Source organism: Pan paniscus, chromosome 6 (assembly GCF_029289425.2).
Source record: "Pan paniscus chromosome 6, NHGRI_mPanPan1-v2.0_pri, whole genome shotgun sequence".
Taxonomy (NCBI): Eukaryota; Metazoa; Chordata; class Mammalia; order Primates; family Hominidae; genus Pan; species Pan paniscus.
The window spans coordinates 57,861,424-57,933,512 of NC_073255.2; the positions used below are offsets into that span (position 1 = coordinate 57,861,424).

Sequence of the window (72,089 nt, forward strand, 5' to 3'; positions counted from 1 at the left end):
AATTATTATTTAATAAAAAGCAATGTTCCTATTATAGAGTTACAGTGATGCAAATAATCCTTGAAACTTTTTGCACAAAAATTGTAGTCTCCTGGTTTCAGCTTTGACATTTAAAGAGACTGAAAGGTGACACCACATCCTCACAACATCAATCAATAAGTAAACAAACAAACAAATGTGAATAAGAAGATAATCAACAACGCTTCTTGGGCCCGTTGGGGAAATGATGTTGTAGAGCAAATCATCCTTCCACAATCTGGGGAGAGGGATGAATCAAGAGAGTCATAGCTGAGATTGCTGACCTGGAGCTGCTAGAGTTGAATGATAATGAAGGATTACTGGAGCCGAACATGGAATAGTGTGGTGGAGAACAAAACTGGAGTCCAAAGTCTGAGGGAGGTCCTCACACTGTGGGTTCAACCACCAGGCATTCCATCAGATTTTCACAGTAAAGCTCTAAGAAAGACATCTACTGGCTCTTGCCAGGGGAATAGTAATCACTGTGAAATGTGCCCAGAGTTTTTTCTATAACAAAGGACTACTCTTCAGGGGAAAGGACTTTACAAGAAGTCCTTTATCTCATCTGCAGGAACTCCAGCCCTACTCCTTCCCAATTAGCCTTAAGGTCTGGCCTAGAGGTAAATGGAATATACCACTGCAGGACCTTTTATGAAGGTTCGATCACTCAAAGGCTTGGATGGCATTGTAAGATTACAGAGTGATAACTCTTTCCACGCCTTACTGCCACACCAATAGGGCTCAGAATAGCAATGGATTGCAGTGGAAAGAGCTGTCATTCTCAGATGCTTTATGAGGAGGAGGAGTTGGGAAAGCCCAACGTCAAAAGAGGAAACAAAAACAAAAACATGGCCAGGAGCACTGGCTCACACCTATAATCCCAGCATTTTGGGAGGCTGAGGCAGGTGGATCACAAGGTCAGGAGATTGAGACCACCCTGGCTAACATGATGAAACCCCATCTCTACTAAAAATACAAAAAATTAGCCAGGCATGTTGGCGGGCACCTGTAGTCCCAGCTACTCGGGAGGCTGAGGCAGAAGAATGACATGAACCCGGGAGGCAGAGCTTGCAGTGAGCTGAGATTGCGCCACTGCACTCCAGCCTGGGTGACTGAGTGAGACTCTCTCTCAAAAAAAAAAAAAAAACTAGAAGAATCTGAGTCCTCTGGCACATACTGTTACAGAACGTATTGTACTCAGCAAATTGACAGGAAAGATTAATATAAAAACTTGCATTAAGTGCTATAGTCCATTCAACATCATAAGGCATGCAATAAAGGCAGAAGAAACTATTTGTCAAGAGGAAAAAAATTCACTAGAACCAGGCTCAGATGTAACATGTCAGAATTATCAGACAGAGAAATTAACGTTGGTATGATTAATATATTAAGGGATCTAATGGAAAAAGAACCAATGGGTTATAAAAAAGGGAAATCAAAAAATGAAACAAAAGACAATACTAGAAATCAAACTCATTGTAACAGAGTTGGAGAATGCCTTTGATGGGTTCCTGTGAAGACTGGGCATGGGCAAGGGAAAAATCACTAAGCTTAAAATTTCTCAATGGAAACTTTTCAAACCAAAATGAAAAGAGTAAAAAAAAATTAAAAGAAAAAACAACACAACATCCAAGAAAAGCAGAGCAACTTTAAAAGGTTTAATATACACATAATATGAATATTAGGAGAAGAAACAAGACAGAGCAGAAAAAAATATTTGAATCAATAGTGTTCAAAAATTTTTCAAAATTAATAACTCACACTGTCTTAGTCTGTTTTCACACTGCCATAAAGAACTGCCAGAGACTGGGTAATATATGAGGAAAATAGGTTTAATTGGTTCACAGTTCCACCTGGATGGGAAGGCCTCAGGAAACTTACAATCACGGCATAAGGGGAAGCAGGCATGTCTTACATTGTGTCAGGCAGGAGAGAGTGAGTGTGAAGGATGAACTGTCAAATACTTATAAAACCATCAGATCTCATGATAACTCACTCACTATCATGAGAACAGTATGTAAGAAACCATCCCCATGATCCAATCACCTGCTTCCCTTAAAACTTGAGGATTATAGGTCCCTCCCTGGACATGTGGGGATTACAACTGAGATAAAATTTGGGTGGGGACCAAGGGGCAAACCATATGAAACACTAATATGGTTTGACCGTGTATCCCCACCCAAATCTCATCTTGAATTCCCACATGTTGTGGGGCAGAGCCAGCAGGAAGTAACTGAATCATGAGGGCAGGTCTTTTTCATGCTGTTCTCATGATAGTGAATAAGTGTCATGAGATTTAATGGTTTTATAAGGGGGAGTTTCCCTGCACAAGCTCTCTCTTTGCCTGCTCCCAACCATGTAAGACATGACTTGCTTCTCTTTGCCTCCCGCCATGATTGTGAGGCTTCCCCACACAATTCCCAGCCACATGGAACTGTAAGTCCATTAAAACTTTTTTCTATGTAAATTACTGAGTCTCACGTATGTATTTATTAGTAGCATGAAAGATAACTAATATAGTAAATTGGCACCAGTACAGTGGGGCTCTGTGAAAAGATACCCAAAAATGTGGAAGCAACTTTGGAACTGGGTAATAGGCAGAGGTTAGGACAGTTTGGAGGGCTCAGAAGACAGAAAAATGTCAAAAAGTTTGGAACTTCCTAGAGACTTGTTGAATGCCTTTGCCCAAAATGCTGATAATGATATGGACAATGAAATCCAGGCTGAGGTGTTCTCAGATGGACATAAGGAAGTTGTTGGGAACTAGAGCAAAGGTAACTCTTGTTATGTTTTAGCAAAGAAACCGGCAGCATTTAGCCCCTTCCCTGGAGATGTGTGGAACTATGAACTTGAAAGAGATGATTTAGGATATCTGGCAGAAGAAATTTCTAAGCAGCAAAGCATTAAAGAGCTGACTCAGGTGCTGTTAAAGGCATTCAGTTTTAAAATGGAAACAGAGCATAAAAGTTCAGAAAAGTTGCAGCCTGACAATGCAATAGAAAAGAAAATCCCATTTCCTAAGGAGAAATTCAAGCCAGCTGCAGACATTTGCATAAGTAATGAAGAAGCAAATGTTAATTGCCCAGATGATGCAGAAAATGTCTCCAGGGCATGTCAGAGACCTTTGTGGCAGCCCCTCCCCTCACAGAACTGGAGGCCTAGGAGGAAAAAATGGTTTTGTAGACCAGGCCGAGGCCCCTGCCTGCTTTGTGCAGCCTAGGTACTTGGTGTACCATGTCCCAGCCACTCCAGCCATGGCTAAAAGGAACCAATGTATAGCTTGGGCCATAGCTTCAGAGAGTGCAAGCCCCAAGCCTTGGCAGCTTCCATGTGGTGTTGAGCATGTAGGTGCAGAGTCAAGAATTGAGGTGTGGGAACCTCTGTCTAGATTTCAGAGGATTAATGGCAATTCCTGGATGTCCAGGCAGAAGTTTGCTTCAGGGATGGAGCCCTCAAGGAGAACCTCTGCTAAGGCAGTGTGGAAGAGAAAAGTGGTGTGTGAGCCCCCACACAGAATCCCCACTTGGATACTGCCTAGCAGAGCTGTAAGAAGAGGGTCACCATCCTCCAGACCCCAGAATAGTAGATCCACCAACAGCTTGAACTGTGTACCTGAAAAAGCCATAGACTCTGAATGCCATCCCATGAAAGCAGCCAGGAGGGAGACTGTACCCTGCATAGCCACAGGGGTGGAGATGCCCAAGACCATGGGAACCCACCTCTTGCATCAGCATGACCCAGATGTGAGACGTGGAGTCAAAGGAGATCGTTTTGGAGCTTTATGATTTGACTGCCCTGCTGGATTTCAGACTTGCATGGGTCCTGTCATCCCTTTCTTTTGGGCAAATTCTTCCATTTGGAATTGCTATATCTATCCAATGCCTGTACCCCCCATTGTATCTAGGAAGTAACTAACCTGCTTTTGATTTTACTGGCTCATAGATGAAAGGGACCTGCCTTTCCTTGGATGAAACTTTTGACTGTGGACTTTTGAGTTAATGCTGAAATGAGTGAAGACTTTGGGGGACTGTTGGGAAGTCATGGTTGGTTTTGAGATGTGAAGACATGAGATTTGGGAGCAGCCAGGGGTGGAATGTTATGGTTTGGCTGTGTCCCCACTCAAATCTCATCTTGAATTCCCATGTGTTGTGGAAGGGACGCTGTGGGAGGTAATTGATTAATGGGGGCAGGTCTTTCCCATGTTGCTCTCATGATATTGAATAAGTCTCACAAGATCTGATGGTTTTATAAGGGGAGTTTCCCTGCACAAGCTCTCTTTTTACCTGCTTGCATCCATGTAAGATGTGACTTCCTCTTCCTTGGCTTCTGCCATGATTGTGAGGTTTTCCCAGCCACATGGAACAGTAAGTCCATTAAACCTTTTTCCTGTATGAATTACCTCGTCTTGGGTATGTCTTTATTACCAGTATGAAAATGGACTAATACAGACACCAAACCAGAGTTTAAAAGAAAAAAAACTCAGAATAGACCAAGCTTGCTAAGAAGAACAGCAAAAATCTCTACACCTAGACATATTATTTTCAAACTGCAGAAAACAAAATACAGAAAAAGAGAAAATCTTGAAAGAAACCAGAAAGTTAGAGAAGCAAACACCTTAGCTATAGGAGAAAAAAGATAAGAACTAGAATAAAATTATCCTCTGAAACCATTCAACCAGGAGGTGAATGAAATGAAATATTTGAAGCATTGAAAGAAAATAAAGCCACCAACATAAAAATTATATATCCACTGAAATAATCCTTCAAATGTGAAGAAGAAACATCCTATTAGCTTCAAGATATAAAGAGATTAAAAGGCATCACTCCTGCCCTCAAATAAGGAAAGAGCTGAGTGAACTGAAAATCAATGACTTCTCAGATCCATCAGAAATCGAGGTCATAAGACAAACTGCCACTCCAAAGTCTGGAGAGACAGATGAACACAGAGAAGTATAGTGAAGATCTGCTTCCAGCAGTGAAGAAAAATATGCTAAAACCAATAAGTGATAGGAAAAAAGAATGATAATTGTGATGAATTGTTGACAACTGAATGTGTATTAGCTTGAGGTAAAAACTCTCTGAGGGCCTAGACTGAGGCCCCACATTTTCATGAGTTTTACCAAACGTAGTTCTCACAGCCTTACTCAATGAAGAATAGACAAAAATCCACTTGTGTTTTGGGCAGGAAGGGGAGAAAAAACATTCTGAAATACACTCAGAGCATTCTCAATAACAGAAACCTCTGTAGAGAAACTATTTTACCAGAACCTTATCTGAGCTGGAAGAACATCAATTAGGCAATTCCAATATCTTCTAGTATTGTATCTCACAGAAGTGGAGAAAAATTAAAAAAAAAAAACTATAGTAATATAAAACCTCTGTCACTTGCAGTTAGAGCAGACATTCAACTCAGAGCAACTCCTAGTCCGATGTACAGAAAATATCACATTCAAAACCTGATGACCTGACACATTGTGTCAGGCTTTCAACACACACTGAAAGCTGAAAGGCAAGAAAACACAGGCTGGAAAGACAAGCAAGCATCAGAACCAGTATCAGGTATGGAAGAGACTTTGGAAATATTAGACCAGGAATTTAAAATAACTTAGAATAATATATTAAGGAGTCTAATAGAAAAAGTCATCAATACACAAGAACATATGGGTAACACGTGCATACAGATGGAAAATTTAAGAAACAAACAAAAGAAAATGCCAGATAACAAAAACACTGTGGCACAGAAAAAGACTTTCTATAATGGACTCGTTCTTAGACTGGACACAGCTGAGGAAAAATCACTGAGTCTGAACATATGTAATAGAAACTTCCCAAATTGAAATACAGAAACCAAAAAAATTAAAAATATACCACAATACCCCAAACTGAGGGATCATTACAAAAGCTATAAATGCATATAATAGGAATAGTAGAAAAAGAATAAAGAAACAAAAGGAATATTTGAATTAATAATGACTGAGAATTTTTAAAAATAAATGACATACAATAAACCACAGATCCAGGAGGCACAGAGAAAACCATGCAGGGTGAAAAACCAGAAAGTCTTCATCTAGGCATATCATAGTCAAACTGCATGAAACAAAGGACAAAGAGAAAGTCTTGAAGGAAGTCACATGGGGAGAATGGGGCAGTTCCTCCATAGAAGAACAGGAATAAGAGTTATATATGACTTCCCATCTGAAACCACACAAGTCAGAAGAAAGTGAAGTGAAATACTAAAAATTGTTGAATGAGAAAAGAAAAAAACACAAAAAACCCAAGACGCCAATTTAGAACTCTGTACTCTGTTATTATCCTTCAAAAGTGAAGAAGAAATAAAAACTTTCTCAGAAAAGTAAAAATTCAGGGAAAGTGTTGTCAGTAGACATGCCTATCTCTCACCGCATCTCTCCAACATTGTACTCGAAGTCTCAGTGCATGCAATAAGACAAACAGAGGGCATGAAAGTTATGCTAATTAGAAAGAAAAAAACTTGTCTTTGTTCTCAGATGATCTAATTATGGTTATAATTATAATCATCTATCCAGAAAATCCCAAAGAATTCACAAAAAAATTGCTAGAACTTATAAGTGATTATAGCAAGGTCATAAGATGCAAGGTTAATATGCAAAAGTTAATTGCTTTCAAATATAATAACAATGAATAATTGACATTTGAAATTAAAAGTACCATTTAATATAGCTCCAAAAATTAAATACCTAGAATTAAATTAATAAAAATTTGTGTAGAATCCATATGTATAAAACTACAATACTCTGATGAAAGAAAACAAAGAAATTCAGTTATGTGAGGGATACTGTTTGCTCATTGACAAGAACACTAAATATTATTAAGATGTCAACTCTTCTCAAGTTGATATATAGATTCTACGACTTCCCACTCAGTATCTCAGCCAGTTGTTTTGTGGATATTGACACACTAATTGTTAAATTTATATGGGAAGTCACAAGACTCAGATTTGCCAATACAATACTGAAGAAGAACAAAGTTGAAAGACTGTCACCACCCTAATTCAAGATAAATTATAAAGCTACTGTAATTGAGTCATGTGGTATTGGTGAAAAATAGATACATAAATAAATATAACAGAATACATAATACAAAAATGAAACCACACAAACCCAGTGAAGCAATCTTTGAAAAGGGAGGGAAGGTAATTTAATAGAAAAAATAATAGTCTTTTCAAAAAACAGTGTCAAAACAGCTGGATCTGTATATCCAAAATAATATAATCAGACACAAACCTTACACAACCTTACATCAAAATTAACTCAAAAAAGACCATAGACCTAAATATATAATGCAAAACTGTAAATCTTATAGGAGAAAAAGTAAGGAGAAATATTCTATGTGACTTTGAACTGGGTGGGAGTTCTTAATAGCATAATCCAAAAAGAAAAATGTAATAATAATAATATAGACTACATTAAAATTAAAAACTTCCGCTCTGGGAAAATATTTAACTGTATGCATTAACATACACATTTTGTGCTATGGGCACTTAGGAAATACTTGGTGTCATGAGCCCACCATTACTGGGCTCATCAAAAACTGAAAATAATTTCATCACCCTAAAACTACCATCATTCACTCATTCAATACTTCTCTGCCTTAGTCTCTGGAAACCACTGATCTTATTGTCTCTATAATTTTTATTTTTTCAGAATACCATATAATTGGTGTATGGTACATAGCCTTTTCAGATTTTTTTTCACTTAATAATGTGCATTTACCATTCATCTACTAATTTTCATGACTTGATAGCTCATTACTTTTTATTGATGAATAATATTCCACCATATATTTGTAAGAAAATTGTTTATCCATTTCTCTCTCTCTCTCTCTCTTTTTTTTTTTTTTAAGACAGTGTCTTGTTCTGTCACCCAGGCTGGAGTGCAGTGCTGCAATCTTGGCTCACTGCAACCTCCACCTCTAGGGTTCAAACAATTCTCATGCCTCAACTTCCTGAGTAGCTGGGCTTACAGACACGTGCCAGCATGCCTGGCTAATTTTTGTATTTTTTGTAGAGAGGGAGTTTTGCCATGTTGGCCAGGCTGGTCTTGTACTCTTAGCCTCAAGTGATCTGCCCATCTCGGCCTCCCAAAGTGCTGGGATTACAGGCGTGAGCCACCGCACCAGGCCCATTCATCTCTTGAAGACTATCTTGATTGCTTCGAGGTTTTGGCAATTATAAATAAAGCTACTGTAAAAATTCATATACAGGCTTGGGTGTGGAAATAGGTTTTGAAATCAACTGGGTAAATATATAGGAGTTCAACTGCTGGATACCGTGGTAAGACTGTGTTTAATGTTTTTAGAAACTCTCTGCCTTCCAAAGTGACTGTCCCATTCTGCATTTCCACCAGAAAAGAATTAGAGTTCCTATTGCCCTGAATTCTCCACAGCAGTTGGTAGTGTCAGTTGTTTTTTTTTAGATTGTAGGCATTATAATAGATTGTAGGGGTTTCTCATTATGGTTTTATTTTGCCATTCCCTAATGACAAGTCACTTTAAGTTTCATCTTTATATTCATTCAGTCTATTTATAATTTTTCTTCATTATGTAATTGGGCTGTTTGATTTGAATTGTTAATATTTAAGACTTCTTGCATATTTTGATACAAACCCTTTCTCAAATGTGTGATTTGAAAATATTTTCTCCTTGTTTTTGCTTGCTTTTTGATTCTCTTAATATTTTCTGGAAAAACATCTCATACGAGCACAGAAAGAAAAAAAAACAAATAAAATCACCCTTTCTTCATTCGTAAGCTTAAATATAACTGCATTGAAAAATTTCCTCTTTCTATAAAACAAAAATAATCTGATAAACTCATTCAAAATAAGAAATAAAAAAATGAATTTCAACTTGTTACTCTGCAAAGGTAAATTTGCATTTCAGCAGTGTCTAAAGCATATTACAAATATTATTATTTAGAAAAAAAATCCAATACAGAGTTGTTCCACTGAAAGAGAGCCTTCTTAGAAGCGGATCATGGGGTCAGGAGATTGAGACCATCCTGGCTAACATGGTGAAACCCCATCTCTACCAAAAAATACAAACAATTAGCCGGGCGTGGTGGCAGGCATCTGTAGTCCCAGCTACTTGGGAGGCTGAGGCAGGAGAATGGGGTGAACCCAGGTGGTGGAGCTTGCAGTGAGCCAAGATCACGCCACTGCACTCCAGTGTGGGTGACACAGTGAGACTCCGTCTCAAAAAAAAAAAAAAAGACCTCATCATACTTAACTTATGCATTGAATTAATTTATATCAAACAAATGCATATTTTACTTTCATTCTACCTACAGGTGTCCACACATCATCATGTAAGATAAAGGCATGGAAAATGAATAATAAAGAGGTCTTATTCACAGTGAAAAAGATATAGCTAGGTAACATTAAAAGGATGTAGAAACTGATGGCTCTCATGACACCTGAATAGTAGTACTCCTGATAAATTATGCAGGTCAAGATATCGCAGAGAAGACAAAAGCACCAAAGAAAGAAAAATCACTTTTCAGTATGGAAATTCATGAAGGTTCACATTGCCCTATTATTAAAATCTAATAGTCAACCAGCAGAAAAATGGAGATGGCCAACTACGAATAGACAAGCAGTAGGAAGAAGACACAGAGTTCTTAGGGAAAATTCATTGAGAGGTCTACCTGTGGCTGTTATGGATTAATTAGTTGTGGGAAAATATTTCTGCTAAGACATAAACATAATGTTGTTATATATATATATATATATACACACACAAACACACACACACACACTAGAAGGCAGTGGGGACCAGCTTGCTTTTGGAGCCTTGAGGGACCAAGATCTTTGAGACCTGGGGAGAGATGAGGCTGTATTTTGTAGCCATTTTCCCTGAGTATATTTTCTAATTCTAAGCACATAAATCCAGGCAAAACGTATAGTTAGAGGATCATCTTTCTGAAACAAAGAAACCAACTAAAATTTTGGCAGTCTAGGAGGCTTCACAGACAAATTTAGTGATTTTGGAAGAGAAAGACAGAGAAATCAGTCCAATCCTCAGTTGCTACTTGCCAAACTTTAAAACTGGATGGCATAGGATGATAAAAAGCAAAGCAGAAAAATCTAAAGAACACTGGAATTTATAGCAGTCTCGTGGTACTGGGGAAACAAATATCAGAGTTTGGGATGTACAGCAGTGGGGATAAGGACTGGAAGCACCCCATGATCTCAGTTGGAAAATTGAGGAAGCCGCACAATAGCAGGAGAGGAGGCACAGGTGAAAAAAAAAAAAGACAAAAAACAAACAAAAAAAACCTTTTACCAGAATTGCAACACAACCTTAAATTAGTTCTATCTAGCCTAATCTTTCTACCAGGCAGAGGACAAGTAAAGCATCTTTGGGGAAAGATGAGAGCTTTTTCAATTTGTAAACAATGTCTATCACTGTACAAATTGTACACAAGGGACATGACATTGTGAAAATTGTGGTTTAGCATGAGCAAAAGTCAGGATCTGGCTTGAGATACTGTAGCTATGTGGAGAATTAGCCAAGCAAAGGAAGAGAGTGTCCTGAGGGAGGTAGGAAAAATTTTATTGTAAAATGTTTCAAATAGTTAAGCAGCTGTTAAATGAGTGCAAGTTAATAAAGAAGCCACAGAACTATATATAAAGTCTGTCCTCATTATTCATGAATTTTATGTGTAAATTCACCTACTTGCTGAAATTGAGTTGTTACTCCAAAATCAATATTTTCAGTGCTTTTGAGGTCATTTGTGAACATGTGCAGAGGAGCGAAAAATTTGGAGCCATTCAATATGCACATTCTCAGCTGAGCCTGAATAAAGCGGACACTGTGTTCTTGTCTCAACTTTCATACTATAAACAAGCATCTATGCCAGGCGCAAGCGGCTCACACCTGTAATCCCAACACTTTGGGAGGTCGAGGCGGGCAGATCACTTGAGGTCAGGAGTTTGAAACCAGCCTTGCCAACATGGTGAAACCCCGTTTCTACAGAAAAAAAAATGCAAAAATATTAGCTGGGTGTGGTGGCGGGCACCTGTAATCCCAGCTACTTGGGAGGCTGAGGCAGGAGAATTGCTTGAATCCAGGAGGTGAATGTTTCAGTGAGCCAAGACTGCACCACTGCACTCCAGCCTGGGTGACAGAGGGAGACTCCATCTCAAAAATAAAAAATAAACAAGAATAATAAACAAACCAACAAGTGTCCGCTTCAAGTCCATTTAGTGTCACATTTTTTAATTTTTGTGCTTCTTCTTGGTCAATTTGCCATTTAAAATGTTCCTATGTATAGTGCTGAAGTGTTGTCTAATGTTCCTAAGTGCAAGAAGGCTGTGATGTGCCTTATGGAGAAAATTCCTGTGTTAGAAAACACTTCATTTAAGTATAACTTATAGGACTGTTGGCCGTTAAGTCCAGAGTTAATGAATTACCAATATATATTAGATAAGGTGTCTGTAAACAGAAAAACCCAAAAAGCAAGATAATATCTTGATTAGTTGATAAAAATGTAGTGACCAGAGGCTCACAGGAGCTCAATCCCAAATTTTCCCCAGGAGCATGACTGTGTTTTTGGAAGGCTGGATTCAGTAGCAATGAAGAGGCTGTGGGTAAGGTATGTAAGGCTGAGTAACACTCTGGAGAACTGAGCAGCCTGTGGCCCAAAGTGCAGCTGGTCCCCACATAATTTTAATTCAATGGCAACCACACTAAACCTATTTTTATCAAAATGGCTCAGAATCTACATTTGCATGTTGTCCAGGAAGATAGACCCTGTGCTTTGAATACATAGTCAATGTTTAATGACAGGAATATGTTCTAGGAAATATATCATTAAGCAATTCCATCATTGTGTGAACACCATGGAGTGTACTTACATAACCATAAGATGCGAGAGTGTGCTACACACCTAGGCTGTATCCTACAACCTATTGCTCCCAGGGTACAAACTAGTACAGCAATTGTAACACAATGCGAAGTAGTTGTGTGTCTAAACATACCTAATCATGGAAAAGGTACAGTAAAAGTAGGTATCATAATCTTATGGGATCATCATCATGTATGTGACAAAATGTTGTCAGGCAGCACATGACTGTAATTGCTAGCAGGACATTTAAATTTAAATGGTCACCAGGTGATGGGTTCAAAGAATAAAACATGTAGAAGAAGGGAGAAGACAAAGGGAGTGAACAGAACGTCAGTCTATGGCTCATTCTAACATTTGGGTGGCGGATCTCTTTAGCTAAGAACACTTGGGCTTTAGAGTTTGTTAAGAATAGAGAGCTTGAGGATCATGGCTGCAGAGAGTGTTTTGAACCACAAATAAGGAAAGCAATCTCACTAGAAGAGTAATGGCAGATATGAGATTGTCATTAGTTAAAGATCAAATTAGTAATGAAAAGGGATATACAGGGAGAGTTTAGAATTGTGGGGGCAGGGCTGGGCACGGTGGCTCACGCCTGTAATCCCAGCACTTTGGGAGGCCGAGGTGGGCAGATCATGAGGTCAGGAGATCGAGACCATCCTGGCTAACACGGTGAAACCCTGTCTCTACTAAAAATACAAAAAAATTAGCCGGGCATGGTGGCGAGTTCCTGTAGTCCTAGCTACTCGGGAGGCTGAGGCAGGAGAATGGCGTGAACCCAGGAGGTGGAGCTTGCAGTGAGCCGAGATCATGCCACTGCACTGTAGCCTGGGCAACAGAGCAAGATTCCATCTCAAAAAAAGAATTGTAGGGGCAGTGCAGAGATATTTGAAAGGAAAGCATGGGAAAGATAATTTTACCTGGAAGCAGTGTTAAGAAAATATATTTTCTCAACATGAAAAGAAGGGAAAATATTTTTAGACAAAAAATATAAAGTAGAATGATATGGTACATTATTCCAGAGGTGGAAGAGGATTAAATCAAGAGCAAATTGCACTGCTATAGCAATGATTAAAGATTTTCCATTTCTACCAATGAGAAAGAGGGAAAAATGCATCGGAGATAAAAAGGAAATGGATAAAAGAAGAAAGAAAAAGATAAATGTAACAGAAATAAAAGAAGTGAGATATTCTGTAAAACAATCTAGAAATTTCAAGGTGGCTGTCAGTAACGTTCAGTTCATTTATTTTTGAAAATATGTTTGTAACAATCTACTAGGCATCTTATATGTTAGGCAGTATGACTGGCTTGGAGAAAAAAGCTATTAAATGGATACTAGTCTTGGCTCTCAGGTTGCTTAAAGCACATTCGACAGAAAGGTAACAGACGTATGTTCAAGGTGGTTTTGCCACAAAAGGGCTGGTGTTATAGGGAGCTACCCTTAAACTAGCTTGGGGAAGGAGTCCAAAGAAGGTGAGTCTTAAAATGTGTTCAGAAGAGAGAGAAATGAAGAAAAGGGCAAATAAAATTCTAGGCAGAGGGTAGGCAGAGGCAAGGAAGTATGAGAAAGCAAGGATAAGTTGAGACATTGAAGAAGTTAAAAAAAATACTAGAATCCATGTGTGTCTAAAAAATGTCAGCTGGGAAGATAAGCTGAAGCCAGATAATGGCACTGGAGTGTGATATGATGGATTTTGTTTTTATTTTAGAAACATCATACAGATGGTAGATTGCAGAATGTCATTTATCTCCAGAATGACAAAGGAACCAGAGCCTTCACCCAAGAGTGGAGTGTGCAAGTAGGTTGGGGATATGAAGGCAGTGGAAAATATTTTGAACAGCTGCTAAAAGAAGAGTTATAATGAGTCAATCAGAGATGAGGAAAATCATTCCTAAATATCTCTAAGACCCTGGCCAAAGTTGCTTAGCACAAAATTGTGGTGAAGCTAGTCATCACAATTATGGCAACAACAGCTTAGGCTGAGCAGCAAAATAATAAGAAAGATAAAATATTGTTGAATAATTGTGAGTGAGATATGTCTCATTGTCCTTTGTGGACAAAGAACAATGAAAGACATAAACTCAGGGCACAATTAAATTGGTAAACCTCTAATTCTATTATGGGTATGGGTGCAAAAATAAAACCTTGAGTGGACTCAGAACACAGGAGAGAAGAGAAGATGATCTGATGGGATAACTGTCTAAGTGCAGAATGAAATAAAAGGGAGAGAGATATGAAAGAATATATATCAGCCAGTTAAGAGAATCATAGAGTTCAAAAACCTCAGAGTTGGATTAATTCCTGGTAATAATAAGGCTTAGGGTGTAAGTCACTGACAGTCAATTAAGTATGCTGGAGTTGAAGGTCAAAAGAAATGAGTCAGAAAAGTTGGATAATTAAACTCAGAATGGGGGAGATAACTCAACAGTGCAATTATTGATTAGAACACCAGAGTGATGTCACCTATCACAAGACCACATTGACAAACGTTTTTTCTTTTCTTTTTAAAATGAGAGGCTACTTGAAAAAGTGTTTAATGGATCGAAATTTGACTCAGTAAGGAAGTAATATGGCAGAACTTGGGGATAATTTTTGACTTTTGAGTTTTAGTAAGTTGGAGACATTGTAGATTTAGAATGAAGTTTATTCTTTACATTTTCTGCAGAGAAATTGTTAAAAGTGTGAATGAAAGTAAAAGAAAGGCCTCCCCTCATTTTTCCCATTTGTGTGTTTTCTATTATATTAAATATCATTGGAATTATTTATAAGCTTTAAGCTTAAGGAACATCACCCATAGATTGTTGTCTGTTCAAAACTGAAATCTCATTTTCTGATGTGGACCATGGTGTACTAAATGCTCAATCAATGCTTGTGGAATAAATGAATTAGTCTTAGAATTAAACTTAAGTAATATGGAATTAAATCTCTATTATTTTCTTTTCCAACCTTGTGTTCATTGACAAATTGTTTATATTATTCTCAGTTTTGATTCTTTACATATAATATTGATTATATAATAACTAAACATAAGGCTATATTGGGAAGATAGTAAAATAAAATATTAAAATGCCTCGTAATTATAATTATTAAATAAGCTCACCTGAATTTAACACTTCTTTTGTTGTGATGTATAGTGTTAAGTAAGCTGTTTAGAGATAACTAAGATCTGATATTTTTAATGTGATAGGTTTCTCTTCCACACCAGTAATTGGTGATGCAAATCCTTTTCCAGTTTTAATCATAACCAATCTCTTTTTTGTTCATTGCCTTTAAAAAAGAAATACAATTTTCAAGTAGTCAGAGTACAAATTGTAAGCATGTATCTCTTAAAATTTTTACATATATTTCTAGGACCATCACTGAGATTATAATATAGAACATTTTTATCTCCCCAGAAAAGTTTGCCCTGTGCTGTTCTAGCCAACAGCACCTCAGCCAGAATAGTATAACCCTGTAGTTACTTTTAATGCCTTTGAGATCCATCCCAGTTGTTAAATTTATCAGTAGTTTGTTCTGTTAAAAATGTTCTTTAGTATTGCATTGTACAAATAACAGACCTTTAGGTATTCTATTGTTGATGGATATCTCAGTAGTTTCCCACAGTATTTGTTGTAAGAATGCGCTTTCACCAGTCATTTTGTAAACATAGTTACAAAGTAAGTAGAAAATATTTTAAACACAATGGTAATGAAATTAAGACATGCTAAAAATTGAGTGTTCCATCTAAACTATGCCGAGAGTTAATTTATAGCCTTAAATGCAAATGTAAAAAAAATCAAAGCCTAGAAGTAAATAAATATCTACCCAAAGAAACAAAAATCAACAATCGGGGCATTAAATCTACAAGAAGTAGTATTAATAGGGTTGCCAAATAAAATACAGGCTATTCTGGTCCAATTGAATTTCAGATAAACATATATATTAGTGTAAGCAAGTGTCAAATATTGGAAAGGAATATACTGATACTAAAAAAAAAATGGCATACCTGAATTCATATTTACCTGTGCATCCTGTTCTCTTTTGTTCCCCTGTCTTACATTCCTAAGTGGAAAGCTGGTCACCATGTGAGAATATTATTATTAAGAATAATGATAATGAAATGAGAAACAAGTCTATAATAAAGGCATCAATAAAGATAAAAATTTGTTCTTTGAAAACACTAATAACATTTTTAACACCTGAGAATATCAGAGACAGCACACAGAAAAGTACACAATATAAGACATAAAAAACAGAACATCACTATAGATATTAATGACATAGAAATTAGAAGAGAATACTATGGTCTACTTTATGCCCATAAATTCAAAATCTTAGATAAAATACCAAATTGCTTGAAAAAATTATAATAAGAAACAAAAAACATAAATGAAAAATTTGTATTTCTTTTTAACATAAAACATTAAAATTCAAACCATAATTAAATAACATTACTCAAAATGTAAAGCACAGATGAATCTTATGAAATATTTAAAACAGAAATAACACAAATCTTAGGCAAACCCTTTCATAAACTAGAAAAAAAAGACATTCTAATTTATTTTCTGACGAAAAAGAGAACTTGATACTAAAATCAGACATGAATACAAGAAAGACTATTTCTACTTCTGGCTCTTTTATGGACTTGGATAAAAACATAAAAAAAAGCAAACAGAATCAATATATCAATGAAAAGAATACTGCATTATAATCAAGTTCATTTGGCTTTAGGGATTCTAGTTTAGCCACAGGATATTAGTGTAACAAAACAAAGGGAAAAAGGTGATACAAGTTTTTTGGTTTTTTTTTAGACATGGTCTGTTGCCCAGGCTGGAGCTCAGTGGCGCCATCTTGGCTCACTGTAACCTCCACCTCCCTGGTTCAAGTGATTCTCCTGCCTCAGCCTCCTGAGTAGCTGGGACTACAGAAGCCCGCCACCACACCCGGCTAATTTTTGTACTTTTAGTAGAGACGGGGTTTCACCATGTTGGCCAGGCTGGTCTCGAACTCCTGACCTCACATGAGGTCTGCCTACCTTGGCCTCTCAAAGTGCTGGGATTACAGATGTGAGCCATCGCGCCCCACAAGTGATACAATTATCTCAATAGGTGTTAATAAAACTGTCTGCACAACTAGAATGGTAGAAAGAAATATTTAATACACAAAAAAATAAGAGTAAACACTTTATGTTAAAAATTTCAATATATTTCTGTTGAGAGCAAAATAATGTTCCATGCAATTATTGGATGGTCCTGAAAAATATAATAAGGCACAAAAAGGAGCACAACAGGATTGAAAATGAAACAATGGTATCCTATTACACAGAACATATATTTACCTATTGACAAAATAATCCGTACATAAATTTTAGACAAGTGACTTCATCCAATGTGCTTCCTGATGGGATTGGATAAAAACTACATAATATCACTTCATTTTTAGATTTTCCAAATATTTTTCAGCTGCATCTAATCACAGACAAATCTAGAACATAGGGCATTCTACAGATAAACATGTCTGCATACTTTTTCAATGTCAGGAAAAAGGAAAAAAAAACAGTTGGAGTAACCCATTTTAGACTTTTAAAAAAGCATGAAAATCATGGAAACCCAATGAAACGAATGAACCAATATTGAGTGTTGGCTAAAAAAAAAACAGTCCTAAAACATTTTTGGAACACATGAAGCTATATTAGGCGATGTAATTAATACTAACATACTTAGGTGTAAAAGTCATCACGTGGCTAAGTAGGAGGAGATACTTGTTCTTAACAGCTTTTTGAGAATTCCTTCTAAACAATTTTGGCAAAAATAATTCTGTCTTTCTACCTATCTACTCAGAGAGCAGATATAGCAAAATATTACCTATTGATAACTTAGGAGAATTGAGCTTTTTTCCAACTTTTCTAAACATAATGTTTTAAGAACTCTTAGGAATGTTTATGTGATCCTAACAAAAATAATAACAAAACATAAGGCTATATTGGGAAGATAGTAAAATATTAAAATAATTAAATGTTAAATATTAAATAATATTAATTAAAATATGATCACATAAAAGTTCTTTATGATTGTTATAGGGCATTTATACCATAATGTTATCAAACATATGTGACCATGTTTTTTTTTCTGTGTCCTCTATTGACACAACTACCATATTAGTAGATTGACAAAAATCTATCAAGAGTTTTGTGAATAATTTAAACTAGCTCAAAAGATTTAAAATATTAGGGCCAATTTCCCAAAAGAAAAAAAATATATAACATATATTACATATAAAATATATAAGATGATATATAATAAAATATATATAATGTTTATTATACACATATCAATTTATGTATATCAGGTTTATACATAAAAATCACATTTATATCTATATAGAAGTACAAAACAATACAAAACAATATCTTAAACGATACCATTTGTAATAGTTTCAGAAACATCTTTCAAGGAACAGACATATAAAACATGGACAAGATTCCACTCAAAAAGCTATAAAAATATATTGATAGAAACTAAATTGAACCTAATATACATATCAAATTTCATTGATTAAAAGGTTCAGTATTACACACCATACCAAAGCGGATATACAGATGGAAAATAAACGTAGGAAAAGATGCTTCACATCACATCATATGGCATCAGGGATGTGGAAATTAAAGTAAAAATGAGATACCACTATGCGCCTATTAGAAAGGCAAAATCCAGAACACTGACCGCACCAAGTTCTCATGAGGATGTGGAGCAACAGGAACTTTCATTCAGTGCAGGTGGGAATACAAAATGGCATGACTGCTTTAGAAGACAATTTGGAAGTTTCTTACAAAACTAATGTTAATAAAAGACCATGAGGTTTGCAGAGGAAAAATAAAGTGTTTTATTTTCTAATAATAATAATAAATCTGCTGATCAGAGAGATGCAGTCTCCAAAGTAAAACAAAAGTGCACTCTGGAGATAAAGAGGGTGTCTGGCTTACATAGGGAAAGTTCCTGCCCCAGCTCTCAATCAGGTCTGTATATGCAAATGAATAACTGAAATTCATTCAGTCCTGATTGGTTTGGAATTTTCCAACCCCAAACCAGAAGTCTGTTGGATGCCTTTCAGGAGGCTACTGGGAGGAGTTTTCTGCCATGTTATCTCAGCTCCAGACATAGGGTTACAGGAACCGTCTTAGCTCAGAGGTGCAAACACGATATTCCTCTGGAGCTGCTCACTCCTGAGAATAATGGAAAAAAGTAACTCACTGGCCACAGTGAGTAATCACCCTTTGCTCACTCACTACAGCCAGTGTGTTCATTTTACTTCACACTAAACATATTCTTACCATGCAATCCAGCAATCACACTCCTTGGCATCTACCCAAAGGAGCTGCAAACATTTATCTACACATAAACCTACACAAGATGTTTACAGCAGCTTTATTCATAATTGCCAAATGCTGGAAGCAATCAAGACGTCCTTCAGTAAACAAATGGATAAATAAACTGCGGTACATTCAAATGATAAAACGTTTCTCGGCATTTTTAAATAAGTAAGCTATCAAGCCGTGAAAAGAAATGGGGGAAACTCAGATCCATGCTATTAAGTTAAAGAAGCAAATCTGAAAAGGATACATACTTTAAAATTCCAACTATATGACATTCTGGAAAAGGGAAAACTATGGAGACAGTAAAACAATCAGTGCTTGCCAGGAGTTAAGGGAAGGGAGAGATGAGTAAGTGGAGCAGAGAAGAGTTTCAGGGCAGTGAAGCTACTTTGTACAATACTTTAATGGTGGATATATCATTATAAGTTTGTCCAAATGTACAGAATGACTACAAGAGTGAAACCTGCGTAAACCATTGACTCTGCATGATAATGATGTTCCTGTGTGGATTCACATCAGTTGCAACAAATGTGCCCCTCTGGTGGGGGATGTTGACAACGGGGAAAGTGTGTATATGTGGGGTCAGGAGGTATATGGGCAATTTCTTTAACTCGTCACAATTTTGTTGTAAACCTAAAACTGCTCTTAAAAGTAAAATCTCTTAAGACTCAATATTGTAAAGATGTTTGTTCTCCCAAAATTGATTTGTACATACAATGTCATTCTAAGAAAAGTCCAGTACTCTCTTTGTATGTGTGGAAACTGGAAACCGATTCTAAAATCTATCCGGAAATCTAAAGGACTAAGAATAGTTAAGACATGCATGAAGAATAAAGACAGATTTAATCACTTGCTAGTAAAACTTATTTTAAGCTGATAATTTAGTGTGCTGTTGATTCAAAAATAAACCAATAAAACCAAAGAAAGTCCAGAAATAAACGCCCCCATGTAAGTATCCCATTTAGAACAAATGTGAAAGTGTGGACCAGTGGTAACTAATGTGCTTTTCAATAAATTATGGCGGATTTTGGCACAACGGAATTACACTGAGTAGCTGTAGGAGCTCAAAGAGAAAGGCCCCAGACTGCTGAAGCAGCCGCCAGCTCCTGCGGGCCCTCCTTGGACCTGTACTCTAAGTTGAGGGAGGCTGAGGAGACACCGAGCACGCTGCAGGCCGGGTGTGACCAGCACTGCAGCATCCTGGCGGAGATGGAGGGGATGCTCAGAGGCCTGCAGAAGATCCTGGAGGAGGAGGAGCAGGTGTCGAGGGCCAAGGTGGGCACCAGAGAGGAAGTACTCCAGAAGTCACTGGGCAGTGAAACATCTCAAAGATATTGTAGAGAAGCTAAAAGGAGAACTTGAAAGTTCAGACCAGGTGAGGCAGCACACCTCACATTTGGAGGCAGGGCTGGAGAAGCACATGGCAGCCCCCCATTGCTGTGCCAGAACTATGCCATGGAAGTGGTGCAGTTGAGGCAACTTCTATTAGAATCTCAATCTCAGCTGGATGCAGCCAAGAGTGAAGCCCAGAAACAGAAGGATGTACTTGCCCTGCTCAGGCAGCAGTTGAGTGAAATGAAGAGCCATGTAGAGGATGGTGACATAGCAGGGTCCCCAGTTTCCTCCCCAGACTCACCCCCAAACCCCCTAGCCAAGCACAACCCCGTTCAGCTGAAGACGCAGTTGGAGCGGACAGAAGCCATCCTGGAGGGCAAGCAAACGCCACTGCAGAAGCTCATGGCAGAGTTTGAGGCTCCTCAGGCCTCAGTGTGTTGGTTATAAGAAGACGTGGAAAAGCTCAGTGCAGCCTGTACCCTGGAGTCTTCAGAAATGGAGGAGGCCGCGCAGCTGAAGGAGAGACTAGAAAAAGAGAAGACGTTAACGAATGATCTGGGCCGGGCGGCCACCAAACTACAGGAGCTTCTGAAAATGACCCAGGAGCAGCTGGCAGGGGAGAAGGACACAGTGAAGAAGCTGCAGGAACAGCTGGAAAAGACGGAGGGCCGCAGCAGCTCAAAGGAGGGCACCTCTGTCTGAGTCTCCTCTGTGGAAAAAGAAGTTACTGTTGGACTTACCAAAATGCGTACACATTTCTTACAAATAAACCAACCAACCTACACAGCGTTATCCAGGCCCAACTTTCGGTAGCTCTAAGAGAAGCCATTAGAGACTTGAGAGTGTCTTGGAGCCACAGAAGTAGACCTTCCAGAGCCCCCATTTGTAAACGAACCTGTGTCATATTTGATAAACACGATTCTGGGCACAGCCCTAGGCCACTGCTGAGTGACACCAAAGCCCTACTGGACTCTGACAGCCCCTATGGTGTGTGTGGGAGGCCAGGAGCTCTGGGGTCTGTCTATTGATGCAACTGAGAGGTGACAGCGTGCAGGCAGCCCTCACAGCCCTAGCTCGCTCACGATGCCTCCTCGCCTTGACACCCATTCTAGCTGCGCTTGAGGAGCCCTTCAGCCCGCCGCTGCACCGTGGGAGCCCTTCTCTTGGCTGGCTGAGGCTACAGCCAGCAACCTTGGCTGGCTGGGAGGTGTGGAGGGAGAGGCATGGGTGGGAACCGGGGTTGCACTTGCGGGCCAGCTGGAGTTCCGGGTGGGCATGGGTTTGGCGGCCCTGCACTTGGAATAGCCGGCCAGCCCTGCCGGCCCCGGGCAGTGAGGGGCTTAGCACCTGGGCCAGCAGCTGCGGAGGGTGCACCAGGCCCCCAAGCAGTGCTGGCCCACTGGCGCTGCGCTCGATTTCTTGCCTGGCCTTAGCTGCCTCCCCACAGGGCAGGGCTCGAGACCTGCAGCCCGCCATGCCTGAGTCTCCCCCCACCACCGTGGGCTCCTGCATGGCCTGAGCCTCCCTGATGAGGGCTGCCCCCTGTTCCATGGCTCTGGGTCCCATCGACTGCCCAAGGGCTGAGGATTGCAGGCAGCTCCACCTGCGGCCGGGCTGTGGGATCCACTGGGTGAAGCCAGCTGGGCTCCTGAGTCTGGTGGGGACTTGGAGAACCTTTGTGTCTAGCTAGGGGATTGTAAATACACCAGTCAGCACTCTGTATCTAACTCAAGGTTTGTAAACACCAATCAGCACCCTGTGTCTAGCTCAGGGTTTGTGGATGCACCAATAGTCAGTCTGTATCTAGCTAATCTGGTGGGGACTTGGAGAATCTTTATGTCTAGCTAAGGGATTGTGAATACACCAATCAGCATTCTGTGTCTAGCTCAAGGTTTGTAAATGCACCAGTCAGCACTCTCTGTCTAGCTGATCTGGTGGGGACTTGGAGAACCTTTATGTCTAGCTAAGGGATTGTGAATACACCAATCGGCACTTTGTGTCTAGCTCAAGGTTTGTAAATGCACCAATCAGCACTCTGTACCTAGCTAATCTAGTGGAGACATGGAGAACTTTTGTGTCTAGCTCAGGGATTGTAAACGCACCAATCAGCACCCTGTCAAAATGGACCAATCAGCTCTCTGTAAAACAGACCAATCGGCTCTCTGTAAGATGGACCAATCAGCAGGATATGCGTGGGGGGGGGGGGGGGGCCACATAAGAGAATAAAAGCAGGCTGCCTGAGGCAGCAGTGTGAACCTGCTGGGGTCCCCTTCTGCAGTGTGGAAGCTCTGTTCTTTTGCTCTTTGCAATAAATCTTACTGCTGCTCACTCTGGGTCCACACTGCCTTTATGAGCTGTAACACTCATCACGAAGGTCTGCAGTTTCACTCCTGAAGCCAGCGAGACCACAAACCCACTGGAAGGAACGAACAACTCCAAACTTGCCACTTTAAGAGCTATAACACTCACTGCGAAGGTCTGCAGCTTCTATCGTGAGCCAGCGAAACCATGAACCCACCAGAAGGAACAAACTCCCGACTCGCCACCTTTAAGAACTGTAACACTCACCGCGAGGGTCTGCTGCTTCATTCTTGAAGTTGGTGACACCAAGAACCCACCAATTATGGACACACGATCATTTTGTCTTTTTTCAGTGGGGTGGTGTGGGAGGTGGGCGGGATAGGGCAGCAAGTTCTAGAAGGCTGTGGGGCTGACTGGGGGCCACAGCCCCTCACCCCTAGATATTGCCAACTAGAACTGACCTGCGACCTACTGAGTGTTGGCGCCATTAAAACCAATGTTGGTGACCCTGGAGTGGGGAATACAATAGCAATACAGAAAAAAAAAAAAAAAGACAGTTGATCCCTTACATAATAGTGAGCACAAAAATCAATTAAATCTGAATTAATAATCTAAATGTGAAAGATAAAACAATAAGAAAGTTAATATTGGAGCATACTGTCATAATTTTATTAGGAGTTTTTAAACAGAGTTAAGCATAACAAAATAACCCACAAATTATAAAGAAAAGGAATAATAAGATTACGTTATATTTAGAAACTTCTGTTAATCAAAATTCACCTTCTAGAGAGTGAAAAGGAGAATTATGGACTTAAAAAAATAGTGAACATGAAACTAACAAATAATTATATTCAGAGTTTAGAAATGAGCAAGAAATGTGAGCAGAAACTTTGCAAAAATAACATACAAATGGTCAATGCCCAGTATCCTCATGCTTACTAAAAATCTTAAAAATACAAATTAAAACCATAACTTAATGTCACTTTATATGCATCAGAATGTCAAAATGATCGACAGTACCAAATAGGCCAAGAATAGGAAGCAACTGGAAGCCCATATATTGCTGGTGACTGTATAAATTGATATAAAACCACTTAGAAAAATCATTTGGCATTATTAATCAAAGTTGACTATAACACAGCAATTTCACTTGTTTGTCTTAATTTTTTAAAAAAAAATTATGTATGTGTATTTCAAGAGATACATACAGAAATACTCATAGCTGCTTTAGTTCTAACAGTCCCAAGTGAAAATAATCTAAAAGCTATCACCAATAAAATGTATCAATAAGCCGTGGCATATTCGTTCAACAAAATTGTATACAGTATTTAAAAGGAACAGATTATTGCCATATGAAATGCCACAAATGAAAGGTACGAACATAATATGAAGCAAAATAAAGTGGACAGAAATGAGTACATGGTGTATGATTTTATTTATGTAAAAATCCAAAAGAGCAATTATTAATGTGTCAGAATGATGCTCACATTGTGGAGGGGCCGGGGTAATGATCATCACTGTGAATCTGCAGAAGAGCTAGTATGTTTTATTTCTCTACTAAGATGATAATCACATGTTGTTTTCACTTTGTAATCATTCGTCTGTTTTCAATTTGTACATTGTCCTTTATGAACATTTTAGTAGGGGATGAGAGGTCATTTCAAAAAACGCTTTGATACTGCGTGAAATGTCATGCTATGTGTTAATAACTCAGAACATACACCCAGCAACTCTATGAGCTTTCCCAGTTAGTGTTTATTTATCACAAACACACTGTGGTACAAATTTCTAATAAAAATCTGTCTAGATCATTATTATAAAAATGTATATGTTTTCTAATGAAATCTGCATGCCTTGATTATTTGATATCTGGGAGTTTCAACAATGAGCCAGTGTTGAAAGGGAGGAAGCTGCCTGCAAAATTGATGAAGTGATTAAGATACATGATTTAAAGGGTCTGGGACACCTTCATCATGTTATCAAAACACAAGGGGTTCTGTCTAGGTCCTGCTGCCGGCCGCACAGAAAGCTAATCACTGAGAAGTCGAGTATTGCCAAGGAAGAAGGCTTTAATTGGGTGCTGCAGCCAAGGAGATGGGAGCTCAAGTCTCAAATCCATCTCCTTGACCAACTAAATCTAGAGGTTTATATATCAGGCAAGAAATGTAACAATGTGTAAAAAAACAGAAACTCGGGAGGGCCAAGCAAGCAACCATGGTGAGTGAGGGCTCCAGCATCTGGTGTGGTGATCTGGTTTCAGTTCTATGATACTTTTTAGGAGAGGCCTGAAGTTCATTTCCTGAGGAAGGAACTCAGATAAAACAAATGTAAGTTTCAAGCTTTAACAGCCAAAGGGTCTCTGTGCAGGATGTATAGGTTTGTTACATAGGTAAACATGTGCCGTGGTGGTCATGGCGGTGGTGACCTAGTTGGATTAGCCACTGCCATGATGCTGGTTGCAGTGGAGGATCTGTGGCATGGGCTATGTGCTCCATGGAGCCAGAGGGAGCAGAGAACAGGTGGCAGCCAATCCCCTTTCTGAATTGGTGAGTTGGGAGCCCCAGCCTCCCAGGTGCAACAGCAGCTGCCTAGCTGTGGCTGCGACCCGGGAATCTCTGCACTCTTGGAGACCCGGGAAGCCCTCCTGCCCCACAGGCTCAGAAGTGCCTGCTCCTGCTGCCTGACCTCTCCCCGCTCCTGGTGCCTACTCCAATTTTGGAGCAAAGTTGAGGCCTAGCACAGGTACTGTCATGATCTGGCCAGGTGTGCACACTCTTGGGGCAGTGCTGACATGCCAGATCCCTGCTCCCTCTGTCCCCCTCTGGACTTTGGACACTAACAAGCATGGGAGGGAGGCTGAAGTGGGGCTGAGGTCAGCTTGGCATGAGCCTGAAGGCACCTCTCAGCATGAAGAGCCTGGGTGCCATGGACAGCAGCTTGATGGCAGCAGAAGGCAGACAGGGTCCTGGGTGAAAAGAGGCAGGTAACTGGTGAAGCCCAAACCTTTAAGGCAGGGATGGCGTGTAGGTAGCCTGGGGGCTGGGCTGCCAAGTCTGCAGACTGAAGTGAGAACTTATGGTGTTTATTCTGGGCCTGCCTATGACCACCTATTGACCAATCAGCATGCACCTGATCCCCTCTGAAGCCCATAAAAAATCTGGACTGAGCCAGAATCCTGTATACAACAGGACAATCTGCTTGCAGATAGGAGCTACCCACTCTGGGTCTCCTCTCTGCTGAGGGTTGCAGAGATGACAGACCGACCTGCCTGCAAATAGGACCTACCTACCTTGGGTCTCCTCTCTGCTGAGGGCTGCAGAAACTTTGGGGCCACCTGCCTGCAGAAGGAAGCAACCCACTGCGGGTCTCCTCCTTATTATTCTGCTGCTCAGTGAAGCTCTTCTCTGCCATATTCACCCTTCAGTTGTCTGTGTACCTCATTTTCCTGGATATGGGACAAGAACTCCAGACCAACTGAAGGGCAGGACTAAAAGAGCTGTAACAGAACAGGAGTGAAATAAGTCCCCAACACTTGCCACATTGTGGGCGACAAGGAGAGAAGAGTTGCGGCCCTTTTGGGAGCCCAGACCTAGAGGCTCCCTGAGCCAGGGCTGTCACATTCTCTTTGGGTTTCTGCAGTTCCTGATGTCTCCAAGCCTCTGGGAGCCACTGCATTCTCCTCGTCCAGATGTGGGTGCCCAAAGCAGATGCTACGTGTAGTACATCTGGTCTATCTGCAGCCTTACATGGAGCTAGCATGTGTGCTGGCACCTGGAACTGCCTGCCCCACTGCAGCAGCAAGTGTGCCTGGCTGTGTGCAGTGGCTGCACCCCATGCTCGGTTACTCACACACCCCTCACTACTCCGCACCTGGCTCATGCTTGGCAGGGGTGAGATCTGGGCCAGTAGTGCAAGCCAAACACAGCATGTCAGGCCAAGTAGGTGGAATGGGCCCAGGAGGCATGAGCAATACTCAGGCAGAAGGTGCCACTGGCCACAGTAGTTTCCAGCTGGTTAAGTGACACCCCAAGGACCCTGTGACAGTAGTTTGCTGCACCTATCCACCCATCACCCAGGTATTAAGCCAAGCATGTACTTGCTATTTTTCCTGATGCTCTTCCTTCCCTTGCTCCCTGACAGGACTCAGTGTGTGTTGTTCACCCCCTGTGTTTTTGTGTTCTCACTGTTCAGCTACCACTTATAAGTGAGAACATGTGGTGTTTGGTTTTTTACTCCTGCATTAGTTTGGTGAAGATAATGGCTTCCAGCTCCATCCATCTCACTGCAAAGGACATGATCTCATTCCTAGTTTTGGCTGCATGGTATTCCATGGAATATATGTACCACAATTTCTTTATCCAGTCCACCACTGATGGGCACCTAAGTTCATTCTGTGTCATTGCAATTGTGTATAGTGGTATAGTTTATACCCAGTAATGGGATTGCTGGGTCAAATGGTATTTCTAGTTCTAGATCTTTGAGGAATTGCCACACTGTCTTTCACAATGGTTGAACTAATTTACATTCCCACCATCAATGTAAAAGCATTCATCTGTTATTTCTTGACTTTTTAATAATCTCCATTCTGACTAGCATGAGATGGAATGTTTTCGTGGTTTTGATTTGCATTTCTCTAATGATCAGTGATGTTGAGCTTTTTTTCATGTTTGTTGGACACATGTTGAGAAGTGTCTGTTCATGTCCTTTGCCCACTTTTTAACAGGGTTATTTGTTTTTTTCTTATAAATTTGTTTATGTTCCTTGTAGATTTTTGACATTAGACATTTGTCAGATGGATAAATTGCAAACATTTTCTCCCATTCTGTAGGTGGTCTGTTCACTCTGATGATAATTTCTTTTGCTGTGGAGAAGCTCTTTAGTTTAATCAGATTCCACTTGTTAATTTTTGGTTTTGTTGCCATTGTTTTTGACATTTTCATCATGAAATCTTCACCCGTGCCTATGTCCTGAGTGGTATTGCCCAGATATTTTATAGGGTTTTTATACTTTTGGGTTTTACATTTAAGTCTTTATTCCATCTTGAGTTAATTTTTATATAAGGTGTAAGAAAGTGGTCCAGTTTCAATTTTCTGCATATGGCTAGCTGGTTTTCCCAGCACCATTTATTCATAGGAAATCCTTTCTCCATTGCTTATTTTTGTCAGGTTTGTCAAAGATCAGATGGTTGTAGATGCATGGTCTTATTTCTGAGTTATCTATTCTGTTCCATTGGCCTGTGTGTCTGTTTTTGTACCAGGCTATTTTGGTTACTGTAGCCTTTTATTATAGTTTGAAGTCAGGTAGTGTAATACCTCTTAAATTTGCTGAGGAGTGTTATGCTTCTAATTATGTGATCAATTTTAGAGTAAATGCCATGTGGCAATGAGAATAATGTATATGCTGTTGTTGGGTGGAGAGTTCTGCAGTTATCTATCAGGCCCACTTGATCCAGAGCTGAGTTCAAGTCCTGAATATCTTTGTTAATTTTCTGTCTCAATGATTTGTCTAATTCTTTGAGTGTGGGTTGTTAAAATCTCCCACTATTATTGTGTGTGAGTCTGTGTCTCTTCACAGGTCTCTAAGAATTTGTTTATGAATCTGGGTGTTCCTGTACTGGTGTAAACATATTTGGGATAGTTAGCTCTTCCTGTTGAATTGAACCCTTCACCATTATATAATGCCTTTCTTTGTCCTTTTTGATCTTTGTTGGTATATAGTCTGTCAGAAACTAGGATTGCAACCACTGCTTTTTTTTTTCTATTTTACATTTGCTTGGTAAATTTTCCTCTATCCCTTTATTTTGAGCCTGTCTGTGTTTGCACATGAGATGGGTCTCTGGAATACAGCACACTGATGGGTCTTGAGTCTTTATCCAGTTTGCCATTCTGTGTATTTTAATTGGGGCATTTAGCTCATTAGCATTTAAGGTTAACATTGTTATGTGTGAATTTGATCCTGTCATCATGATGCTAGCTGGTTATTTTGCAGACTTGTTGATGTAGTTGATTAATAGCATTGTTAGTCTGTGTACTTCAGTGTGTCTTTGTAGTGCCTGGTAATGGTTTTCCCTTTCCATATTTAGTGATTCCTTCAGGAGTTCTTGCAAGGAAGGCCTGGTGATGACAAATTCTCTCTGCATTTGCTTGTCTGAAAAGGATTTTATTTCTCCTTTGCATATGAAGCTTAGTTTGGCTGGATATGAAATTCTGAATTGGAAATTCTTTTCTTTAAGAATGTTGAATATTGGCCCCCAATCTCTCTGGGCTGCTAGGATTTCTGCTGAGAGATCCACTGTTAATCTAATGGGCTTCCCTTTGTAGTTGACCTGGCATTTCTCTCTGGCTGCCCTTAGCCTGATTTCCTTCATTTTTACCTTGGAGAATCTAATGATTAGGTGTCATGGGGTTGATTTTCCTTCTCATGGAATATCTTATTGAGATTCTCTGTGTGTCCTGAATTTGAATGTTGGCCTGTCTTGCTAGGTTGGAGAAGTTGTCCTGGCTTATATCCTGAAGTGTGTTTTCCAACTTGGTTCCATTCTCACCATCTCTTTTAGGTACTCCAGTCAGTTACAGGTTTGATCTTTTTATGGGATCCCATAATTCTCAGAGGTTTTGTTTGTTTCTTTTCATTCTTTTTAAATCTAATCTTGTCTGCTTGTCTTATTTCAGCATGATACTCTTGGAGCTCTGACATTCTTTCCTCTGCTTTGTCTATTCAGCTATTGATACTTGTGGTTGCATTGTGAAGTTCTTGTGTTTCTTGGCTCCATCAGGTCATTTATGTTTTGCTCTAAACTGGTTATTCTAGTTACCAGTTCCTGTATTGATTTATCATGGTTCTTAGCTTCTTTGCATTGGGTTAGAACATGTTGCTTTAGCTCAGCGAAATTTGTTATTACCCACTTTCGGAAGCCTACTTTTGTCAGTTCATCCATCTCAGCCTCAGTCCAGTTCTCTGCCCTTGCTGGAGAGGTGCTGCAATCATTTGGAGGAGAAGAGACATTCTGGGTTTTTGAGTTTTCAGTGTTTTTGTGTTGATTCTTTCTCTTCTTTGTGGGTTTATCTACCTTTGATCTTTGAGTCTGCTGACCTTTGGATGACATTTTTTCTCAGGTCTTTTTTGTTGATGATGTTGTTGTTTTTGCTTTTTGTTTGTGTGTTTTTCTTTTAACAGTCAGGCCCCTCTTCTGTAGGGCTTCTCTGGTTTGCTGTGGATCCACTCCAGACCCTGTTCACCTGGGTCTCTCCTACACCTGGAGGTATTACCAGTGGAGGCTGCAGAACGGCAAAGATGGCTGCCTGCTCCTTCCTCCAAGAGCTCCATCCCAGAGGGGCACTGACGTGATGCCAGCTGGAACTCTCCTGTATAATGTGTCTGGCAACCCCTGTTGGGAGGTCTTACATAGTCAGGAGGCAAGGGATCAGGGACCCACTTAAAGAAGGAGTCTGGCTGCCCCTTGGTAGGGAAGGCATGCTGCAATGGGGGGAATCCCCCTCGTCCAGACTGTCCAGACTCTTCAGAGCCAGCAGGAAGGAAAGACTAAGTTCACTGATCCACAGGAACCACAGCTGCCCTTCCCTCCAGGGTCTCTGTTCCAGCCCGTTTGCAAACCCCTGGCTGGAGTTGATGAAATTCCCTCAGGGAGGCACGACCCAGTGAGGAGGGATAGATCTGGGTCTTACCTGATGAAGCAGTCTGGCCATGATCTGCCACAGCCACTGCATTGCTCTGTGGGGAATTCCTCTTGGGCCCTATAATTTAAAAAATGAATAAAACATGGACCCCGAGCATGCTAGCCAGTGATAAGGGAAAAAAGAATATAAGATCCAGTAGGAGAAAAAGAGTATTGTAGCATCTGCCCTGGTTCTCAGTCCATGGCTATGAAAGCAGAACTCATAGAGAACCCTGGGCAATTGAGTAATAGAGACAAAAATTTTAAACAAATAAAATAATTTTTAAAAAATTCAGGAAAGAATCACATGATTTTTTTTCTAAAATTTACATAGCATTTTTTTCAGAATATGTGTATATAAATTTTAACCCTATTACTTTTCTTGGACCTAACCAATTAGTGGTAACTTACTCCTGCTGAATGTGTGCCCGTGTGTATGGGGCGGTGGGGAGCAGGGGATATTGAGGAGTTGAAAATTTCCTCTCCATAGAAAGTAACCAGATGCAATCTAGTTTAAACTGAAACAGTTCCTGTTTAGTAAGCAAAAATGTCTCCACATAAGGCAAATAACCCAAACCAGTTGGGAGGTAGAACCAGTTCATGTTTGTTCTGTCTGGTTTGAGAAAGATTCCATTAGGTGGCTGAAAATTTAGGATAAGATTTATTTCACAGAGAAAATAGACAATAAAGACATTGGGAGTCAGGGCTTGAGAAAAGCAAATACATGTTCCAGCATCACAAGCTATGAGGTTATATGCTTTCAATATGATTTATATCTTGTTCAGAAATGGTATAGGAACCGTAGTTGCTTTTTGTTTTGCTTCTTTTGTTTTTTTTTTTTTTTGTATTTTTTTTTGAGTTAATGCACTCTGTGTACCTTTACAGGTTGCCTCGTTTTGTATTTTAATCATAAAAGACCTTTTGTACTGTGCATCCCTGATCATTAAATATGTTTACTGATTTATTATTTTCTCAGAATTTCATTAATCTGTCACTGACTCAGTTCATTAATGAAGATGTGAAATTAGATTTGAATATGCTCTTTTCCTGGCAGCATCTCTGTGTAGAGCAATGTGTGATGACTTGGTAATAACATTTAATTTTTTGCCCCTATTATAGTTTGTGTATCTAAATCAATTTAAATTAATGTCATAATATTAATATTTTGTGAAATAATGTATCAAACTGTGTACTCAGATGCCTAAATACTGCATCTCCTGCTGTTGAATCATGCATTAATTTGGGCAATTCCACTTCCAAATATCAATTTGCAAATGTGTGGTATTTCCTTAAGAACGGGCCATGGATAAGTTCTTACTTCTTTGATCTTTACTGGTTTTGAATATAATGTAAATTCCATGCATTCCAGTCAGTAAGTGGACCTTTATTAAAGGCCTCAGAAGCAGATCACTAAAACCAATGCCTTTCTCAGATCTTTCTTAGACAGCCTTCTGTGCCAATCAGAACACAGCCTATTGCCTGGCATGGATTTTATTATCAATGGCCCTCTCCTTGTCCCATCCAGCAAGGTTCAAAATCCACTTAAAAAGATTGATACCATTGTCTTTGTTTATCATTGTTATGTTGTTGTTTTTTTTTAAAGGAATCATGTCATAACTTTCTTATAGCTTAAGATAGTTCATTTTATTAAGGTAAAACTTTCACTTAGTGACATTTGCAGTTTAACAAGTGCTTTCTCTTCAATGTTTTTGTTTGGCCCAACAGTGAACATCAAAGCCATGTGCAAACTGTGGAAAATTTAATGCAGATATCATTTAAGATTGGTGTTATCCCCACTTAATTATAAAATCTAAATTTACATGAAATTAAATATGAAATTTACATGAAATTACATATTTCATGACTCTTACAACATGAAATAATGACAGGGGATACCGTCTGACTCTGAAATATCTGACCATGTCCCACAATTCTTTCATGCTGGGAACATTGAATCAAATTCCAAACATCTTGGTCTCATTGCTGACATAAACGGAATCCTGAAGCAAAACTTAATGCTTCCTTGATAGTTGCAGCTTGCTTGCTTGCTTGCTTGCCTTCCTTCCTTCCTTCCTTCCGTCCTTCCTTCCTTCCTTCCTTCCTTCCTTCTCTCTCTCTTTCTTTTCTTTCTTTCCTCTGTCGCCAGGCTGGAGTGCAGTTGTACAATCTTGGCTCACTGCAGTCTCCGCCTCCTGGATTTGAGCAATTCTCCTTCCTCAGCCTCCCAAGTAGCTGGGACTACAGGCATGCACCACCATGCCTGGCTAATTTTTTTGTATTTTTAGTAGAGATGGGGTTTCACCATGTTGGCCAGGTTGGTCTCGAACTCCTGACCTCTTTATCTGCCTGCCTCGACCTCCCAAAGTGCTGGGATTACAGGCGTGAGCCACCATGCCTGGCCACCTTTCATTATTTTGTATGTCCCCTATTTAAGTAAAAAAAATTATAAGTTATCCAACTGACCTAAGCCAAGAATGTAAGCATTCTCTTTGACTATTTCATCTCTTATCTCTTCCTCTATCCTATGCAATCTACTCTAAGGTTAAGCTTATCTCTTTTTTTTTCTTTTTTCCAACTTTTAGGTTCAAGAGGTACATGTGAAAGTTAATGACATGGGTAGATTTTGTGTTGTAGCGGTTAGCTTATCTCGTAAGTCAAGTCACTTAACACCATCCCCACCATTATCTGCACAGTTTATTTGGTTGTAGCAGTGAGAGTTCTCCAGAGAAACAGTACCACTAGTATGTGTAAATGTATGGTAATAAATTTACAGAATTGGTTCATGTGATTATGGCAGTTGGCAAGTGCAGAATCTTCAGGATGGGCCAGCCAGTTAGAGACTGAGGAAGAGCCCATGTTGCAGCTCAAAGCAAAAGGCAATCTGATGGCAACGTTTCCTTTACTGGAGTATGTCAATCTTTTGTTCTATTCAGGCCTTCACCTGATTGGTTGAGGCCCACCGATATTGTAGAGGGCAATTTGCTTTACTCAAAGTCTACTAATTTTAATGTTAATCTCATCCAAAAGCACCTTCAGAGAAACATCCAGAAGAATCTTTGACCACAGAGCTGGGCACTGTGTTTCAGCCAAATCGGCACATAAAATTAATCATCACATTGGTCATGATCTCATTGGAATAGTTTCATTTCAAAAATTCAAATAACCTCACTAAATATTCTCTCCCCTGTCTTTATTTAAAATTTTGATAATTCAAAACCACTTTAATTGTCATTTCCTTGAAGAAATTTCTGAACCACTTAAGAGGCGATATCATCACACGTGTTTCCATAGCAATTTGATTGTTCCCTTTAAAGCCATAAATTTTTCTCCCATGTAATTTTTAATTTCCTTGTCTTGCTCTCTCATGATAATTAATACCCGGGAAGGCAGTGTGTTCTCTAATGCATCATTGTAGGCATCGCCAATTACTAAGCTTGGATCACAATTTGCATTTGTTCATAAAATTCATTTTTGAATGAAAGAATGAATGACATTCTAGATAATAGTTGGGTTAGAGTTCAAGCATAACACATAGGACTCCAAAATTAGTGATGTTTACAAATATACCATATTGCCTCTATTTTATTCTATAGAACAAATGAATTAAGGATATCTAGAGCAGAGGTATACTATATATGTTTGAAAACAAGATATATTTTATAAGCCGGAGTACATATTCAAAAACATATGACCATCTGAAAAAGTATACCTCTGATCAGAAGCAACTTGCATTATTAAGCTATAAAGAGTGGTATGGGCATTTTTAACTGTTTTCTTTTCTATTGGTTGTCTGATATTACTTTTAAATTCCTCACATGTGTCGTGTCAGAAAATGTGATCTTAGCCAATCTTAGCTTTATTTTTTCTCCAGTCATTTCTGATTTAAATTCAGACAGTCATTTTATCTAGCATGCCCCCCACCCTCCCAAGCCACCCTATATATTCTTAGGTCTTGGGTAAAATCATGCTATTGGGAGAGAAATTAGGTTTCCAGTTCTAGACAACTGTCAACTCTCATCCAGTGAAATTCAACTAATTCCAACTGACAGCTGGTCCTCAACAAGTCTGCTCACTGTCACTCACTCAGCTCTCCTTAATGTCATCACCAGTTTTGGAGCATCATTGTTGCTCACTTTTTAAATTTGTATTATTCTCATCCCAACTAGTTTTTATTGGTCCACAGGCCCCCTCTCACAAATACAATGTATCTAACTTTATATACAAAGTGAACTTTTCTTTTTTTTTTTTTTTTTTTTTTGAGCGGGAGTCTCACTCTGCCACCCAGACTGGAGTGCAGTGGCGCAATCTTGGCTCACTGCAAGCTCCACCTCCTGGGTTCACGCCATTCTCCTGCCTCAGTCTCCCAAGTATCTGGGACTACAGGCACCGGCCACCATGCCCGGCTAATTTTTTGTATTTTTAGTAGAGATGGGGTTTCTCCGTGTTAGCCAGAATGGTCTCCATCTCCTGATCTCGTGATCCACCCACCTTGTCCTCCCAAAGTGCTAAGATTACAAAGTGAAAATCTTAAAAATCAGTGACAAAAGGCAAATTGAGTACAAAAATATCAATCAATTCAATGGGGTCAGCAATCTGCTGCCTGTTTTTGTGAACAAGATTTTATTGGCTGGTTGCTTTTGTGCACCAAAGGCAGATTTGGGTAGTTGTGGAAGAAAAAATTAGGCCTGCAAAACCTAAAATATTTACTATTTGTGTCTTTATGAGAGGTGAAGCCGGCTGGGCTTCTGGGTCTGGTGGGGACTTGAAAACTTTTCTGTCTAGCTAAAGGATTGTAAACGCACCAATCAGCGCTCTGTGTCTAGCTAAAGGTTTGTAAATGCACCAATCAGCACTCTGTCAAAACGGACCAATCAGCATTCAGTAAAATGGACCAATCAATACTCTCTAAAATGGATCAATCATCTCTCTGTAAAATGGACCAATCAGCAGGATGTGGGTGGGGCCAAATAAGGGAATAAAAGCAGGCCACCTGCACTACCAGCTGCGGCGCACTGGGGTCTGCTTCCCTGTTGTGGAACTGTTATTCTTTTGCTCTTTGCAATGAATCTTGCTGCTGCTCAGTCTTTGGGTATGTGCTTCTTTTATGAAGGTCTGTAGTTTCACTCCTGAAGCCCGCGAGACCACGAACCCGTTGGGAGAGACAAACAACTCCAGACATGCGGCCTTTGTGAACTGTAACAATCACCCTGAAGGTCTGCAACTTAACTCCTGAAGTCAGAGAGACCACGAACCTACCAGAAGGAAGAAACTCTGGACACATTTGAAGGAACAAACTCTGGACACACCATCTTTAAGAACTAACACTCACCACGAGGGTCTGCGGCCTCATTCTTGAAGTCAGCGAGACCAAGAACCCACCAATTCTGGACACATTTACACAAAGTTTGCTGACCCCTAAATTAGACTGATAGAGTACTCCTCAAGAGAGTAGTAACAGAAGAAATGGAGGAAAGATTTTTTTTGTTTGTTTTTTTGAGACAGAGTCTGACTCTGTTACCCAGGCTGGACTGCAGTGGTGTGATCTCGGCTCACTGCAACCTCCACCTCCTGGGTTCAAGCGATTCTCCTGCCTCATCCTCCTAAGTAGCTGGGACTACAGGCATGTGCCACTACACCCAGCTATTTTTTTTTTTTTTGTAGTAGAGTTGGGGTTTCACCATGTTGGCCAGGCTGGTCTGGAACTCCTGACCTCAGGCGATCTGCTCACCTCGGCCACCCAAAGTGCTGGGATTACAGGTGTGAGCCACTGTGCTTGGCCAGAGGAAAAAAATTAAGTGTTCAAGGGAAATAATGCCATTTGATAAATTTGTAACTGCAGAAATTATCATTGAATAGTGCAAGCATTATAAAAGCGTTTTTAGAAAACAAACAGTAAGAGAATTCATCACACACATGCTTGCTAAAATAACAAGAAAAGGATTTGCCTGAGAAAACAGAAAAGTTAACCCAGATTGGAGTGAGCTGAAATAAGCAATGAACTATTAAATTGTAAAAACTATAAGTAAAATTAAGAATTGACTGCATAAGTAACAATAATAATTGATTTTTGGTTTGCAAGTATAGTATAAAGAAAGAAAATACTTGGCAAAAATAACATGTAAGGTGGATGGTAAAGCACTAGTTTTATTCTGGAAAAAGACTAGAAATGTTGGTTTGCTTAATATTTGTTTTTCTGGTCAAGTAATTAAGATTTATCTTGGACAAAGAAAAGTATATAAAATACTTAAGAACAAGGTGGGGACAAATATAATTTTTATTAAAAAAGATGAAAGTAGAAAGTATAAACGATATAAATAAATACAAATATATTATCAATAAAGTGTGCAAATAAATCAATGAAACAGAAAGCTCAGATACAGAGACACAGATAGAGTAAATTTATCATTAGGAAAGGCAACTCAGGACAGTCATTTCAACAAGTAATGCTGTAACAACTGGTATCCACTTCCAAGAAAGTAAATTTAACACAAAAATTTCTAACAGAAAAATTAACACACTATCTCAAAATTAACAAATTTACAAAAAAATTAACAAAATTACAAAAATTAAAAACAAATTGGATCATAGAACTTAAGGGCACAAAATTGTAAAACTTCTAATAGACAACATAGGGGAAAGTGTAGGTGACCAGTAGGTATGATGCTGAATTTTAAGATACAACACAAACAATAATAATCCCTGAAAGAAAAAAGTTTGATTTTATTAAAATTAAAAACTTCTACTCTGAAAGACACTGTTATGAGAATGAAAAGGCAAGTCACACACTGGAAGAAAATCTGTGCAAATACAAAATATTAAAAGAACACTTACAATTCAAACAATCTAAAGTTGAGCAAAAGTTCTGAGCACATACTAAAGAAGATATACAGATCAAAGGTACACAGGTCACAAGTAAATACATGAAAGGATGCTCAAATCATATTTAATTAGGAATTGGCAAATTAAAACAATGAGGTGCCACTACACACCTATTAGAATGGATAAAATCCAAAACATGAAAACAACCAAATATTGGTGAGGATGCTGAGCAGCAGGATCCCTCATCATGGCTGTAGGAATGCAAATGACGCAGGTCTTTCAGAGACAGTCTCACCATCCAGCAACCATACTCTAAGGTATTTATACAAATTAGTTGAAAACAAATGTTGTGTCCATGTGAAAACCTGTGAATAAATGTTTATAGTTGCTTTATTCATAATTGCCAAAAATTGAAGCTACGAAGGTATCCTTCAATAGGTGAGTAAGCAAACTGTAGTACACCCATACAATGTAATATCATTCATTGTTAAAAAGAAGTGAGAAATTAAGCCATGGAAAACATGGAGGAACCCCAAATGCATATTACTATGTGAAGGAAGCCAGTTTGAAAAGGCTGCATTCTGTCTGATTTCAACTAAAAAAGCAAAACTATAGAGAGTAAAAAGATTAGTGGTTGCCAGGGTTTGGGGGCAGGGAGAGATGAATAATACGTGGAGCACAGGGAGATTTTAGACAGGGAAATTATCTGTATGATGTTGAAATACTTGATATACAACCTTATGTATTTAACAAAACCCATGCTTGTACAACAGAAAGTATGAACCCTGGTGAATACTATGAGCATCAGTTAATAATTTATCAGTATTGGTTCATCAGTTGTGACAAATGTACTGCACTCTTGCAAGATGTTAATAAACGGAGAAATTGCATATGGAGAGAGTGCATATGGGAACTCTACCCAACTTTACATGAAAACTAAATACATTTAAAACAAGAAATGTTAGAGAGCATTTGAATGACACTATGGGCAATCTGAATTTCATGGATAATACATTTTTTTCATGCAAATGAACAATATTTACCAAAAACTCACCACATGAAAACTACAGATTAAGTTCTCAACAAAAAAAGGAAACAAAATTATAGAACATGTTTCTGCCAACAATACAATAAAATTAGAACTCAATAAAAATGAGACAGCTAAAATAAAAAGACAAATAACACATTTTTGAAAGTTTAAAGCCATTCTTTTTTTTTTTGTTTTAAACAGGATCTTACTCTGTCACCTCAGTTGGAGTGCAGTGGCATGATTATAACTCACTGCAGCCTCAAAATCCCAGGTTCAATGAGTTCTCCTGCCTCAGCCTCCTAAGTAGCTGGGACTATAGGCACACGCCCCTGTACCCGGCTAATTTTTGGATTTTTAGTTTTTATAGAGACATGGGTCTCACTTTGTTCCTCAGGCTCTACCAGTCATTCTTAAGAGAACAAAAAATGTGATTGACCCTGAGAAACAAAATATGTATTGCAGTATATTTTTAACATACAGATATTGAAATGTATAAAAAAAATAGATTAAAATGCTTGTATCATCAAAGTAAAAGAAGACAGGTTCACAATTCAACTTAGAAAGTTAGAAAAGCAATTAAGCAAACATAAAGTTAGAGAAAACAAAAATACCACAATATGTAAAGCATAAAATAAAAGATCAAAATCAAATGGAAAGCTTTAGATAACACTTTTAAAATAATATTTTTCAACATTATAAATAGACAAACCATAAATGATTATATAGAGAATAAAAAATGTCACAATTATAGATAATCTTTAAGATCGTGCTAAATGCTATAAACCACTTAATGCCATTAAATTTGAAATTATTAAAAAACAGTAGTCTAGAAAGGTATACATTACTAGAATTTATTCATGAGGAATAAAAATGTGACTGAGTATATATTTTTCAAATATGATTCAAATTTCCATATATGCAGTGTTTCAGAAAAAGGAAAAAGAAGGAAAGCTCTCTAGCTTATTTTATTGTGCTAGGGTAACTTTGACACCAAATCTCAAGGTTTCTGAGTCAATTTTGAGGTTGACTTAAGGATAGTATAAGGGAGGAAACACAAGGATAATACAAGAAGGAAAAAATGAAAAGTTGATATTTACTTATAATTTACATACAAATATTTTTGTTAAAGTATTAATAGTCCAATAAATTACTTAAAAGAATCCAAGGATCAATCTTGTTCCTCAGAAGCATGTAAAGATGATTCAGCAGAGGCATATCTGCATTAAGTATGGCCTAGTGTTGGAGTACCACATAACTCTGTTCAGAGATCAAGATTTCATTCAAAGTGCTCAATAATTTTTGAGATAATTATTTTTTGAACAAAATAAATCAATTTTTAAAGTTTGATTTCAAGATGTAATTTATCAACAAATTACTGTTTAGAATATATCAATGTATACTTCTTGGTAGATTTTCATAAAATATATTTGTTGTAAGATACATTTTAATTCATTCAAAACATATTGTAGGAGTTTGGTTGAAACTCAGTATACTATTTTTTAAATTAATGTACTTTCCAGTAATAATTCGAAGTCAAATAGATTTTTAAAATATTGTAATTCTAAGTTATAGCTATATTTTATCATTTTTATTTGGAATCAGGAGTCAGACATTTTCACAACATATCTTCCAAAATGTATAAAAATGACTTTTTTTTAATGTAAACATATAAACATACTGCTTTCTCCACTAAAATAATAAAACAAAAGTTAACCTGCAAACATGATTCGCATAATTTATCTGCTAATCAGACTAGTATGGTGATCAAACTAGTATTCTGATGAGCTTGAAAAAAAAGAAAAGTGATTACATGAAGTTACGTATTAAATGGAATTCTTTTTCCAAATGCATTTGTTCTGGTCAACAAAGCTTGATCAGTTTCCTAGCAAATGACACTGGCCTGAAATTGCTGAATGAATTGTTTTCAGCAAAGAATATGAAATTAAGTATGTAGGCATTCAGGATGACTTTTAGTAAACTGAATCAACATAGCCAATGCCTCCACATTCAGTCACCTATTTAGTTACATTTAGACATAACCATAAACCCATAAACTTTTACATGTATTTACTCTATTGTTTGTCTTTGTCATCATTAACCCGATAATGACAAAACACTAGCTGGCACAGATTATTGAACCTTCACGTTTTTACATGACCTAATCTGTTAATTTCCATCATCTTTTCTGGGTCCAGGCAGACACTATGCTGCATTCTGAATGATAGGATTGTTTTCAAATCAAATGAGCCATTCATGAGGATGCTTATTAAAAGCCAGAACAGCAAGAAACATGCTTGCTTTGTGAGGGTTAATCTTTCTTGATTTTCATTACTTTTAATACATTTTAGAATAACTTTCCAATTTCGTTTGAACCCACGACTACCTGAAATGTCCTAATAAAAGAAGATCTGGCTGCCAAAGAGAACACACCATCATGCCAGTTACCTGTGGTGTTCATCTTTCTTAAAAGCTACAAAAATACGTTTCCTACTGTGCCATCCAGTACACCAAAGAGCTTTCCCTGGAAATCACTCTTTCATTATGTCTTTGTAATTACTGTTTTCTTTCTGATAAATCTTATGCAAGCTGTGAGACTTTGAATTATGGATCTGGGAGAGTTACAAGAACATAACTAGCTGCAGCTCAGTCAGCTGTGCGTGTCGATCCTTGCTTTCCAGGCAAGGCCTGTTGCAGCTATCCACTCTGTCATCTGTATTCATTTTCATTGAGTTGATCAAAATTCTAACTTACAGAACCTTGGGGTGAATTTCTCATTTAACAAGTGTTGAGCATCCATGGCAGGAAAGATATTGTATACAGCAGCACTCAAGAGACATTCTTTGCCCTTAAAACTTTCATTTTCGGGAGGAAATACTGTAGCATAAAATGTCACCTCTATTTTCATTTTATGGCCTGAAAGTTTTGATTATAGAATTATATCTGAACAGGACTGCAGCAACCACACATTTTGTCTCATATGTATATAACAAAATATTGGAAACATGATAGGAGCTCAATCTAGAAAGAATGCAATAACATGAAATTATTCTCTAAAACACTCACCAGAAGTATAAGTCTAAAAGAAAATTTTCTTACAGAAGCAGAGTTTATGAATGAAGGGTGAAAGCTGAATCATTCCACACTGCAGGAAATATTCTGTCAATAAGCATTTAACTGCTAACACATACACCACCTACTGTGTTCAGTGCTGGCTTTATGGTCTGGTAATAGGAGCTTCACTTTGAGTTATATTACATTTTTGAGATTTAATCACCTAATATAGTAGAAGAGCAGACAGATGTTATTTTCTTGATCAAAGGTGTGGTCTTTTTCAAAAGGAGCATAATTTTCCGACACAGGCGAGTCATAGGAAGGGGAGCATGGGGGAGAATGGAAGGAAGCAATTGCACACTGGGTATATGGACTCAACCGGTGCTGGCTAAATGGCATGTTAGAGTCTGCAGAAGGCTGTGCACACATGCCAGCCCAGCTAGCCCAGTGCTTCTCTACCAGGCTGACAATTCACATCCACTGGAGAGCTCTACAGACTATTTAAATTAGAATAGCAGGGCATGGGGCTTTGCACATCATTCTAATGTGCAATTTTGTTTCTAGACCTGTGCCTCCCAAACTTTAAAATGCATATGAACCACCTGGGAGTCTTAGTAAAATGCAGCAGTTGATTTAATTAGTCTGGGATGGTGCCTGAGGTCCTGCATTTTAACATGCACCCAGGTTATGATCAAAATTGCTGTTACTTTGTCACCTTTTGAACTGTTAGAAATGCAGAATTTGGGGCCACAGGTCAGACGTACTGAATCAATATTGGCATCTTACCACCTCCAGTTGATTTTAATGAACATGAAATGTTGTGAAATGGTCCTCAGAAATCTTCACTTTTTTTCCAAATAAGGAAAATGATATTAAATATAACTTAGATGTCAAATGATGTTCTATTCTTTTAAGATCTAACTTAAATTCGTTCAATTCCCACAAATTTCAGATCATAACCAGAAGATAGACAATTAAACCTATAGCGGTGGTTCTCATGGTTTGGTCCCCAGGTAGGCATCATGGTATTACCTGGTTAAGATGTTAGAAATGAAGGTTGTTGGGATCAACCCAGACCTAGTAGGCATGGGTCTCAATAGTTTGTTTAGAAATTCTTCCAGGCGACTGTGGTGCCACATAAGCAAGTTTGAGAATTACTGGCCTATAAAATTATTGTAATACTGTAAGCAATTACAATATGGAAGCTAAAATATTTTTAAAGGACACACGAACTGAACTCCATATTGACTATAATACTCTTAAAATGAAATATGAGAAATTTAAGGAAATAGTATATTGATATATTGATAGCAGTATTGGAAAATGACATGGGATCATAAGTGGATCAGATATTTTATGGAATTCCCAGATGAGAGAAAAAGAATAGGATGAATTGTTACAAATGTGCACTCATTCATGTGCATATAGGAGCACACACAGGAGTAAACATCAAAGTAAAATCTAGAAAAATCTCAGAGTGAACAAATAAAAAGAGTTGTGGGATGTTCTATGACAAACTTTAGAACGATAAGCATATTTATTCCTAGCTGCAGAACCAGTTGAAATATTCCTCCCAGATCCCTTAAAATAAAGAGAGGAGTTGATATAGATGCAAATTTCTGAAGTTTCTCATCTAAACAGTGAATGGCCTGTGAGGACAGAGTGGGGATATATGTATATACACAACACACACACACACATCAACACACTCATAAACATAATTTTGTTACATTTTTAAGGAACCCACAAGTCATAGTCATAATGTACCCCTGCTTTGGTTCTCAGGCAGGCATACTTTTTTTTTTCATTTGATAAATGTGGTAGATAAAGGAGCTCAGAAATAAATGAATATCTGTATTTCTTATCTAGCACTGACTTCGTAACCTCCAAGGTAAGCCCTCCGAAATAAGTCATTATATCTATTTTTCTATCTATCTATCTATCTATCTATCTATCTCATGACCAAAAATTTTATATTGGATTTTATTAAAATAAAAAAAATTTGCCTTAAAGAAAATGAGCAGACAATCCACAGAATAGGAGAAAGTATTTGCAATCCCATGTATCTCATAAGAAACTTGTAAGCAGAATATTTAATGAACATTTAAATTTCAAAAATAAAAAGACAAATAACCCCATTAAAAATGAATAAAGAATCTGACTAGACATTTCTCCAAGGAAGGGATGCCAATGGCCAATAAACACATGTAAAGATGTTCCACATCATTAGCCATTAGCAAAATGCAAATCAAAACCACAATGAGATACCACTTCACACAAACTAGAATTGCTAGAATCAGTCAGATAATAATCGGCATTGGTGAGAATGTGGAGAAATTGGACCCTCATACATGCTGATGGGAATGTAAAATGGTATCCCCAGTATGGAAAACATGTCAGTTTCTTCAGTGATTAAATATAGTTATCAAATGACACAGAAGTTTTACTACTCCGTATAATTCAAACGTAAATAAAAACATTTATCTACAAACATTTCATACACGAATATTTAGAATATCATTGTTCATAATAGCCCAAATGTCCATCAGCTGACAAAAGGATAAACAAAATATGGTATAACCATGAATTAAAGCATATTTCGCATATCAAAAGGAATGAAGTATATGCTGCAACACAGATAACCTTAAAAATAGCATACTGAATGAAAGAAGCCAGTCACAAAATAATGCATATTATATAATTCCATTTATATGAAAGTGTACAGTATGGAAATCTAGAGACAGGGAGTAGATTAGTGGTTCCTGGGACTGAGAATGGGGTGGAGAGGTAGGGGGTGATAACTATAGGGTCCAGGGTTTCTTTTTGAAATGATGAAATATTACAATTTACTGGGCTGATGGCTGCCCATATCTGTGAATATACGAAAAGCAATTGATTGTGCACTTTAAGTGGGTAAATTATATAGTATAAGAATTATCTCAATAAAGTTGTTTTTAAAGAGTTTACCGACAAATAGTCCTGAGTAAAAAATAGATCAGAAGGAAAGAAAACTATGATCAAACTTTAGCACCAAGTTACTGAAAATAATGAAGCTATCAGCTCTACAAACATGAGAAAATATAAAGATCTTAGAGCTCAGGCAAAACAGAGCAACAGAGGACAGAAAGAGCTAATGTATAGGCAGCAGTGCTCAGGGAAAGAAAATCAGCTTAAAAAATAGAAAACCATGAAACCAGATTTCTCTGGGTAGTAAAATAGTATAAATGGCATATCTTTTCAATAAGAATTCTAGAGTGATTTAGCACTTTAAGCTATCTGAATGGATAATTTGGTTGACAGGTAAACAATAATTAAATAATTAAGTGCTAAAAATAAGTTTTTAAAAATTGAGCGTTTCTAGAAAATATTTTGTCCAGTATTGTTCAAAAGTATCAAGATCATGGGACATATGAAAAGACAGAGCAAGTCTCACAGATTAGAAGAGACCAAAGAGGATAGTTCTTCGAAAAGCAAGTTAAAAGAAAAACCAGTGAAATTCAAATACAGTCCGGAGTTTACTTAATAGATGGAACCAATGTTAACTTATTAGTTTTGATAAACATAACATAGGTATTATGTAATTTAATAACTTTAAGAGAAGGGTATGAAGCAGGGTTTCTCAATCTCTGCAGTGCTCACATTTTTGGGCAGGTCACTCTGTGTTGTGGGAGTGTGTTTTGATCACTGTAGGCTGTTTCAGGGCCACTGGCAACCTCAGTTGCAGAACTTCTCTAATGTCCTCAGATGGGTGGTGGGGGTGAGAGGGTACAGGTACAGCAAAGTCATCTCTAATTGAAAACTACTGTTCTACCTTAATCTCTGCTATTATCTAACCAAAAGAAATCAGTTGTCTCTTAGTGTGTGAGAAGGAAAAGAAACAGACATGTTCAATGTTTGTGAAAATAACTTTTTACTCACCTTTGCCTTTGAAGGTATGATTAGACTTGACTACTAACTTATGGCTGCCTGCACTTCACCAGTAGGAAGACTGTGGTTTTTTGAAGGGTCTTTAACCAAAAACAAACCAAAATGGCACCCATTGGGTTGTACTTCAAATAGGACATGGAGAACTGTGTAGATACTAAGAAAACATACATTAAAAAAAATCTAGACCCCCACTGCATTAACTGTCCACTCCAATGATAATACCATCTAAAGAGGCTTTTTAGCTATAAAAATTATTGTCATCTTTATCAAGAAATGACTTATTAAGAAGACAGTTATAGCATAGGAAATTTGTTTTTAAAATCTTTTACTGGAGGATTCTTACTTAAGGAATCTGGGGAAATGAAAATGAATGACCGACTGAGTGGAAAGTCCTGGGCCTTTCATCCTGCTGCTCCCCTTGGCTGAGAGTGCCTTTTTTCAGCTGATAATCAGCCCCTTTCTGAAGTACAGAACTTTCGTGAAGATTTCTTATTAAGCTTTTTTTCAGTGTCCTCACCATTCACTTGTTTGTCTCTCAAATCCCGAAAGAAAACCTGTTGTGGATTATTGGCTTTGGTATTTTGTCAATCTCTATTTTTTGCCCCTGTGACTGGACCCACTCAAGTGTTGCCTTCTGCAATGCTGTTGAGAGGCTCTCCAGAGCAGTTTGTCTTACAACACCCTGAACAGACCTCCAAATGTGATGGCTGTAATCAATTGCCCAATAGCCTTCAAATAATGTTTTTGTAGGCAGATCTTTTCACCTGGTGGCTACAAAAGTGAATCATTCTACTCCATATACACATATTACAAGCAAAAAATGGAAAAAAGAAAAACTGCATTAATGTCTGAAGGGAAGAAAATCTATATATGAATGTATGAAAGCTTAAAATTACAGGAGTCTACATAAAATCATCATTGTCAGTTCTCAAACATAAGTTGTGGTGTACAAACACCATTTCCTTAAAAGGTAAATTGCAAGATGTAACATTAATAACCATTCTAGAAGAATAAAACATGTATCTTGTTTACTAGAACAGAACTAGCTGTTTTTCTTAAAAGCATTTCAGTGAGTTATGTTCATTTTTATGGTAATGAAAGGGAAGGCCCTTCTGTCAGTAGTCTATCTGCAGTTTTCTGCAGGTATTATTATACATTCTCTTTCTAAATGTCAAGTATAAAATAGAGCAACATTGCTGGTGAGGACACAACATGGTACAGAGGCTGAGGAGAACATTTTGGTGGTTCCTCTTAAACATGGACTAACCACAGACCCAGAAATTCTACTCCCAGCTGCATACTACATAGACATGAAAATATTTGTCTGCACAAAATCTTGTTCACTAATGTCTATGACAATATTCATGATAGCCCAAACATGCAAACAATCCAAATATCCATCAGCTGATGAAAGGCCAAACCGATGTGTTATATCCATGCAATGGAATCGTTTTTTGAACATGAAAAAGAAGGATGAACAGGTCCCCACAAGGATGAACCTAGAAATCATCATGCTAAGTGATGCCATAGGAGAGCCCACAGGAGGGAAGTCTACAGAGACAGAAAGTGGATTCCTGGTTGTTGCGGTTTGGGGGGACGGGTGGATAGGTGGATAGGTGGATAGGAAGGTGACAGCTACAGGGTACAAAGCTTCTTCCTGAGGTGATGAAAATTTTTTCTAATTTAATGTGGTGGTGGGTGCACATGTGTGGTTGTACCATAAAACCCATTGAATTCTACACTTCAAGTTGCTGAATTATTTGGTATATGAACGACATCACAAGAGGGGGAGGAAGAGGAGCAGACGAGGGGAGGGAGAGTGAGGGGTAAAGGAGCTAAGAGGAGAGGGAGGGGGAGGGGGAGCAGAGAGAAAGGGGAGAGGGAGGGAGGAGGAGAGGACAGGAGACCATGGTAGCTCCTAGGCTCCTCTCTCCAAAGGCAAACTTGCCGGCAGCACCTGGAAGGAGGCTTGTGCCTCCAGTGTCCTCCTGAAGTCTGGGTGTCTGGGCACGTGGACTGTGCGTGGCGCCATTGTGGAGTGTCCCGCGCCCACGTCCTTCGTGCCTTCCAAACGCCCAGAGGCCAACGGTCCCCCAGCCATGGGCGCTGCAGCTCCGGCCGAGTCCGCAGACCTCGGGAACTTCTGGAAGGCGGGAGAACCCCTGCTGCAAGGCCCCGACGCCCTGGCGGCTCCCATGAGCAGGTCACCCAGCACGCCCCAGACCACGCCGTCTCCCCAGGGTCGCCAGAGTCCCTGGCCCCCGAGGTCCCTGACTCAGAGCCATATTCAGTACGTCCAGTGGGGGTGCCCGGTGCCCAGCACCCACCTCATCGAGGTGCGGCCCATCCAGGATCCCGCCAAGCAGCAGCGGGTGGTCTCCGAGGCCTGGAGGCGCCCTGCCCTTCCCGGGGAGACCGCTCTGGGGCGAGACCTCTCCTGTGCCTGGGAGGGTTGCATGAAAGGGGAGCTGTGTCGTGCCTGGAACCCAGGACAGACCTGGAGCCCGGTGACCATCGGGATCGCGCCCCCTGAGCGTCAGGAGAGCCCCTGGAGATCCCCTGGACAGCAAGCCCGCCCCGCAGGCCGCCCCGCCGCCCAGGAGCTCCCAGACCCCTGCACCTGGGAGACTCTGCTGGGGGCACTCAGCCAGTGCCCCAAAGGAAGCGCTAGGTTCGACGGGCCGTTGTGGTTCGAGGTCTCAGACAGCAAGGGCGGCAGGCGGAACCTGCAGCCCCGGCCCTCTGCCTTCAAGCCCCTGAGCAAAAATGGAGCGGTTGCTTCCTTCGTGCCCAGGCCAGGGCCTCTGAAGCCGAGCCTCGGCCCCTGGAGCCTCAGTTTTTGTGATGATGCTTGGCCTTCCGTGCTGGTCCAGCCCGCCCCATCCGCCATCTGGCACTTCTGGGAGGCGACAACGCCTTCCTGCGGCAGCTGCAGTAGGGTCTCCTTCGCCCTCGAGGTCACCCAGTCTGCTGGCCCCTTTGGCTCCTAAGAATCTGGGCCCTGCTACCCACCTCCGGAGACTCAAGCCCACGTATCTACTTTCACTTGCTCATCCTTGCTCTACCTCAACGTGGGGCCTTGACACCACGTTATCAAACATGCAGCCCCCACACCCCTCGTCTGCACGCCCCCAGATCTTCCCTCTGTGCTCCCTGCCACCCCAGCAGCTGTTGATTTCAGAACCCCTGCCTTCGCCCTGCTGGCCTTCTCCTCCCTGCCCTTCTTCCTGCCCTTCCTCTGAAAAGAGGCATTTCGGGAAGGCTTGCTTTTTCTCCATGTCTCCCAGTTTGTATAGTTAAATTGTCCAGTTGTATAGTTAAATATTTGATCTTATTAAAAACATTTGTCTGCAGAAAATCTATCTATTTATAATAATAACAATCAAAAAAGCTTTTTATGCCAAAAGAAAGGGCAAAGTGTGTTCCAGGCAGGGGCAAGGGCAAAGATTCTGTATGGGGAATAATTCCTATTTATTTAAAGTCCAAATATAAGTCCAGTAGAGTTGGAGACCAGTGAGAGAGAAGATATGAGGTTAGAGAAATAGACTGTGATGAAGTACTATAAGACATTGGGACCAGAGTACAGGGTTTATTCTAAAACCATGAGTGTTAAGCAGAGGACAGTCTTATGATCTGGTTGATATTTTTAAAAACACGATTCTGGCTACAGCAATGGAAATGGAAACCACAGGAGATCAATACAGTATTTCAAGCAATCCATGGGGATGGTTTGGTCTGAGAGGCAAGTGGTACATCTGGAAGGATACAGACAAGTTTGAGGTTGACCTAAAAGATAGTGTGGGACCTGCTAGTGCACTAGATGTTAGCACTGGGAAAGGGGAAGGGTCCAACAGTTTTAGCATATGGGCTTAAGAAACTGGATGATGATAGTGTCATTTATCGGGATGGACACTACCAATAGGAGAAAATATTTGAAGAAATCAGGAGTTTTGTTCAGGGCGTGTTCTCTACAACAACAAAAACACTTGCTATGCTGCTGGTCCTGTTAACTGTGCTATAGAAAAAAATAATCCTGAAACTCATTGGAGGGTTTGAACCTGGCAAAATAAATCTGGGAATCATGAACATATAAATTCCTTATGACATAGAAATGGTCCTTAAAACCACAGGCTACTTGAGATCACTTATGCAGAAAATATGGAGAAGGGCAAGGGTGAAGCCTAGGGTACTCCAACATTTACAACATGAAAGATCGGAGAATGGAGAAAGAAGAACCCTCAAAACCAAGAACCATGAGGGAGAAGGAAATCCAGGAGCAGCAGGGACACTGAGGATTCCAGAGCATGGAATTTATCCACCACGGTGGCTGCCTTTGAGAAGAGATGTTCTTTCCCTGATTTCAGAAGAGAAATTGTTTTAGAGTGTTGGAAGTGGGAAGCCTGAACTGCATGGGAGATGGAAGGAAGGGAGGGTGTGTTAGTCCGTTTGCATTGCCACAAAGGAATACCTGAGACTGGGTAATTTAGAAAGAGAAGAGTTTAATTTTTGTTCTGCAAGCTATACAGGAAGTGTGGTGCCAACACTGGCTTCTGGTGAGGTCTCCGGAAGCTTCCAGCCATGGAGGAAGGCCAAGGGTGAGCCTCACAGGGAGACAGGTATAAAGCAAGGAGAGAGCAGGGAAGTCCTAGAGTCTTTATAAAAGATCAGCTGGCATGTATCACCAAGGGAATGGCCCCAAGCCATTCATTAGGGATCTGCCTTGGGATCCAACACCTCCCACCAGGTCCATCTCCAACATCAGTGGTTACATTTCAACATGAGATTTGGAGGGGACACACATCCAAACTATATCATCAGGCTTGGAGGCAGGGACTGTAGAAGCCACTAGGAGATATTAGGTTGTGAAGTGAAGCAGGCAATAAGACTGCTGGAGGAATTTTACTTTGTCTTTAGATTTTCTTTTAAGAAAGGATAGGGGGCAAATGTGAATAAGAATGGTATCTACACTCTTGTCCAAGCCATGAAGGTCTTGGAATTCAAGAAAAAGTGTGGCTTTGCTTTCAGCTGAGGGGCAGTGCACAGGCAAGATGAATTAAGGATGGGCAGGTGAAGAGAACATTTGTAGAAGTTAAGGTTTGTGGGATTTTCTGATGATTCCTCATGAGTTTCAGAGGGGACCGTGTGAGGTTTGAGAAGACGGGATGCGAGGTTGGGTCAGAAATGGAATGGACTGGGAAGGACTCATTAGTCTGGAAAGAGATTGCTTACCTGGTAATTCAAAGCACTATCTCAGAGTAATGTGGTTGATCAATTACCTTATGGAACAGAGTATTTATCTGGAATGTAGGGGTACATTTTAGCAAGAGGGCAAGGACTCTTTACTGTGCACCAGCATTGCAATAGCTAAGGAACAGTGATTCCCCTGTGAACAGTAGCAAAGGAAGCCTCCTTCCTTGTAGCACAAGGGCCTGGCAATGGGATGTGAATAGACAAATCCCTTGGAGAGAGCAGATATTCTGAAACAGATATGCAAGAACTTAATATACGAAAATGGTGACATTCAAAATCTCTGTGAAAATAATTAATTGCTGAAGAAATTGAATTGCAACTGTTGGACTCCCAATTAGGAATAAGAATATGTGTATATAATTAGTACACTCAAATATCTTGTGCCCCAGGATCTCTTTAGTAGCCCAATGCCTTTATACTTCTATCAATTTAACTGCACTTTTACCATAAATTCACTTAAATGTGTTACCAAACCAGTCCATGAAAAACTTTTTAGTTACATAGGTAATCTATTTCATAGAAGAATGAAATGTAAGTGCAGAAAGAGAGTTATTTATTTCCATGTAAGCTTAATAATTTGGAAACACTTAAGTAGAGTTAAACAAAACAATTCTTCTGAATTAGGTGTGAGCCAGTTATAATACACTGGGAAATATCTACAAGTAATAAAAACTTGAAAGACAAGTGACAGGAGAGGAGGCTACTTTTATAACCCACATAGCAGACCAGGGTTACTATTCCACAATGGTAAGACATCACTAAATATCAATGATAAAAAAAATAGAGAATACATAGAATCACTAAAAACATAACTATGCAGTTCATGTAATAAATAGTTCAAATTATTAATAAACATATAAAATACTCAAAAGTGTTCTATATATTCAGAGAAATACATATATATGGAATTTCCACTCATCATTGCCAAAAACAAGGTCTGCTAATATCCTTCCTTTGTAGGAGAAACAGATAATATCATGTAAATTTGATAAATTGATCAGAATGAGAGTCTGCAAATTATCTTTCCATGTAACTTTTTAATTATTCTTCTATTTTGGCAGTGTCATTTAATTTTAATAAAGGATTCAATATGCAATAAAGAGATGAGCCATGAACTGGGCCAAATAGCATAGCTTTGAAATACATTAACAAAACAAGAAAGACAAGAACAAAAATAGAAAAAGAAGGAGGCATTTTTATGACTTAGACATTGGCACAAAAATATCTAACATCGTACAGAAATGGTTACAGCTGATAAGAAGTTTATGATTTATAAAGCTTGATTTTATTTTTCATATGGGAGCCACAAGGACTCCTTCTGTCCCTACTATTAATTTCTAAGTCACTTGGTTTATTTTCCCTTCAAAACCACATGCTGATTTTGTCTTTTTTGTTTTGTTTAGTTTTGTTTTTTAGAGACAGGGTCTAACTCTGACTGTTGCCCAGGCTGGAGTAAAGTGGTGACCTCATGGCTCATGGCAGCCTTGAACTCCTGGGTTCAAGCAATCCTCTTGCTTCAGGCCCGAGCCACTATGCCTTGCTAAATTTTTGTAAATTTTTTGTAGAGATGGAGTCTTGTTACATTGCCTTGGCCTCCTGAAGTGCTGGGATTACTGGCAAAGCCACTAGCCTAGTGTTAATCTTTGACAGTACAGATAAAGGAAAGGGACAAAGGAACCAAAGGAAATGATGGAGCATTTTTCCAAAACCTACCATGACCATGACATCTGTTTCTTTCTCTTTTTTCTCCTAAATGCCACTCTTAGTTGGCTGTGATTTCAGAGGGCAGGGGACTTCCTTCAAAATAAGAAGAGTTCCACTTCTATTTTACTTTAATATTTAATAAAATATTGCATACAACCACATGAATAATACATGTAACATAAAATTATATTAAAGCAATTACAAAAAATTTCATAAAGTACTACGGAAAACAATGGAGCTTGAAATGTGTGTGCAAATTTATGTCATATATACACACATATAAATTATATATGATAAACACAAACACAATTCTTTTACCTGTTACTCTCAATGTTTTGGATAAACTGAACATTTTGCTTAAAGAGAGGTATCACAAAGCAACATATTGTTTTAACTTTTAATATAAAGTTATAGTTATCAAATTTTAAATAAGAAATCCAGGTTTTGTGATGTGAAAGAGTCTGCTAATCAAAGTTCTGCATAACCCATACCCACAATATGACACCTTTTAAATCATAGTTTGATTTATTTTAAAGTGAGACCAGAATTTAAGTATTTACAAAACAATACGAATGCGGATTACTTATAGATTTTCCCCCCAGTGTTTTATAGGTAATTTGCTCACATGTAATTCAGAATTGTTTTTGGCAACTCCACTTAGGTCTTCCCAAATTGTTAAACTAATTTAGAGAAGCAACAGCTCTTTCTGCATTTATATTTTATTCTTCTACAAAATAATTAATTAAAAGTTTTGTCATGGACAGGTTTGATGGAACATTTAACTGAATTTCTGTTAAAAGTGTAATTAAACTGATAGCAGCATAAGGGTCGTTAGATACTAAAGAGAGCCTGTTGCAAAGTAGAAATGAGTGTCTAATTAGACACTTTTATTCTTGTATGTGTAAATAGATTGTGATCTTGATGCATATATATGTGTATATGTGTATCATACTTTTGAAGTAGAGGTACACTTAGACACGTATAAATAGAACATGTTCCTATTACGTATATATAGGGATCTTCAAAAAATTCATGAAAAATGAATAATTGTGGAAAACTATGCATGCATTTCAGTTTTGTTTTGAACCAAAATGAATGCATACTAACTTATTAGAACATGTCTGTACAAGATCTAGTTTGAAGCACTGAGAAGAATAAAACATCAGTTTTAAAAGAGCCCCTATCAGAGTAAGATGAGTTCTGCTATTAATTGAAGTAATTATAAACATCCAATGTATGATGAACCTTGAGTGGAAGAATAGTGAAATCACTAATGCTTTATGAGAAGTTTATGTGAACAATGGCCTGAAAAATGGCAGTTTACAAATGGAGAACTTATTTTAAGAAGGGAGGAGATGATGCTGAAAATGAAGCCCAAAGTGGCAGTTCATCCACATCAGTTTGCAAGGAAAAAATTTGCTTTGTTCATACCCTAATTGAAGAGGACCAGTGATTAACAGCAGAAACAACAGCCAACACTATGGACATCTCAATTGGTTTAGCTTACGTGGTTCTGACTGAAAAATTAAAATTGAGCAAACTTTCCACTCAGTGGTGCCAAAAACCACTAAGCCCAGATTAGCTGCAGACAAGAGCAGAGCTTTCAATGGCAATTTTAAACAAGTAGGATCAAGATCCTGAAGTATTTCTTCAAAGAATTGTTACAGGAGATAAAACGTGGCTTTACCAGTATAGTCTTGAAGGCAAAGCACAAACCAATGTAATGGCTGCCAAGAGGTGGAAGTGGTCTTAGTCAAAGCAAAAGTGGACTTGTCAAGAGCAAGCTCAGGGCAACGGATTTTGGGAATGCTCAAGGCATTTTCCTTTTTGACTTTCCAGAGGACCAAAGAACAGTAACTGTTGCTTATTATGAGAGTGTTTTCAGAAAGCGAGCCAAAACTTTTAACAGAAAAACACCCAGAAAAGCTTCACCAGAGAGTCCTTCACCATCAGGAAAACACTCCTGCTCATTCCTCTTATCACAAATGGGCAGTTTTGCAAGTTTCCATGGAAAATTTAGCTTATGGTCCTGATTTGGCTACTTCTGACTTCATTGCGTTTCCTAATTTTAAAAAGTCTTTAAAGGACACTCATTTTTCTTCATTTAATAATGTAAAATGATAGCATTGACATAAATTCCCAAAAGTCTCAGTTCTTTAAAGATGAACTAAATGGCTGCTATCATTACTTACAAAAGTATCTTAAGCTTGATGAAGCTTATGTTAAAAAAATAGTCACTATTTTTTAAATTTTTTATCTTTTAGTTCCATTTTTCCATGAACTTTTTGAAGTCTCCTCATATATGTGAATAAGTTTATATAGCAATATGTATTTACAAACATACTTACACATACACATAATATATTATGAATATTAATATAGATTGAAAGCCAGCACACTAGCTTAAGAAGAAATTTCAGAATCCTCATGTAATGAATGATAGTTAAATCCACAGAATTAAATAAGCTAGTAAAGGAAGAATATAAAGAGAGTGAACTTGATCAACAGGAAAAAAAAAAAACCCAAAACTTAAAAAAAATTAAAGTAGCTAGAATACAGTTCTAGGGATTAATTCATAGCTATTGATAAAGAATAACTAATAGTATTTCTTACAGAAAATGTAACATAACAATTTAAATTTGTATTTTGAAGACTATTTGGGGTTACATGTGTTTGCTAGGACCAAATATTTCTCAAATATTTAATGTTTTAGATATAATTGCAATGGAAATCAGCAAAAAGAGCAAAAAGTATCATCTTAATGTTTGATTATGCTATTAACTCAAATTTTATTGGTTATGAGTTTTTTTCAAATGCAAGTGATAGATTTAGTATAATTTTATCAGTATATTCAGTCACTCCACCAGTGACCACAGAGCAAATCTCAATCTTACTTATGAAAAATAGGCACACTTTTGTATCTGTATTTTAAAAGTGTACTTGAAGTTGTAGTTCTTTTCTCTTTGCAGAATTCTTACATCCAATTTTAGCACTCTCTAGAAAAACAGAAGTCCTAAAAAGTGCATTATTATATTTTAGAAAAATGTAAAAATGGTTTTTATCAAAAATGATTTCTCTCACATGCTCTTAAAATGTGATATCCTTAGCTAAATGTATGACATTTCTCCAAGATGTGAAATTATTCTATTGAACAGCAAAAGCAATAAAAATTCTTTAAGTAATTATAATCCCCCACATTTTGTGATTTGGGAAAATAATAATTATGACAATAGGTCACATCATAAGCTTGAAATTTTATGCTATAATAATTTAAATATTTTACATTAAACTCTCAAAAAAGAATTATTTGAAGTAATATAGTAAGCTGTTGGAAGTGCACTGTTTTTGAAGGTAGAATTACATTTAAGTCAATGGTCTTTTGATAGAACATGGCCTTGCTTTCTCTTATTTCTGTCTTTCCCAATCCACGCCAGCAGCAGCAGCCCTGCACTAGCATCTATTGATGAGCGTGAGTAAACAAGGAGAGGGTCCAGCCCAGCCTCACCAGCCCAGAGAGCTCAACAGTGTATTTGTCTTTGTGGTTAGTCTACTCAAAATTCACAAAGTATTAGTGTTAAGTGTTCTTGAGACAGAGACATGCAGACAAACAGATGGTCAAATTATAAACTATATAAAAAAGGGACAAGGAGTGCATGCTCTGAAGGAAAAGGAAGATCCTTTAAGATGAGGTGCATTTGTCCCCCAGAATTAGAGCTTAACTCTTCACCAAAGGGACACTAACAGAAAAAAACCCTATCCAAGGACATTGCTTTCAAAATGCCTGCTTTTAAATTCTCATTTCTATCTCAAGTCTGATCATTTGTTCTTGAGGTTTTGAGTCCAGATTGTTCCAAATATTCTCCTGCTGGGCCTGGGTGTTGCTGTCTTCCTTCCCGGTCATTGCCCGCTCATGGCCCTGACCTGTTCACAAGCAGACTCGGTGCTCACAGCACAGGCTCTTTGTCTTTTGCCCAAGGTCTCTTGTGTAGTTTTCTACTCTGTTTTTCTTAGTCTAGTTATGGCAGTCCGCAGCTTTGAAACAAAAATGATAACTTAATATTAACTTTATATTTTAAAATAATTGTAGGTTTATAGAATAGTTTCCACATATCTTTTACTCAGTTTCCCCTAATGCCAGCCTTTTCCAGCACCATGGGATATTTATCAAAAGTTATGAAATTAACCAGCCATTCCCTAAAGTGGTAATAATTATAAATGACATCAAGACACCCTTTAGGCGCCACAGAAAACTACAATGAAGAAAATATTATATACAAGTGAAAATATAAACAAAGCTGAGTAGCAATATTTTCAGAAAATGTCAGTTTTAAAATATGAGATAGTTAAATTGATCATAGGTAGATTGGTATAATGAAGGGAATTACCAAATAACGAAGGTATAATTCTTATCAACATGTACAGAATATCACAGCATTCAATCAGAGAAATAACAATGATTATCTGGAGAATGTATGCAGAAACATGAAAAGATAATATAAAAAATAAAACATAACAAATAAAAAGACAAGTAAATAAAAACAATTTAAAAGACTGCAGTAGAAACACTGGAGATGCTCTTTTTCTTCTACTAGACTACCAAAGATGAAAGGCTGCTGATCCACAATGTATTTGAGGATATGCTGAGATGCATCCTTCCAAGTACTTCAAACAATTAAAATCTTCCCAGTAGGCAATTTAGCAGTATGCATCAAACATCTTTTAAAAGTCAATGCTTTGAATGTATTCTTTCTAATTTTAGGAAATTATCATCAGAAAAATAATGGGGATTAAATAGCCACAAGAGTATTTTAAAAATCCTAATCCCATGACAAATGCATTGGTTTGAATCAAAGATTTAAATGCAAAAATTGAGGTCGGATGTGGTGGCTCACCCCTGTAATCCCAGCACTTTGGGAGGCTGAGGGGGGTGGATCACTTGAGGTCAGGAGTCTGAGACCAGCCAGGCCAACATGGTGAAACCCCGTCTCTACTAAAAATACAAAATTAGTCAGATGTGGTGGTATACGCCTGTAGTTACTCGGGAGGCTGAGATGGGAGAATCGCTTGAACCCCGGGAGGTGGAGGTTGCAGTGAGCCGAGATGGCGCCACCACACTCCAGCCTGGGTGACAGAGCAGAGCAAGACTCCGTCTCAAAAAATAAATAAAATAAAATAAAATAAAATAAAATAAAAATGAATCTTTCTCTCGAAATGCTAGAGGAAGATAGAGGAGAAATTTACATAATCTTTAAAAGTGTGTGAAATAAATGAAATATCTAAAAAAAAGAAGCTTATTTCTCTTAAGGACTTTTCCATTTTCTGTTTTCTTTCCTGGAACTCTGCCTATCTCCAGATAGCTCACTTCCACTTCACTCAAGTCTCTGCTCAGAGATGACCTTCCCTGCCCACCTGGTCTGAAACCCTGGCCCCTTCTCTACCCTGCCTTGCTGTACAACAACCCCTCACCTTGCTCTCTTTTTCTTCATAGGATTTGTCCACGATTCAGTTTATAATTGATATTTACTTGTATGTTGCTCTCCCACTAGAATATAAACCCTTGAGAGAAGGGATATTTTTATTCATGATTATGTCCCCAGAGTCCAGAACAGGCACCTGAATATTTGTTGAATGCATGCATGAGTCAAATAATGAAACACAGTATTAAATAGTGATTAAAAATGAGAATGTGGCTGCACATTTATAGACAAAGCACAATATGTAAAATGCATTACAATTAAAAATATATAGAAAATTGTTACAATAAAAGAAAAATTTACACGTAGAGATATAAACTAATTTTTGTAAAGCCAACATGTATTTATATATAACAAAATACAAAAAAGTAATTAGGACTCAATAATAAGAAGACAAACAACTTGATTAAAAATGGGCCTTCATCAGAGAAATGCAAATCTAAACTACAGTGGAATATCATCTCACCCAGTTAAAATGGGTTTTAACCAAAATATAGGCAATAACAATTGCTGGCAAAGACGTGGAGAAAAGGGAACCCTCATACACTGTTGATGAGAATGTAAATTAGAACAACCTCTATGCAGAACAGTTTGGAGCTCTTTATAAAACTAAAAATAGAAATAAAATATAATCCAGCAATCCCACCGCTGAGTATATATCCAAAAGAAAGGAAATCAGTATATGGAAGAGATATCTGCACTCCTGTGCTTTCTTCAGCACTATTCACAATAGCAAAGATTTGGAAGCAACCCAATTCATCCATCAATAGACAAATGGATAAAGAAAAGATGGTGCATACACAAAATGGAATACTATTCAGCCATAGGAAGAATGAGATCCTGTTGTTTGCAACAACATGAGTGGAACTGGACATCATTATATTAAGTGAAATAAGCCAGGCACAGAAAGACAAGTATATTTTCACTCATTTGTGGGAACTAAAAATTAAAACAATTGAACTCATGGAAATAGAGACTAGAGTAACAGTTACCAGAGGCTGCAAATGGTAGTGGGGGTTAAAGAGTTGGTTAATGAGTACAAAAATATAGTTACATAGAATGAATAAGATATAGTATTTGATAGCATAACAGAGTGACTACAGTCAACAATAATTTATTGTATATTTTAAAATAACCTGAAGAGTATAATTGGGTTGTTTGTAATGCAAAGAAAGGATCAATACTTGAGGTGATGGATACACCATTTCCTGGATGTGATTATTATGCATTGCATGCCTGTATCAAAATATCTCATGTACCCCACAAATATATACACCTATTATGTTCCCACAAAAATTAAAAATTAAGAAAGTGCCAAAATCTTAACAGATTGCTCACCAAAGAAGATACACAGACAGTAAACAAGCACATGAAATGATGCTCCACATCATATGACATCAGAAAAATGCAAATTAAAATAACAATGAGCTATTACTACACATGTATAATAAGCATGACTATAATCCAGTACTGTCAGTACCAAATGCTGGCAAGGATGTCGTTCAAAAGGAACTTTTATCATTGCTGGTGGGAATGCAATAGAGTACAGCCATTTAGGAAGGCAGTTTGGCAGTTTCACAGAAAATGAAACATAGTTTTATCACAATCCAACAATCATATTCCTTGTAATTCCTTTCCTTTCCAAATTCCTTTCCATATTCCTTTCCTAAATATCAAATTTATCCCCCAAAAGTGTGAAAATCTATGTCTGCACAAAAATGCACAAATATGTTTATTTGTAATTGTCAAAATTTTGAAGCAATCAAATTCTCCTATAGCAGGTGAATGGATAAACCTTGGTACATTCAGACAATGGAACATTCGTCAGCATTAAAAAGAAATTATCTGTCAAGCCATAAAAAGACATGGAGGAAACCTAAATGCATATTTCTAAATGAAAGAAGCCAATCTGAAAAGGCTACATACTGTATGATTCCAACTGACGTTCTGGAAAAGCCAAAACTATGTGGACAGTTAAAACATTGATGGTTGCCAAGGGATGGAGAAAAGGGAGGGATGAATACGTAGAGCACAGAGGATTTTTAGGCCAGTAAAAATACTCTGTATGATACCATAATGGTGTATACATGTCATTATAGCTTTGTCCAAACCCACAGAATCCACAACACCAAGAGTGAACGCTAATGCAAGCTGTGGACTTTGGCTGATGGTGATACGTCAGTGCAGGCCCATCAATTGTAATCGATGGAGCACTCCGGTGGGAAATGTTGACAATGGGGGAGGCTATGTTTACAGGGGAGCAGGGGACGTATGGGACATCCCTGTATTACACAAATCTCTGTACAATATTTTTCTCAATTTCCCAGTGAACCTAAACTTCTCTAACAAAATAAAAGTCTTAAACAGTTAAAAAAAATTAACCTGGGTACAGTATTGTAACCTAAGCTACAGATTTGATTTGGATTTTACCAGTTTTTGCCTTAATATATTTCCTTCTTCAACATTCAATTCAATATTCCTTTGTTGCATTAAATCATCACCTCTCCTTACACTCCTGCAATCTGTGACAGTTTCTCAGTTTTATGCTGTTTTTCATGAACTTCACACTTTGGTAAACTGTCTCTGTATTTGGGTAAAACAACATTTTAAAAATTTACAATGAGTGAAATATATCTTGGAGGAGGAAGATTATATAAAAGGTCATTCATTATTTAAAGTTTTTGGTTAAGGTACACTTTTAAAAAATATAGTCAAATCTATATGAGTGGTTTAGTTATGCATATTAAGTGTGGCTCTATTTCAGTGAGAATGCAACCCCACTTCATGAGTGATGCTGCTAAATGAGAAGGGAAGCGGAAAGAGTGAGAACAATGCATTACCATTGACAGCACAGCACAAAAGCTGGCTAGGATAGCATTATATTGAGTCCAGTAAAGGAATTGAAATTTAATTAGGTTGAAAGAGAATTTAAGTATCTGGGCAATTGTATCGCTCCGATCTCTGTCTGTATCACATTCATTTAACATTCCTAAAGTAATTTTTTGAGAGTCTATATTGACCCAAGTATTTTGCTAGACACCAGGGATATGATGGTGACTGAGACACCAAGGAAATTAAAGATTAGTGGGAAGATAGCTAAAAGAAGAGAATTCAACACAATTAGATAAATTCTATTGTAAGGGCTAAAACAAATTTCTATGTGAACATATAAAAGACATGAAAAAGTTTTTTTGCTGTAGATAATTTAGAAAAAAAAAATCCCTGAAACTTTTAAGAAAAGTAAAAGTGGGGAACAGAAAGAACCTAATTTTAGAAGACGCTATGTTTAAATGGTTGTGGGGCAGGGTTGGGCAGTGCTGGGGTTAGGAAGTACAGGTCTAGAAATCTGAGCACAGACCAGTTTAACATGTGATGGCTTGTCTGGGACAGTCTCAGTTGGCTTTCCTCATGCCTAGCTGATCTGTGCCCATTTTCTTTCAAGTATCCTGGTGTGAATGAGAGATTGCATAACACTCTGGAGAGAATACAGGTTATTCTTTGTGCATACTAAGGGGATATGGAGTTGATTGGGTGAGTACAACTAGAAGTAGAAGAAGGTACAGGAGTCTCCTGACATCTTCATTTTGGTTGGTTGAGCTTGAGGCTCTTGTGAGACATTCATGCAGAAATAACCACTGGATAATTTAACATAGGACAATATTGAGAAATATGTGGGTGTGTGTGTATAGAGAGAGAGAAAGAGACAGGGAGAATCAATTAAAAGTAGGGTGCATCCCAGAGAACATTGGGATACATAATGATTAAGCAAACAGATTTCTATTCTGGTTAATTACATCTCTAGTTCCTCATCTATAACTAGGGCTAATATTAGTCACTTCTCGGTGTTGCAAAGTTGAAATAAAATAGTATATAAGCACCTATATTCAGCAATCAATGTCCATATATAGAGAGATATATAGCTATTAAAATTCATTCATATTTATGTATTTATTGCTAAACATACATGGCTACCATTCATTTTCCTGTGTCACTGTAGTAGAAGAAAAAGGGACGCTCTCAGAAGAACACTTTACGTGAGGGCTATATTATGTCATCAGGTAACTAGGGATTTGAAGTGATGGACTTCTTCCTTTTAAATTCCCATAGGATAGTTTAGGGTAGGCCAGTTTGCCTGAAAGCAGAATAAGCAGAGGAGAATAATAGACCCATGAAATTGTGTTTTCCTTTTTATTTGTGAGAAGTTAGAATTCTGCCTTTGTTTATGCTGTATCTGTGTGTTGGGCCTTCAGGGATCTTGAAGATTCTGGGTCTTCAGAGTGGCCGTAACACCTTGTGCTAGCTAAGCCTGTAATAGCATGCTTAATAAGGCTTAAAAAGAATGACCTGAATTCCTCAAACAAAACAAACTCTATTCAGAGGTGGCATATGGATTTTTCTTTCAAAAGATAAGCCAAGAAGAAGTAGATGATTAAAGGCAAAATAGATCCACAGGTCACTAATGGTGTAGAGACATACAGAATTACAAAAAGCAAGAACTAGTTAACAGAATTTATATCTAAAGGAAATAAAACAGGGACACACAGCCACACAGAGGTTGAGCAAAAAGAGCCCCTGTCTTCCTTTGGTTGCTCACTAACAAGGGAGCCTGGTGTTGGATGCTGACTCAGCGACTGCAGAACTTGGGGAAACTGGGTCAGGTGTGCCTTCCCTAGCAGCTATAATGACTCCACAAAAATTAAACCTGAAGGAGTCGAATTAAGAATTCAGACATTTCTATAGGTAAGCTTGAGCATTCTTTCTAACAGTAATTTGCTAAGAAGCAATTTATTTAACCCTAGGAATTTGTTAGTTTCATTTTGGGACCAAATATCTTTTCTGTGGAAACTCCACGATGAGCATCTTCTCACTGGTGCCTCTCCCTAGAGAATCAGGGCTGGGAGGCATGAGGCAGGGAAGCCAGATCAAAACAGCCAGTGTTCCTAGGAGGAATGCTCCAAATTTATCCTTCCCAAATTTATTTATCTATTTCATACAGCTAAGAAGGGTAACAAGTGCGCAAAAGTTGGGAACCTTTCAGCCAAGTCTCTCTCTGCCTGTGTTTATAAAATGATAAATAAATAAAAAGAAGTATTATTGTGACAAAGCACTGCCCATTGATTACATATTTTCTATCCATGTTTTGATGCTGCTGCCATGGGGGAACTGACCATGCAGCCTCTATTGCCTGGAGTGTTCACTTTCTGTCCCTTTACAGAAGTCTGAGCCTCCTCAAACTACACCAACTGGTTTGTGAAAAGACAGATGTGGGCCAGGAAGCCAATCCAGCTTCTTTCAGCTTCATCAAAATGAAGATGTCAGGAGACTCCTGTACCTTCTTCTACTTCTAGTTGTACTCACCCAATCAAGTCCATATCCCCTTAAAATGCACAAAGAGTAACCTGTATTCTCTCAACAGTGTTGAGCAATCTCTCATTCACACCAGGACACTTGAAGGAAAATGGGCACAGATCAGCTAGGCACAAGGAAGGTCAACTGAGGCTGTCCCAGACAAGCCATCACATGTTAAGCGTTTAGGAAAATGGATGACAGAAAGACTGGGGAATCAAGAACCAAATGACTATTTTTTTTTTCTTATGACCAGGAGACCCTTCCATGAGGAAAACATGGGGGAGAAAATTCATTCTTAACTTTAAAAGTTTAAACTAATTTTAAACTAATTTATGCAAACTTGTGTAGCATAAAAATAAAAAAATAAAAAGGTCTTACACTAAATTATTCTTCTGAGTCTGTCCCCCATCTCCCCAGAGACATTCAGAGTTGTATGTTATTTCTGTCTCTTCCAGAATTAATGTATGGCATGGAACACACACACACACACATGCAATTATATATATATATACACACATATATATATACATATATATGTATATACACACACATATATATACATATATATGTATATACACACACATATATATACACATATATATATATATCTGAAAACAAACACATTTTAGGCTACTTGATATTCTGCTGTAATAAAGTCCAATTTTCCCTGCCCCATAATGATGTATTTTTAGATTTTTCTAATATATTTATTTTACAAAAAATGATGAATGGGATATTTTTGTTCATATAACATTCTGCTCATATGTGAGTATAGCTGTAGGATAAATTTCTAGAAGTGGAATTGCTGAGGCAAAGGGCATGGCATTTGCATTCATAATTTAAAGATATTACCAAATTGCCTGTAAGAAGTTTTCCACAATTCAAACTATCACCAGCTCTGTAGGAAAGTGGATTTTTCCCTGCACACTCACCAACACAGCATTTCACCGCAAATGTGAATCAATGCCAACATGAACGATGAGCAGAGACCCCTTTCCTGCTGCTGCGAAGGCAGTGTGCCTCCATCTTCCATGATTTTATCTATCATAGGAAAAACAGGATTTAAATGTAAAAGTTGGACAAAATCACCCATAACAGACTATTTTAACCCAGTTTAGGAGGTTGTTAAAATTGGTATGGACAGAATGTCTGGATGGAAAGAAATTCTGAATAAAATTTAAAAAACCCTGAAGAAGTATTCCTTGAAAAGTTTAAATGTGCCCTGAAACACATCCAGGTTATAATAAATGATAGAGCATCCAAGAGAATGTAGAAGGTACATTTGTATTGAATGTCTGCATTTTAGTATGATTATGTTTGCAATCCTGTATCATCAGGGTTTGAACAGTAAAATAGAGGCCACTCTTTGTGTACAAGGAATGAATGATTTTAAAGAAGGGACTTAGAGATTTGTACAACAACTGGAAGGGCTGCAGAACTGCAGGTCGGGAGGTCATCACCAAAGTAGGTGACTCTGCAGAGCTGGCCTTAAAGCACCCTGGACAGTTCACCAGCTCAGGCCAAAGCACTCATACACAGCATTGTCAAGAAACTCAGCTGGGCTGCTTTACAATTTAGGCCTGTCCCATCTGCTTGCAAGTGTCTCTGTAAAATGAGTCTCTTCTCCTCCATCTTCCACAGTGGGTATAAGAGCTTCACATTGGACATATCAACTTTAACCCATATGGTGAGTGGAATTCAGGAACTGTTGTTCTCAACTTTGGGGTAATACAATTTTGGAACCACACTGTGAAACTGATTTTTTTTCTCTTAACATTGTATCATGAACATTTCCTATAGCTTTTAATATTTTATGAATATTTTATAAACACAATTTTTATAGGCTGTTTTATCCTATGCAATATTGTCAGATTTTTTTCTACTATAAATAATTTTGCAAATTATATTCTGATATATGACGTTTGTATATCCCTGATGATGACCTTCTTGGTATTCCTAAAATTGAAATTAAGGAATTAAAAGGAAGATATCTTTTTTAAGTAGAAAATAATTCAAAGATTTGGATCAGAATAATTTATAATTCCCTTACGTGTATCTGTAAATGATTGTTATCCTTTGAGAAACACTATATATTTTCATCAAAATAATTTAAAACACATATATAAACACACAAGAAATGCTGCTAACTTGATAGAGAAATAATGGCATCCCATGTTGATTTAAATGTTTATTAACGAAGTTGAGCAAATTTCTTATACATGTTGCTTCCATTGCTCCAATATCTTAAAGGTACTCTGCCTTTGAGGAACCTCCATCCCAATTTGTGTAATGACTTTACTAATTTATATTCCCACCAACAGTGTATAAAATTCCCTTTTCTTTATATCCTTATCAACATTTGTTACTTTTTGTCTTTTTGATAATAACCATTCTAACAAATGTGAGGTTGTATTTCACCGTGATTTTGAATTCCATTTCTCTGATGATTAGTGACATTGAACATGCTTCATATGTATGTTGGCCATTTGTATGTCTTTTTTGAGATGTCTATTCAAGTATTATGTTCATTTTTAAATCTGATTTGTTGTTGTTGCTTTGTTTTTGAGTTATTTGTGTCTCTGTATATTCTGGATAGTAACCCTTGCAAATGCATAGTTTGCAAATGCTTTCTCTCATTCCATAGGTGATCTCTTCATTTTACTCCTTGTATTGATTGTTTTCCTTGCTGTGCAGAAGTTTTTTAGTTTGATATAAAGCTTTTTCTTTGTTTAGTTTTTTTTTTAATTTTGTTGAATGTGCTTCTGAGGTCTTATTCAAAAATCTTTGCACTGTCCAATTTCATGAAGCATTTCCCTGTTTTCTAGTACTTGCATAATTTCTGATCTTATAGCTATGTCTTTAATCATTTAGGTTAATTTTTGTATATAGTGAGAGCTAGGGTTCTAGTTAAATTCTTCTGCATATGTATATTCAGTTTTTCTTACATCTTTTTTTTTTTTGAGACAGAGTCTCACTCTGTTGCCCAGGCTGGAGTGCAGTGGCACGATCTTGGCTCACTGCAACCTCCATCTCCTGGGTTCAAGTTATTCGCTTGCATCAGCATCCCAAGTAGCTGGGATTACAGGCTCCTGCCAGCACGCCTGGGTAATTTTTTTTTATTTTTTATTTTTTAGTAGAGGTGGGGTTTTGCCATGTTGGCCAGGCTGGTCTTGAACTCCTGACCTCAGGTGATCCGCCCACCTCGGCCTCCCAGAGTTTTGGGATTACAGGCGAGAGCCCCGCGCCTGGCCCCCTATATAATATTTTTTTTTTTAAAAAGACTGACCTTTTCTTAATGTGAGTTATTTGAGCCTTTCTAGCAATCCCATTACTGGTTATATATCCATAGGAAAAGAAATCAGTGTGTCAAAGACATATCCGCACACCCATGTTTATTACAGTGCTATTTACAATAGTCAAGATATGGAATCAGCCTAAATGCCTATCTACAGATAAATGAATAAAAAATTACACACACACACACACACACACACACACACACTAGAATACTTTCCAGCCATAAAACAGGAGGAAATCCTGTCATTACAACAACATGAATTAGCCTTGAGGACAACTATGTTAAGTGAAATAAACCAGGCACAGACAAATACCACATGATCTTAATTATATGTGAAATATAAAAAATGTTGATTTCATAGAAATAGTAGCATGATGGTTACCATAGGCTGGGGATGGGAGGCTGGGGGAACTGGGAGAAGTTGGTCAATGGATGCACAGTTACAGTTAGACAGGAAGAATAAATTCTGGTACTCTATTACAAGGTAGGGTGGCTATAGCAAACAACAATGAATAATGCATATTTCAAAATGGCTAGAAGAGAAGATTTTGAACATTGTCACCACAAAGAAATAATAAATGTTTAAAGTGACGAAGGTGGTAATCATCTTGACTTGATCATTACACTATGTGTATCTTTGAAACATCATCATCGTACCCCACCAATATCCAGAATTGTTTTCTGTCAAAAAATAAACATAAAACATGCTGTACTATAAATATTATCATGAAGTGTTGGGATAATTAATAATGAAATTGGATTTTTAAATGTCTGTTTCTGTTTTTTTGTGAAATGCTTTTCTTGCACATGATTCTCAAGCTGTTCCTTCTACTGAAAGTGATAGTGACAAGGGCATAATCCCATTTCATCACTGATGCTGGTGAAACATGGCAGTCATTCTCAATGTGTGGGTGGAACTACAGTAGTGAGGAAAATATCTGTCCTCCCCCGAGAGAATCTGGGGTGCCTTTCAAGGGAGTGTACAACCTCAGGGTTACACATTGTAGCTCCACAGCTTTGTATAGTAGCAGGTGTGCCTTGCAGGCTGTGTGCCTAGGAGCATGTGTTCCCACTACCAAAAACAAAAATAAGATATATATTTTATATGATTCCACCTTCTTTTTGAGGCATGATAACTTTGTACGTTTACTTATATATATTCATTCAGTTGTTCTTAAATTATTAAAACATCACTAGGATTTCTTTAAGAGAGAATTAAGTTTTCACGCCTTCTTTGCTGTACAGCTTTTGTTCAAATTTGGGGAAGTGGAAATTAGTTCCAATATGATCAGGTTCAGTTGTTGAGCAATTAGCAGGAACATTTTTCAATATAGTTCAATTAAAGCTGTAAAATTTTTTGATTTTTAATATGATGATTACATATTAATGTAATATTCTTATTCCTGTAAGGAAATTTGGGATAAGCCAAAAAGATTACTGGGTGTCTCCAGTGGAAAATCATACATTGTATAGAACACACACTTTCACGTTGCCTTTTATTACCTTTGAGCTATTACATACTTTTGTAAGTTGTAAATACTTGCTAGCAATGCAAAAGAATTCTTGTCTATAGATCTACAAATTAATTCTGTTTTCTGGAGGTCCATTAACTTCCCACTCTGGTATCCTGCCAGCCTCCCTTACTCCTATGCCAAAAAAGGCAGTTGTGAGTCTACCTAAAATTGCATTTCTTCATCTCTCCTCTCTCCGTCTGTCTGTGTGTGTGTGTATATATATATATATATATATATATATACACACACACACGACTATATTTACATATATAAAGACTTCTTTGAACCTATTATAACATTTTCCTGATTCCTTCATTAATAGAGAGTTAAAGTCTCTATGATTTGTGTGTGTATATATATGTGTGTGTGCATGTGTGTATATGTATATATATGTGTGTATATATATTTGAGTCATAATTCATCACTTTTGCAAATTGTATTTTAGCATTCTATTTTATTATTTTTATTTTTCTGTTCTTGTGATAGAGTTATGAGTATGGTCATATGTCAGGAAAAGATTCAAATCTGTGTTTTGGGAAAGAGCTTCTTACTAACAATATCCATGCCACTGGTTTTTATTAAGGTAAATGCAAATCAATAATTACAAAACAATTAAAATGATCCCATAAGCCAGTGTGGTGACACGTGTCAGAAGTCCCACCTACTCAAGAGGCTAAAGTGGGAGGACTGCTTGAGCCCAGGAGTCCAAGACCAGCTGGAGCAACATAGGTGACACCTTGACTTTAAAAAACAAAACAACAACAACAAAAAAAAGAAAAACCCATAATGAAGATTTATCTAGAATCTCCCTCTGTACTGTTTCCAAACTATATTTGTGTATAATCAAAAACTAGATACTATTTTATGGACTCCCCCAAATGGCCCCGAAACTTACCATTTTCTATAGTTAGATTCCTACAAGAGTCATGGACAAGTATTTCCTAAAGTGAATTCAACAAGTGAGTTCACAGAATATAGATATTTTAAGACACTGAGGTAGAACCAAAGAACAAAAGAGAGTACACATACTCCTTAAGAGAGGGATATATACAGAAAGATCTCTATAAATAAGAACTATTTGGGAGATGCTCCATTCAGGAGAGGGATGCTTGAAGGGAACTTCATCGGCAGGGACTAGCCTCTTACGGTGGCAGGACAAGAAGACTGCCAAAGGTGCAGGGTGAAAGACAGGCCTTTTGTTAGAACTACTATATGGGAAGGAGGGGCTTTGGGTCCCATACCTATTAATCATAGCTGGAACTTCATTGTGTAAACAATTAAAAGAAGCAAATTAAAAATAGCCTGTTGGTGAGACAACAGATTGGCAAAACGACTGAGGAAACCAGACAAGAGCAAAAAGAAAAAATTACTTAGAAGAATTTGTAGAACGATGCACAGACAAATCGGGAAGATTTTGGGGTAGAAGTACAATCAGATTAGGCGAGAGAGAGAGTGACATTTGGCATGGAATTTGAAATTGGTCAATTTTATTTAGAGAGGGAGAAAGCCCAGAGTCCTCTGGCAGAGTCTTGTTCCTTTAGGCCAAAGGCAAAGGCCTCAGGCAGCTGCAAGTCCCAACTCCACTACCTGGGGCTGACCCTGCCCAGGCTCCCCATCAGACCCTAAAAAGCAGACTTATTCCCCTTGGTCAACCTTTCCAGGGACAGGCAGGGCTGGTGCTTCATTTTCATGTCGCTCAGAAAACTGCAAGACAGTATCCTCACCATGAAGGTACATAATGCTGTCCTTTGTCCTCTAAGAACTCCTTTCTCTCTCTCTCTCTCTCTCTCCACTCTCCCTCCCTTCCTCCCTCTTTCTTTCTCCCTCGATGTCTCTCCCTCCACTCTCTCTCCCTTTCTGTTTTTACTTTTCAGATAAAGTGACAATTGAGGGTTAATTCAAATCCCTCATTATGCAACATTATGCAAATGTGTTAAGAACAACACCATGCTTGTTTGTTGTTTAGCTCACCTTTTGTTTTGATAGGACTTCCAGGACAGTTTCATTTGATCTTTCAGTAACACTGACTAACTTATGAGGCAACATTTAGATGCATTCAGGTCTTGAACAAGATTGCCGTTTTCTGCGGGGCGCAGTGGCTCAGGCCTGTAATCCCAACACTTTGGGAGGCAGAGGCGGGCGGGTCACGAGGTCAGGAGATGGAGATCATCTTGGCTAACACGGTGAAACCCCGTCTCTACTAAAAATACAAAAAATTAGCCGGGCGTGGTGGTGGGCGCCTGTAGTTCCAGCTACTCGGGAGGCTGAGGCAGGAGAATGGTGTGAACCCGGGAGGTGGAGGTTGCAGTGAGCGGAGATCGTGCCACTGCACTCCAGCCTGGGCAACAGAGTGAGATTCCGTCTCAAATAAAATAATAATAATAAAAGATTGCCATTTTCTATGTCTCTCTCAATCAAAAAACAAGGAGATTTTTGGAGATTACTCTATTTTTTTCTACTTCTGAACATGTCAGTATTTCCAATGAAAATAAATTGGAAATACTTTCTTGAAAGATGCAATTGTTCTTAAATTTATCCATTAACATACAAATAGTTATTCAGCATATATTTTGTGTTGGCAGCCCAACACATTGCAAGTAAATTAAGCAAAATAGATGTTGTTTCTCAAGAAATTTATGTTCTTAATGATGCAAAAATAATAAAGAAGTAGTCACACAAATTAAAAACATAATTATAAGATGCTCTCAGAGTTAGTAAGCATTTGAAGTGGGAGAGGCATAACGATACCACATAGTTTAAAACATTTTCTATGTTATGTAACAAATTTCTTGGGAGACTTCCAGATAGGACAAGAACTCCATTTCTAACCCAAGTTAATTTCTGCATGGCTGTATGGAAAAATGAGCACAAACAGCAATAGGGAAAAATCAGCTCATTACAAAAGCATTTTATAAGTGTATTCGGAGGGGAAGAGTAGTTGATAAAGATAACTATATTAGTCCATTCTCATACTGCTGTGAAGACATACCCGATACTGAATAATTTAAAAAGAAAAGAGGTTTAATTGGCTCATGGTTCTGCAGGCTGTATAGGCTTCTGCTTCTGTGGAGGCCTCAGGAAACTTACAATCATGGCGGAAAGTGAAGGGGAAGCAAGCATGTCTTACATGGCCTGGCTGGTAGGTGGAAGAGAGAGAGCAGGGAGGTGATACACACTTTCAAACAGCCAGATCTCCTGATAACTCTGTCAGAGAACAGCAAGAGGTAAGTCCACCCCCATGATTCAGTCACCTCCCACCAGGCCCCTGCTCCAACATTGATGGTTACAATTCGACATGAGATTTGGGTGGTGACACATAAAAAACCCTATCAATAACCATGCATTTAGATGTGAGTTGTATGTGAACATTATTTTAATTGTGTGCAGCGGGGTAGGGGGAACAGCAGGGTGGGTGACATACTTAATTCTCCTGGGCAGTCTCAGATTGAGATTTTAAAGAATATCAGCCCAATCTGCCAGTGGATAGCTTTGCTCAACATTGTGAATAACATGATATTTATCTTCTTCCTGGATTATCTTCTTTTGGAAAATGTCAGCTGTGAGTGAAGGCAGGTTGGGGAAAAGCACTAAGGCCTAGTCTCATCTACCAGGAAGGTTTCCCCCTCTGCCTTTTCCTTACTGAGTGAATTTACCAAGTCATGGAGAGGAAGCAAACAGCTGTGAAGGTGACAAATACCACACCTGCCCCTTGGCTTCTGGTGATCCCCAGGCAGTCAGCAAAGCCAGAGGAAACCTGTATGCTGGCTTTGGGGAGGCATTTGGAATGTAATGGATGCAGCCAGCCATGAAATATTACAGATCATTGCTATCCACATATTGTATTTTACATCTGGCTTAGGTAAACATCCTATTCTTCATTTGAGGCTTACCAATTAAAGGAGCTGAACCATAGATTACCATTGCCTTCCAAATTTATTTGTGGGCAGCAACTAAACCTGTGTGCATGTGTGTGTGTGTGTCTGTGCTTGCTAAGAAAACATATTCCTGAATTCTTCCTAAATTACAGGAGACTGTCTTTTCTGAAAGCAAAAGCATTGAATTTTAGGTCATCCTTTTTCATGCAAATGAGACAGTTTTGGGAATGTACTGTGATA

The 72,089-nt window shown here is 38.3% G+C and overlaps 1 protein-coding gene and 1 pseudogene across 1 annotated transcript; both read left to right on the forward strand.

The window, feature by feature from the left end:
• The first annotated feature begins 18,496 nt into the window (after nucleotides 1-18,496).
• On the forward strand, nucleotides 18,497-21,324 carry LOC100977680 (ribosome-binding protein 1-like; annotated as a pseudogene).
• A 22,125-nt stretch (nucleotides 21,325-43,449) lies between these two features.
• POM121L12 (POM121 transmembrane nucleoporin like 12) lies at nucleotides 43,450-51,776 on the forward strand. The gene has a single exon (XM_055115958.1). It carries the CDS (start codon nucleotides 47,485-47,487, stop codon nucleotides 48,373-48,375), a length of 891 nt encoding a protein of 296 aa, XP_054971933.1. The 5' UTR covers nucleotides 43,450-47,484; the 3' UTR covers nucleotides 48,376-51,776.
• Nucleotides 51,777-72,089: the final 20,313 nt, after the last annotated feature.

Excerpts from the sequence above, each read along its gene's own strand:
- POM121L12 (XM_055115958.1), top strand. The coding sequence starts at position 47,485 with ATGGGCGCTGCAGCTCCGGCCGAGTCCGCAGACCTCGGGAACTTCTGG.